The sequence below is a fragment of the Acipenser ruthenus genome, chromosome 25, assembly GCF_902713425.1.
Source record: "Acipenser ruthenus chromosome 25, fAciRut3.2 maternal haplotype, whole genome shotgun sequence".
In the NCBI taxonomy this organism is placed as follows: domain Eukaryota; kingdom Metazoa; phylum Chordata; class Actinopteri; order Acipenseriformes; family Acipenseridae; genus Acipenser; species Acipenser ruthenus.
Genome location: NC_081213.1, coordinates 3912745 through 3973692, shown reverse-complemented (window position 1 = coordinate 3973692; position 60948 = coordinate 3912745). Strand labels below are relative to the sequence as shown.

The following is a 60948-nucleotide window of genomic DNA, read 5'->3' as shown; positions in this document are numbered from 1 at the left end:
TCCCAGCTAAGTGACAATTAGCTGGCCCTGCTACTGTCAATCCCCATGCGTACATGTATTCTGTGGTCTGTACAGTGCTTGGGTTATTACTTATTACACACATCAGAGGTCCTCTGCAGCCACAGTCTTCCAGTATCAGCCACCTGTCGCTTCTGACTGAGGTGAATGATCTGTGGTTTAAGCTGCAGTGTGGGACTGTTCAGAAAAGATATTGATAAATAGGTTGTCTAATATTTATTAGTGATTTGTAAATGCTTAGTCAGGCACTCACTGTCATTCTACAATTATGATCAGTCTTTGCTGCTACCCATTTTACTGCAAACTAACTGCTCCAAGCCTTATATATGGTGCTGTCAAAGTCACACGTGACTTCAGAATAATTCTAAGGACAGGACTACAATGTGTTGCTTACTTCATTGAATTGCATATTTGACAGTGTTACAGAACACAACTGTAACACTGTCAAATATGCAATTATTGCAAATATATAAACAAATGTATATATATATATATATATATATATATATATATATATATATATAATAGTAACATGCATTTTTATAATGTTTGTAACCACTCTGCATGGGGTCCAGGTGCGTCTTCAATTCTTTAGAAAAGCAAGATCCAGCGCCATCTAGTGGACTACCACTTTTGATTTTTAAGGCAATAGCTTGGCTAAGTTAGTAACTGCAATAGGAATTACCTAGACTGACAGCAAACATCATAAAAAGATTAAGGTACAGTAAAAAAAAAAAAAAAACAGAGAGAAAAAAACTGAAGACAATGTAATGTGTAGCTACTGTACTGTACTTACTGTTTAGGAAACACAGTATTAGCTGAAATATAGGCACTTAACATTTACTATTGTTTTACCTGCGCAGCGCAACAGCCCTTCCATTTATATAACAACACACTTGTTAACTGAACTACAATTGCAGCCAATGGAACCAACCTTTAATTGAGCAAGCACATGACTTACAGCAAGAAGCAAAGACAGCATGCATAAGGGAAACATCTCTTGAAATTATAGATGGTAATTAACACTCAGGGGATTCAATATTCACAGCTCATTGCAAGTAGTAAACATGTTTTTTTCCCCCTAGTTTTCATTATCAAACTCATGTATTCACACTAAGGTAGAATGGAACCCTGCCCACACACATGCAAGAATGGGATTAGTTTACCATTCATGGAACAATTTGATTTCACTTTTGTTTTTTTTTAAACAAACTGGATTTGCAAAAGGCTGTGAACATCTCATCAGACACTTAAATAAGTCACCACATACCAATATTAAATAAAAGTTTTATTATTTAATAATTATACTCTCTTTAAAATAGTTCACTTCATTTTATTTCACAATTGCATTACAAGACAACAGTATTTGAAAAAGGCAATTGTCAATTAAATATGATAATGTAACAAATAATAATGCATAAGGCGGTACCATAAGAATGTATTTTTTGCTAAGTCATTAAACACGTATAAGTAAAAACATTTGAAGCATTTTCTGGATGCCATTGTACATAGACGTCTATAGCTTGTATCACAGTAAGATGCAGGCAGAGAAAGTATCATTTATATTTACATATGTAATTAATATATTACATTTAAAAGCAATAGAAACTACTTTAGAAACTCCAGAAAAAATGCCCTATACATCTTTTTCTTAGTCACATTATTGCTTGCAAAATAAATAAATAGGACATGGACTGGTGTGCATCTAAAACAGCGTTAGTGGAGCTGGAGACTGCTGGAAATGAAAACGAGAAAAGCAACGGTTAGCAGGTTCATCAGTGGTACCGTGCTGAGCGTATCCGCGGCACCTTTGATGTTCACAGTGCCATCGAGTTTGAGACAGACTGTAGCAGAGGCATCGCAGCACTCTTGGAGGCAATCCGTGGCGGTGGAGGTGCAGCCGCTGGCTGTGGCTTGACAGGTGCTGCTGCAGCCTGCAGTCCAGGTTGTGGTGACGCCAGAGACCTTCTTTTTCAGCTGTAGAGTGGAAAGAAAAAACACGGCGGAGTAATATCTCAAGGCAATCGAAACCTTGTACTCCACTGAAGTATCGTCAATGTCAGTTCATGGACTTCCAAAGCTAGTTATTACCTCACAGTAGTTCATCCCAGTCTGACAGAATTTCGCATCGTTTTTTCCTTTGTAGCACGAGTCTCCGTCACATGTGAAGGACTGACAGCTCTTTCCCTGTTAGGTAAAAAGAGTGTTTGACAAGGTATTTCACATCGTTGTCTACAGGGACTCATTTTGACCATGTTTAATGATTTAAAACAGGAGTTTATAGCAATTCTCCAACCAGAATACAAGAAAACGTCTCTCTGGAAGATTGGCAACTGTACTATCCAAAATGGAACATATTTCCATACAGTTAAACAGCAATTGTGCATTCGTACATTTGTAAGCGCAAATGTACGAAGGCCTGCAGCCTTATTTGATCAACTTACTGTTTACCTTTTTGTGGACTTCCTATAATAAGTGGTTGATGCAATCTAAATGGATTCCCCAGAACTACAGTATGAAACATGTGTCCCTTAAGTTAGCTCAGTTTGAGCTGGATGCAGCAGACAGTATTATTACAAAACAGCAGCATGTATTGGCAACATGTTTTTTGTTCGTCTAATTGTATAATATGGTGTTATGGTCACAAAAAACTTTTAGCGTAAGAAGCCACACGTTCTGTTTACTTACATTGTTTGCGACAGCAACAGTTGTAGTTGTCATGTTAGGTGGTGGAGATGTAGTCCCTGGAAGGTAAATAATTTAATTGCTAAATATAAATGCATTGAAAAATAAACAGAAAGTAATATGAAAGAGAAATACCTGCAGTGGAGGGGATCCCCTGAATTGTTCCATTCAGTCTAAGACAGAGGGAGGTGGCACAGCATTCCATTATACACTGGGATGAGGAGGCATTGCTACACATGTTGGCTGTTCCAGTACAGGTCTGACTGCAGCCAGCATTGTAGCTGCTGTCTGTGCGGTTGAGCTGCAAGAAAAACACTTCTCTTTTAAACTCACGACAAAAAAATACTGAGAAAAAAAACCCTTCTCCAAAAACCCTTAAAGGACATTAATAACACTATCATGTTTGTAAAGTAAAAAATACTATGAATACTATAAATACTATGACAGTCTTGTGAAACAAGTTCAAATTAGAAAAGAATGTGATCATTGCTCAATATTTAAGCATTCATACCCAACACAGTGTGTCACAGTAATATGTTTAGCATTAGTTGTGAAACATTGGCCCTTATTAAAAAAAGAAATATATAAAGAAATAAAAAGCCCCTATTCTTAGAACATACATATCCATCACGATAACAGCAGAACTTTTGAAGTGGGTATGATGATGTGTGTTCTGCACATCGGGACATTTTTTGTAATTCAGAATTCCGTTGTATCTGTGCAGAAAACTTACATCACGCCACAACAATATGCAACAGTGAGTAATCGGAAATAAATCAAACAGTAAAGATTAAGTTAGATCTCAAAAGGAAAGGAAATGTAATGCATTTACCATGCAGTAGGAGTAATTTGTAGCGCACATGGTTGCATTTTGATTTGTGTAATTCATGTAACAGTTATACCCTGTACAGGCAAAGGTCTTGCAGTACATCTGTAAAAAAAATGAGAATAATCACAGTTATCATATATATATATATGTGAAACAACCTACTTGTGTGCAGATGAAACAGCGGGCGATATTACTCTCTTAATTTCAAATGGTCATTAGCATTTCTTCAGAAAGGAACAATGCACCCAATAATAAAATAAATAAACAACTCATTTTAATTAGAGGCTTGTAATTGGTCTTCATGTGTTTCTTGTTTCATTTAGAATGTGGTGCTAATAACATTTCTGAATTCATCACCTGTGCTTTTGCTTCTCTTACACTTCCTATTAGTACTGTAATAGTAGGCAAGCTGTCTTGTGGACTTGATCAGCTACACAAAGAAGACTTGCATCATCACAGCGCTGAAGGGCTTAATGAGAAATTATACTGCAACTCCAATAAATGTAAGTTCACATTATCATTATATTCATCACTCACCAGACCTGCTGGATTGGTAGCTGAGGTCACTGCTGTCCCAGCTGCTGGTTAAAAAGTAAGCAAGCTGTGATGAAGCATTGAACTATACATCATTGTTATTTACAGATATTAAAGAGTAAGTAGTGTGGTTCTAAAAAATATAGCGTTCCACGTCCCCACGTGTTGCTACAACTGTTTAAGTAATGTACCTGTAATTTTTCTTGTCATTGTTAACATCCTGACAACTTTCACTTATAACTTTAATGTCTGTTTCAAAGCTCTTTTCAAAATGGCTGCTCTAGTGCACTGGGGCCTGTCCTCTAAATCACTGCAGGAAAAAAAAACAAAAAAAAAAACATAACAGGTGCTCTGGCTTTTCAGTTCCGTACCACATCATGAATCGTTATTGCTACCTGTCTGACAATGTGGGCAATAATCCTTACGCTATTTTGAAAAGAGCTTTGAAACAGACTTTAAAGTCATAAGTGTAAAAGGTTGTCGGGGTGTTAACAATGAAAAGAAAAATGACAGGTTCACTATTTAAACGGTTGTAGCAACACGTGGGGATGTGTAACGCTATATTTTTCGAAACCCCGCTACTTACTCTTCAACATACTACTCTAAGTCACTTTCATCCATATCCAACAGACATCCATATACCAAATATACTGCTTTACCGTGAATGGTAGTGACTTTTCAATTTTGAAATGGCTGACATTTTCTATAGAACACATACACAATTGTGTGAAGTTATCAAATATTATTAAATCAAATATTTCATACTTGAGTTTGTAGTTGCAGCTGTTGCCCCCACAGCTGTGGTTGTGGCTGCAGCTGTTGCCCCCACAGCAGTTGTGACTGCAGCTGTTGCCCCCACAGCAGTGGTTGTGACTGCAGCTGTTGCCCCCACAGCAGTGGTTGTGGCTGCAGCTGTTGCCCCCACAGCAGTGGTTGTGGCTGCAGCTGTTGCCCCCACAGCAGTGGTTGTGGCTGCAGCTGTTGTCCCCACAGCAGTGGTTGTGGCTGCAGCTGTTGCCCCAGCAGTGGTTGTGAGTGCAACTGTTGCTCCAGCAGCAGTGGTTGTGGCTGCAGTTGTTGCACCAGTAGTGGGTGGGTCTACAGTTGTTTGACCAGTAGTTGTAGCAGACAGAGCGATGCAAACCAGGAAAAAGGCTGTTACAAAATAAAACAATCATTTTACTTTTGGCAGCACGTATCTGTTCCTTAGAATCTCTCTTTTCTAACAACATGTAATTTATTTTAACAACTGAATTAAATACCCTAGAAGACCCATAACATCTATATTTTTGTAAAAAAGAACAAAAAAGAAATAATGAGAGGTAACAGCATTAGAATTTTTTTTAAGGTGATAAGATATAAGATTTTAAATGATAAGATATAACTATTTTTCAGAAAAGTTTATGCTTTGATGGCACCTGGAGAAACTCTTAACAAAAATATACATAAAAATGCATTAAAATTGTACCCCCTTCAATTATATATGTGATGTGGTTTACTGTATAATTGCTGTTTTTTACTGTAGTGTCTGCCATTTACAGTAAACTTTTTTCATTCATATGCTATATTAAGCGTGTAACATAAATGTAAAGTTATCCAGTCTTACATTTAGGCAAAAATGGAAATAAAGTTACCTTTAAAAAAATGCATATTTTGATACGTCATCTTTTTCCAGACCAATCTATAAAGTAAATATGGAAAATATAAAAAGTAATATAATGAAAATCAATTGTCAGAAACTTGACACAGAAGGCATACATACTTGGGATTCAGATATACATGTATTTATCATGAACCAGCTTTGTGTTGACTTGAAGGTTTCATATAGTAAACTAAAACCATTTCGCTTTTACGTAAACTTTATATAAATCAATAAGTACGAGATGAAGAGTGTGACATAATTCCCTCCAATATCTTCTAGGTTAAATAATGAACCAAGCCTAAATCTAGCCAGGTTTAATCAATAAAATAATTTACAATTGACAGTAAATGTTAGGTGTAATGTACCATTTACAGTAAAAAAAAATCTGCTAATTTACACAACCTCTGAGTTATTTGTTATGTGTAAGCAAGATAGTAACAAGGGAGTATGATAGTAAACAAGGGAGTACGGCATTGTTTCTTAATATCGATTATTAAAATAGTACTCGTAACACACTATGAATACAGCATTTTCCAGGACCCTGGAGAGTTACTCATTGCATAAGGTCATACAAAGAGTACATAGTGTGAAACTATAATATATCACATTTTTAGGGTGTTATTGTTTATCTTTGATTCAGATAGCATTTATTTTTTGATTGCTTTAAGCACGTGCCTTTTGTATGCACAAGTACAGGAGATGATATAAAGCTTGTCTAATCATTTGGGGGCAAACTTTGCATTGACCCCTTTTAACACAACAATTTCACAGTCATTTTCTAGTTGTCCCATACCTTTGCATGGCTACTAAGCATGTAACATATTTTACTATGGTTTGCCATGCTTTTTAATTTGCTTCACTATACCTCTCAGGGATTTACATGGTTTACCAATGCTTTCACTTTGCTTTAATACACTTTGCTATGCTTTTACTGTAGTACATTTTTGTAAGGGAAATAAAAACCTTACTAAAACAGGTTAAAACATGTTGAATACCCTACCAATTATTTCCTAATGGTATATTTTGTATAAGGGTTATGACACTTCTTCACAAATTACGTTTGTAGTTTATTCTAATGTTTCAAAATAATGTTATGGGTATTCAACACTAAAAGAAGACACTAAGACCTGTCTTTTGTTTATAGCAGAATGAAAAGGCAATAATGAGTAGAATAGATTGCAAAGTTTGTTTTGGGCCCACCGTGCACTGGATTCCAAGAAATGGAAGTAGGCAAGTTGTTTACTTTGTGCAAAACAAAACCCCTTAAAAACCTTGTTTTTCCCCCATTCTCCTGAGATTTTGATTCCATTGAGAGGTTTCCGTGACGACAATAAACCTGCAAACACACAGGTACGGGGCTATTCAGCTATGATAATTGAGGACCAGATTGGGAGAGCAGTTGTCATGGTGACAGTTACTGTGGTGCTGTCCTCTCACTGGTACATTTTAAAATGCATTACCCCATGCTCCCTATTATATATATATATATATATATATATATATATATATATATATATATATATATATATATATATATATATATATATATAATTTAAAACAATTCACATATTTCGCTGAGTGTACCGTATTGTCCATAACTTCTAATAGAAATATATAGATCTTGTCACAACAAAAGCAAGTGAAATACTACCACACATGTTAGTTTGGTTTTCAAATTATTGTTTTTTAAATTGACTTACAGCTAACTACGGCTGCATATTATATATGCAACAGTTATTTAAGTAGCTTAAACAATAATGCAGTTTTTTTTTTTATTTATTGATATCCAATAGTTATATAAACAAAAGGCCTTGGTTTTATTTGTGTATTTAATATATATATATATATATATATATATATATATATATATATATATATATATATATATATATATATATATATATATATATATATGTTGTGTACTCTAATTGTCATTCTTTTGAATACAGATTTGATAGACAGCGGGAAAAAAACATTACATTTAAACAAACATTTTGTGTACCTAAGAACTGTTCAGACTTTTTTGGGGGGGGCGGCAGTAAACCTCTGTTTCAGTTTAAATTAATTCCTTAATTCCTTAAAAAATGTAGATATTTCCACATAGACAATTGGAAGTCTAAAACACAATACTTAAATTCAAATAATTAAATTCTATGATGTTCATTGTGCTATCAAAGCAGTGCACAACGTATACGTTATGCCTTTGCAGTACATTGTATGTTTAAAAACAGTATACAAATCAGCATATTAAGCTTTTGACCACACTTTATTCAATTAATACACAGAAAGAGGAAAGGCTTTTATATTAAAATAAGAATAAGATTAGCTGACGCCTTTGGCCTGATTAGCCTATTACTGTTTGCAGAACATCCAGCAAACATTGAGATATAAAGTTTGGAGGATATTTACAAAATAGAATCTATATATACATGCAATGTACAAAACACAATGCTGAAGTGAAATCTGTAAGAAAGCATTTCTTACCTGAGGTCTAAATCCTAAAGAAGCCTCCGCAGAGATGTTGATCTGTGCAGCACAGTGCAAATAGATGTATATATATATATATATATATATATATATATACCCAATGTGGCGTTCACTGTACTGTATGTCGTGTGTGTGAGTCTCTGCTCTTTGTGACAACTGGAAAAAACTAATTGCAGAGAGGTATGTCTCACCTGTGGCCTCTACCAATTACCAGCTGCATCATGCACAGTGGAGGCGGAGACATTCTGCCAATATGAATTATGTATCTGATTACATTTCAGGTACAGGTATTATGTATGAAATACATCCCTTCCAACCCTCCAACAATATTGAAACAAACACAGAAGAAAAGCTAGCCATTTTCTAGAAATACATGCCGAATGAAGGTTTTCCATTGGAAGATTTTTGCTGAAGAAATATCTTGGTAATCCTGAATACATAATCTTCAAATACGTGTACAAGTCCCAAAAGCGTACTCCAAATATTATCCATCTACTACCCAAAGGGGTTCTTCAATTGAGGCCAACAAATGTGTGCTCTGCCATGGTAACTGCCAAGAACATGCCACCAGTCCTAGCAATGCCCATTGCTACTGATCTCATCTACCTAGCAGTACCCCTGCACTGAGTGTCAAGCACATGCAACACTTGTGAGACCAGCAGTGTAAGTATCTGTGGTATTGAGTATTCACAGTGGAAACAGGTAAACTGAATCATCCTCCTGCCCCAGACTGATCGCTGTGTCAAGGTGTGGAAGAGGCTGCACTGAGAGTACGACCTCCCCCTGCTTTAGGACACACATTTTAGATGAGAACAGAGACCCTATTGTTTGAAATCCCCTGGCTCTCAATCCATGTGAGAATTGCTGGGATAAGATAACATGGGCACGATATTCATGAAGCCACTAGCCCCAAGCTTAATAAAAGATCATGCAAGCTAATCAGGTTCTGGGTAGTCATTATCCTACGGCATGATATGATGTCCCCTAAACTAAATTGAAAATAGTTAACAGTTTCAACAGCCTAATGCCATCCTCTGCAACCAATTAAACCAATTATAGCAAATTAAATAAATAAATAAATAAATAAAACATTGTAATAGAATGAATACATTCTGCACGGGGTATAATATGCAGCCCAGTACAATTGAATATGTTTAAAAATTAAATTGCCTAAGATCCATGTACCAAAGTTCTTGCGTAGAGTTCTTTCGCTTCCTTAGTAGCTTTATACTGCTTTGTAATTTCTAAACAAATTTCAACTGGCAAGCATTTACCAAAGCACTCCTAATAAAGAAACACTGCTGGTCATCAACACTATTATAACCCTGTCTGTCTTGCACGGTGTTGAGAAAGTAAGTCTACAGTATTATCAAGCTTATCAAGTGTTTATCAGCTTTAGACAAGTACTATTTAAAAACAGCAGTGTGCAGTAGTGGTTTAGAAAGACTCCTTTACTCACAGGTATAATGCTTCAGATCCTTCCATATTCCAGTCTGGACCGCATGTGAGTGAAGAGGCTGTGGGCTTTGAAAACAGGTTCTGAGCCACTTCATGATTTCTCTTGTCTAACAAAATGAAAAACCTTTTTATTTGACATAAAAGCCGCTGTGCAACAATTGCCTCTTTATGTCTTTTCAGTAGTCTGGTATGCAAGATACCTAGGCCAGAGGCACTGATTGACATAGTTACTTAGCAACAAATCAGAGCCATTCAATCATGGGAAGAATGTATAGACCCATACCAACAGTCTTCTGTGCAGTCAGAAGCATGTAAATGTTTAGATAAATTACACACAGACACCTTCATAGGCAGATTCAATTGCTCTACAAATAGAGATACACTGTAAATGTTTAGTGGGCACGGTACATTGACATCCTCAATTTATTTTAACATGTAATAAATGTTGATTTTGATAAAATGTTCTAAGTGGGGTTGTGATAAAATCGCAGGTTTCAATTTCACACAAGGTGTGGTAGAGCACAACACAACAGCCAGCCTTAGGGATTAGGAGGGACACACTGCATTGAGAATTCCTGCCTAATTAGAAAAAATACGAGGGATAACCCTGACCTTGGGCCTTCCAGTCAATTTTACATAACTCCAAATGTGTATTTTAAAATAAACATTTGCATTTTTCTTCTATTCCATCTCCTGCACTTGTCACGTCCGCTTCCATTTCTTTTACATAATAAACGCATCGATTCAAACGGACACCTAATCCTTATGCAAAAGCTGCCTGTTTTGAATGAGATGGGAAGCATTTTTTTCTTATAAACAAATAAAGAAAAGCAGAGACTGCTGTTGATCAAGGCACATACATACTTACATACATACTCAGGAGACAGATCGATGCTGCCTTTGAATTCTTTGATTCATTGGCTTTTTTTGTCTGCTCTGTGCTGCCCAGTGCTGGTTTCATAAAAGGGTTCCCCTGGCAACCATTAATCACTATCATAGGCTCTTTTGCTATTGGGTTACCTGCTGTCAACAGTGGAGCCTTTGAAGACACAGGTTAACCTGCCTGCAAGCCGAAAGCCCATGATGGAAATAATTAGCTGGGATGTTTTTTCCGAAGCATTAAACACAGAAGCAATAACCCACAAATACCTTCCAACTGCTTTTCCTGCTAAATTTACCTTTAGTGAATATAGACAAAGAAAGGTTTATTCCGTATGCAAAAACTGTTTTCCACTTAACATTAATACTGTAATAATTGGACGACACAACTACAGCTTGTTTATGTTTGTAAGTTGGGTATATATATATATATATATATATATATATATATATATATATATATATCTATATATATATATATATATATATATATATATATATATATATATATATATATCTATCTATCTATATATATATATATATATATATATATCTATATATATATATATATATATATATTTTTTTTTTTTTTTTCCACTGCGAGCCCAGAGCACAATGAGTATAAACATGTGACAACACTGTCAGCGGACACCGTCACCTGTTTGCACTTTCCTTGCTTGTTGCTTCTGAACGAAAACGTTCTCGAACTGTATAATATGTAGAACCAAATGTACAAGACATTAATTAACCAGTCACGGGTGAATACAGCTTAAATGAACATGAGAAAGGCAAGTCATCAATTTGGAAAACATTCTGATTACTTGCCGATGAAAACGGACACACTGTGGCTGGATACGTACGCCTGTAACTCGTGCAAGAAAGTCTGTGCTTTCAGTAGCCATAAAACGGGTACGTCAAACTCACTAAAAACAGAAAAGTGAAACGGAATCCGGATCGCGAATCAGGGCTGACGGTAGACAGACTATAGGCGGCTGTCTTTTGTTGTTGTAGCTCAGCTTTGTGGCTGCCCAGATATTTCCTGTGTGTTTGTAACTCACGCTTGAATTTGACAGACAAAATCGTTCCAAAGTTATAATTAAAAAGCCGAACCATGTAAAATGTCAAGTGGTTTGCTTCATCTGTTTGCGGTGGTGCGCTGTGTGTGCACTGTGCTTTAAATCCTAGGTACATAACCTCAGCCATGCTTATGCACAATTTAAACATTGCTAGTGTGTACATACTATAACATACGTTGATTTGAAATAACCAAAAAAAAAAAACGAAAAAAAAACGATAAGTTTTCCATGAACAAAATTCTAACCAAATCAAATCTGCACATTTTGCTGATGAAGCAGACTGCACAGAAGCAACACTCATAAGGAATTATTCTTTGATACTTGGATATTCAGTTCTATGCCTACTGTTTGTGTTAGTTGCTTTTCCGTAGTTCTAGATGACATTTATTTGCGCACATGGCTTTTGGGGAAAAAACACTTGCCCTGGGGACAAATTAAATGTTCTGAGACAGTATGAGGGAACATGTGGGTGGAAAGGACGGGTCGCAGCAGCAACAATTACACTCATAGCCAGTGCAGCGAGCGCTTTACCTGTTCCCCTGTGCAAACAGAGGTTTGTGATATCCCTGCACTCAGGTCCTACAATTACCGTCATACTTAATAATGTAAATTATTCCTCACCTCTGCGTTTAGTCAGAGGCCAGGATTTCAGACAGTCAGTGCAAATAAGTAGACTCACTCAGGTGAGCCTTCAATGCAAGAATCCTGCTTGATGCTTTTTCTCCAGGAACTGACAGAGTGCAATTTAAAAAACCAGCCATGACCTCAACTGTTTAAAAATCAGTACAATAGTCACAGGCCAATCAGAAGTGGAAAAACACACAACAAAAAATAAATACAAAAAAAAAAATTGCACAAATGTATCGCATATACAGACGCTTACTGTCTCATACAAAGCATTAACCTCTAGAATGACTTACAGCTATAAAATACGCTTCTGGATTTAGGTTAGTGATGCTGTATCACGAATCACAAATGGAGTTCTCTAGATATATGTAAAAATGTAAATGCAAATATGAATAGTATGTAAAGAGACACTTCCTTATTCTTCGCTTGTTACACAACAAGCGTGGAGGTATCTAGCATCAAATAACTTCTTCATAATCCTGAGTGTGTATCTGTTGTATCGATCGTTCTCACTTAATTGAAAATCACTTTCTTGGAAAATAATGAGATTACAATACAATGTTGTTTTTTCCAATCCCCATTATAGTAACTGTTTTAGGAGTTTTACAATATTTTAACCAGAAGACTGAATGTGCAATATTACTGCATAAAATACCAACAAGTACCAGAAAAAAAAAAAATCCAAATAAATTTTATTGAGGACAACTGTACACATCTGGGTTTTAATAATGGTCCTAAAAAAAAATAAGGGGTAGGGCAGGTAACAGTAATGATTTAATTATGATCCAAAACAAAACAAAAAAAAATATTTCCAATTTAAAACAGGCTTGTACAATTTTAATGTCACCTCAAACACATTTTCTTTAGACGTTCTTCACAAATGCTAAGGAAATTCTAATTTCCATTTCCAATAGCCCTGTTCAAAGCAGCCCCTGTCGTTTCAAGTCCTCGTATGTCTTTTTGTTGACTACATTTCCGCTGGAGTCCTCGTATTCCTCCTGTAAATAAAATGCACAGTTAGCTTCCTCTTGTGATCAGTGTTTACAGTGGTTCTCCAATACAACAGGAGGGCTTCCGTTACTTTTTATAGAAATATACTACAGGTTGTGGTATCTGATTCATAGGTTCTGAAAAGACCTTGTAAAACAGAAGAAAAAACTTCAGTAACAGTTACACACAATTTTGATAGTGGTTTTGGTGCTTTTTTGCTCACCTCTTGAGTATTTGCACATTTTAAGACGACTATTCTTTTCAATATTAATATTCTTGAACACAAACTCACCTCTGTGTCTGGCTGCCATCGTTCAGATGCTTTCTGCGACTTCAACTTTGCCCATACTATAAAAAACACAATCCAATAAAATGAAATAATGTTGTCTTATTTTTAAACAACCTTTATTTGCCATCCTTTTGCTATTTTCAATACATCTTTGTGCAGAAACTATGTAAAATTAGTTATTTTTTATTTAAGAGTATGATTTAAAAAATGGGGTAAAACTTTGAGTGTTTCCTGAATTGTCTTCAAGAAAAAATAAACCAAAACAAAGCAGCTATTTTAAAGGTATAAACGATGATAAGCATATGCAGTCATTCGGAAAAAAATATATTAAGTGAAAACTTAAAGCGATGCCAAACACAAATCAACATTGTACTTTAAGAATATTAACCGATTTAATATATCAACAAAACTTTAACCCTAGTTTCCAATTGCAGGACGTAGCCATTTGATATGTAGAAGCTTTTGTAGTTAACAAGTAATGAAGGCACGAGCCACGAGTGTTTGAAGTTCAGAAAATCTGCTTACATGAAACTGCATCCTCAATCTGAGTTACGTTGGCAAAGTGCGCAGTGTTGGGAATACCAAGACATCTCATGCCGTGAGCATGACGCCATTCCTAAAAACAAGAAGATCAATACAAATGATTACAGGTGCTGAGTAGAGGTGTAATGATACACTAATGTCACGATACTTCTCACAATATGCAGGACATGACATGCATCATGATACAGGTGATGGTCCTCTTGTGTGATACCTAATAAGATCAAATCATTTAATGATAGACTACAAGACAAAAATCAACTATAAAACACGCTTGGTGAACTACAATGATACACCCCTCTATTATGATACGACATGTAAAGAAAGCAGACAGATACACAATTCATTGTCACACTCCTATTGCCACTACCTTAATGCACATTAACCGACTAGTTTTTAAAAACTTGGTTTGTAAATTAAGTAATTAAAAAGAGGAATAAATAAAATATCAATGTCAGGACTTGGGTACACAGCACACCATCAGATAATTTGCAAACCTATCAATTAAAGCTTTACAGACAGTTTATTTGCATGTCTAAAGAACATAAGGAGAACTTCCTATTCCTAAATCGAACACCTGGAACATATTTTTATACCATGCTTTTTATACACAGACTTTGCATAAAAAAAATAAAAAAAATAAATGCTTTGGTTTGCTGCGAGCCTTATGCAGGATTAATCTTGATCATACATTTATATTGCTTGAGATTGATTAATGAGCAAAAAATACATAAATTTGAGCAATAGCATGCATCAACTGGGAAATACATAAGATTAGAGTTTAAAAACCCTTACCGCAAAATGACGCTGAAATGCTTTAGGTCCTCTGTAGGTGTAGTTACCACAGATCTCACAGTTGTAGTTGATATTCAAACCATGAAGCTTGTACAGCCAGTAAGGGATAGGCTAAAATAAGAAGGGGGAAGTGTGATTTCAAAGTATATAGTAAAAGGTATTGTCTTCATTACCAAATCTAATAATCATCACAGACACCTTGGTCAAAAAAGAACACAACTTTACCAACTATGCAAATATTGACTGGGGTTTAGCCTTGCAGTGGAAAACTGTTGCCCCAAAGGTTGAGATAGTGGGCTTTATTGAACACTGGAGGCTGCTTTTTCTACCCAAGCGGAATAGTTTTCCTCTACAAAAGGCAAAAAAACTACAGTCAATATCCGTTTTAAACCTGCAATGTCAGAAGATATTAGTGTTTTGACTATTGTCTGCTAAATGACAGAAGGCAATAGTTTTTTGACTATTGAGAACTAAAGCGACAGCTGTTTTTTATATTTTTGATAATTGTATTAGCAAATAGGGTTCCAAGTTTCAACCTAAGGGTTTACTATATATATTTAATGCCCAAATTTCTTTCACCTCCTGGTATAACATATATATACTGTTCTGCGTTTCTGGTTTATTCCGAATTCTACTGAAAAATTACAAGATTTGTTTAACTGGACGTCGGTTTTTACTGATTTATACCCAATTTTTGTCTATTATTCAATAATCTCCCGGTACTATTTACTAGGAAATACACAATATTTTGAAATAAAATGCTGTTTTATTTTGACTCTGACATTGTAATAAGCAGCTCTACACTGTATTTCCTAGGATACAGCAGACGTTTAGACATATAATCAAATAATATTCAAAACTTAGTTCTCAGTCACTTCACAAACACACTATCACCTGATTATGTTGGCCAATCAAAGTCTGATTATTGTGGCAATTGCTGGGCGTAGTAACTAGCTTGATAAACTAAATTGAAATACTTAGACAAATATAATATTTTTAGTGGATGAGGAATGGAGAGAAAATGTAAATTAGTTTATGAATATTCAAAAGAAAACAAATGTTTCAAAGTATGCAAAAAGCAAAAATAGCAGAAGTGGATCAGATGAGGCAGAGGATGCATAGCGCTGACAACAAAAGAACATACTGAAATAAGCGACACATTAAAACAAGAAAGTGAACTGAGAGACAAGCAATCCATTTATCCTGCTTTTACATGTGCTTTAATAAAAAGAAAGTGCAGAATGACTGTGTTAATGAGTTTGTCAAAGCGCTGTGCTTTGCTGGACAGCCACTGTTTATTGCAGAGAGGTATGTATTGGTGACTACGTGCAACAGTACTGTCTGTAGTAAAACACTGCCTAACGGAGACAATCTTAAATCGTAAATATTTGGTGATGCTTTAGTTGTCAATTTTCTTTTTTTTATGATTTCGGCAGAACACCATTTTGGCAGAACACTGTAAACGTTTGGTACTACAGAGCTCATACATGCTGACCTGTTGCATGTGTTGTTATTATGTTTTATGCTACATGCAATGATGGCATGGTAAATGGCTTCACATGTTCTTTGTACCTTGCCGTCCCAGCCCAACGGCAGGTTCTTGGGGTTGTAAATGATCTCGTTGTCCTCGTCCTCGCTCTCACTCTCGCTCAGCTGCTCTTCATCCTCTTCCTCTCGCTCCTCACCAGTACGAGCCTGCTTCCGCTGCACATTCTCATGGGTCAGCTGTCTTTGTTCCTTTAGAGGAAGGAGACCAAATCATTACTCATAGAAAGTGAATTGGATACCCCCCTGTAAACTTGAAATAATATAGTAATGGAAGGACACGCGCAACTTACCCCAAGAATTTCCACATATTCATAGATCTGAGCTTCTAGGAAAGCCATTTCTTTGTTACGCTCGGTGTCCCTGCAAGTAAATTAACAGAAGCAAAAACAGCATTTTAGTCGCACACAACTACTGCTGCAACAGTGTTGATTCCCATTTTCTGTTTTTACCTTAAAGTTTATTATTTTTAGATGCGTGTACAGCCATGAAACCGATAAGGCATGCTACAATACATTTGAACAGCATGTGCTTTGCACTGGGGATGATATGGATTGCTTACTTTTTGGGTCCTTTGGATTTGGGATTCTTTGCAAAGAGTGACGGATCTAGCGACTCCAAGGACTGCCCTTTGGTGCTGAAGAGTCTCTGTGCCCGCTCTTCTAGCGTCCTTTAAGAGAAGATACATTTAATTAGGAGATGATTAAGGGAAGCAATTGCCCAGAGAAGAATCACCTCTCTTGCATATTTGGCACATATTAATGCAACTGATGTCATTATGCCAAAAATAAACTTATTTTCAAACGTTCAAAACATACCTTGGAGAAACCTGAGAAATAATCAGATCTACCGATATAATAAAGTTAATGGTTACATAGTTATGGGCCATCCTTTATATTGGAAAATCTGTACTTACCCTCCACATTTCAGACCCAAAGCCATCAGAGCAGATTTCAATCTGTCCAACCCCAAGGAAGCCAGTTCCTATTGGAGAGATCATGACATTTTTAGAGTAAACAGAAAGAGAAATGAATTAAGGATTTGGGATTCAAAGGGTCCCCACTTATCAGTGGACATATCTGAATGCACAATCCCTGCAATATACATTCCTAAATTGCAAGTACAGTACAATTAGGTGATTCTTACCTCCCAAGATGAAAATGCAGAGAGATCCAAATGTGCTCCAGCATGTGTCAATGCACTGCTGGTCTCTTTCTGTTAGGAAAGAAAGTTAAGCATTACAAGCACTTCACATGAAGATAAACACACTATAAAATGTTAATATAAATTTGTTTCCAAAAGATTTGATGAAAAAAAACCAAAAAGAAAACAATTATGCATTTTAAATTTTGCAAACATACCGGCCAGCCAGGAAAGGTGCCATTTTCCCACTTCTTTTCAAACTCAATGAGAATTTTTCCATAGAGTTCATTTTGGTCTTGTAAAGGTTTTACTCTGTCTGTGTAGTCCATGAGGTATTCCAAAAGCATTTCAAGATACCTAAAGGGAGAAGTACAAATAAATACAGTTTACTCCAAATCACACTCATTAACAAATGTAGTTTATTACTGGAGTCCATTACCACTGCCCTACATTTTTATTAAATAAATACATTAATAACACCTTCATGTTGTATATTTGGTCTTGAACAGTATTTAAAACACTCAAATTAAGTTAAGAAACAGGCCTTTTCATTTCAGTTTGCACTGGTAGTGTTGCAATCGTGGTTATAAAGGTCTATAAGAAATTTAATTATTCCTGCGCAACAATGGAGTCACCCTCTGGCCACAAGAATAAACAGAAAACAGGTGTGCCAGTTAAATTTATAGGACATACTAAGATTTGTGCTGAAAAAGTCTTACTGCTTCAAAAACAATCTTGCAACATTTCTTACATTTGACTTACTTTTTGTATTCAGCATTCTTCCTCTCTTTAGAAATATCGAACAGCTGATCAAACGTAGATAAATAGGTAATGTATTCAAGTTTCTGAAACAAAAATGAAAACCTTTTTAGATTATATTCAGGATAAGATCAAATCTAAATTGTTTCCATAAACCAATTTCAACAAAAAAAAATTGTATAGTTACAACTGAATTCCAAAAGATGTTATCAATAAACAGCCTTATTTGGATAAACTCAATACATTTTCATAGCAAAATGTATTTGTCAAAAATATCAATGAACTTGAAATAAGTTGTGTATGGTAGAGTAATAAAGTTGTCATGTGCCATGTGAAGGCAAAGCATGAAAACACAAACTAAAAACATTTCCTGGTAGGTTTTCCAATGAAGTATCTTAACAACCAGTCAAAGATTAAATGCTCCAGTTTCTTACCTCCGACCCCTTTAGATTGGTGAACTTCAGGTAACAATCATGCAGATCCAAGTATCGGCCATATCCTTCCTCATCCGTGAACTCAACCAAGTCTAGAAACAATTAAAATAACTTACACAACACTGACTGCTATGTGTGCATTGTCAACACAAACACAAATAAATGAATGCAGCGACATACTAAATAATCACACTTACTTTGTGCTTCCTCACTGGGGTTGTCTCTAGCTTTAATTAACTCCTCAAACTCAACAGACATTGGCACACAGATCTGCAAACCAAAAAAATAATGTTGCAATGTACTTGTATCCAGTAGGTTAAATATCACTGCTTTAATGGCATTAAGACATGGCTTAACAGAACACAACTAACCTGTCTGGCATACAAATTTACTCACCTCATTAGGGTGTTTCCTATGAAACTCTTTGATCTGTTTCAATCTGTTATAGAACTCTGCAAACTCATTTGGTCCTGAAATGGCATTCAGCTCTTCCTTTCTCATTCTGGAACATTGAAATATACACAACTTTGTTTACAGTCAAAACACAGAAATTTATAATTTTGTATAAAGTAAATAAAGCATTTTTCTTACGTAAAACAAGAAAAATAATTTAAGAAATTCCTCAATTGCAAAATAAACAGCCATAGATATAAAACAATTTATGAAACATATTTCATGCTCCTGGATTTGCCCAAAGAACTTAAGATTTTTGCACAAATAGCATAAATTACCAGGTTACTAATTGGTCTTACCGATGATGTTTAATGCTTTTTTTTCTTCATTGGAAATATGCTGGACTGCAAAACGAGCAGTTATACTAAAATGTATTTACTGTGAACAATGAAATATGAGCCACTTACCCATCTTTATCTTCATAAGAATCCCGTAAATTTGCACTCACTTCCATGTACCTCTGAATAACAATGCAATCTTTTAGAATCATGTTTAAATGGTAGTATGCACTACATGATATTGAATGGATTTATAAAACAAACAAAACCACATACATCTGACTTTTTTTCCTTCTTTAAAAAGGTAATTATAAATAGACAGTTATCTATACGGTTAACACACACATATATATATATATATATATATATATATATATATATATATATATATATATATATATATAACAAACAATAAAAGTTAGATAATACTTACATCCAGCATTGCTCTTGTGCGATGATCGGAATTGATCTGGTCTCGTAGCTTAAAAAAAAACAAAAACATAAAACGTAACAAGTGCGATGCTCTGCATAATTAATACAGTACAAGGTACCATATTCTTCAGAATAAAGTCTTACCTAACTCAAAATATACTGTTGAAACTACTGGCAGCGGCTCTAGAGCCTGAAGTTGCTTTAGTTTTAATCTAATTAACTGTGAACTTGACAGACATCTAACGCAGTTGCAATGTTAAGGAGGAAAATGGCATAATGCCACCAACCAAACACAACAGAGGCAACGTCATTAACTAACCGAATACATCAACCGACTCCCTAAATAAAAGTATACGCACGATAGTCGAACTCGAGCAGTAGGATGTATTATCTAGGTCCCCGAACCAAATATACTGGTGTGCGCGATTTAGAAAGTAATGGTGAATATTTCAGTAAACAGTAAAACAGCTCTAGTCGTATTTGGCAGAAAGTAAACTTTACAGATGACAAACAGACATTTCCGATGCTATTAAATCAATCTCGAGTCCTGATGCAGCAGGGGCCTAATGTAGTGCACAGACAGAGATGTGCGGATAAAACTTACCGTCGTTTTCTTGAGCAGCATTTCTTTTGTTTTGGAATCCATAAGCCTTTCCTTCTCCTCATGATAGCGCCTCTGCTGCTCCAAAATCGTCTCCATAGCTCAAAATGTAGGAGCTACTTGTATCTAAAGATTCAAAATAATGAATAAAACAAACAACAACAAAACTACAGCGCTGTGAACGAAACAAACACGCCACAGTGCTACAGGAAGTATTATCCCGGCAATGTCACGAAGCGCCAACCGGTCCGAGAAACAAAACCCTTAGATAAAAGGTTCCGGCCATGTGGGGAGTCCAAAGCTTTCGGAAGTAAATATATTTTGAGAATAAACACGTAGTGCATTGTGTAAGTTCATTCAAAAGTTGCAGACAGTGTTTTCCCCTTATTTTCAAATAACCAGAGCTAAGTGCGTCGTGTGACACAAATTACTATTATTTTTTGCTCTTATGTATGCCACAACAGCAAAATAAAAATAAAAATAAAATAAATAGCACTTTGAAAGCAAATCCTCATAAATTACGTGCTGAGTTGTGGGGCACATGTTGTTTGTTCTATTTAGCATTTATTGCATAAACAGGTTATCGTTAACTCTTTAAAATATGTATGTATTTATTTATTTTTGCAATCACTTTTGCAATATTACATCCAGTTATTCTACATATAAATAGTGAACGTCTTGGTGAACTACATTTAGGGGCATCTCGATTTAAACATTTTGCCTACTTTTGGCCAACTATCTACTGAGGGATAATAAAAAATAAAAGTTCCCGAGGTTAATTAAAAAAAAAAAAAAAGTCTCCCCTCCACCTTTATTTTGGGTAACCACTGCACTTGGTTATTTAAAACGCTTGCTTAAGAATACATTTGAAGAGCTGATGATGATCTGAGTGGAGTAAAACAGGCCAATACTGTTGCACCCCCTGCACCACAAACCAGCATAGACTTTTATTTTTTGGGGGGGCGGGGGTCCTATATAAGGAGGGAAAAGTGAGAGATAAAATCAAGACATTTCCTTATCTTAGGATGTGTTCCATTGGATCATGAGTTAGCACTAGACCAGAGGATTAGCAGGATTTATTTATTGCCAGAGCCAAGCACACACTGCTTAACAGTGTGACATAGCAACTGCTGCTAGTTTGTACACACAGTGTCACCCTTCAGCAGGAAGCCTGGGTCTCTCTGACTCAATACATTTATTTTCTTATTCATAAAATCTTTGTACTTATTTTACATTATGTTCAAGTGCTGGAGCGTAAGGATTTAGGATTATCTTCAAAGCAAACTGTTACATAAGGTATAGTAATGGTGTATATTGTTATTATATACTTGTGTGATTCTGTGCATATATTATACTGTATTATATCATTATACATTTTCTGATACTGTGTAAGTTGTAAAACAAAATTTAAATATGCTTTAATAAGGTAGGATTACAGATAATAAACAGTAACAAATGATTGATTGAAATAAAATTAATTTGAGCTCATAAGAAACATTTTAAAAATATATTTACATTGTGTGTGTTGTTTGTTTATTTAGCAGACGCCTTTATCCAAAGCGACTTACAGACATGTGCGTGGCAGGATTTTTGAAATGGAACAGATGGCTAGTCTGTTTCTGACACCTATCCTGAAAAGGATAGGTGTGTTATGTATTTTTGTTGATGGATGTGTTTGGATTGTTTTTTTATAATTTTTTTTTATTAAATAGTCTAGGATATTGTTCTTTTTTTGTTTTGTTTTCTTGAATATGGAATATAGTCAATGAAATGAACTGTAAACAGAAAAACGAGATAAATAATAATATCATCAGAACCTAATTTTAAATGCTGCAAAAGCTGTCTGTGCGTGGCAGGTGTTTTGAAATGGAACAGATGGCTAGTCTGTTTCTGACACCTATCCTGAAAAGGATTTCTTTTTTTTTTTCTTTTTGATATTTCTCTAGGAGCAGAAATGAACCACAGGTGTATTTGTTTTGTCTGACTCAATCGAACCCCTGCATAGGAAACATGGTCTTCTTTTTACTATTCTGGTCAATAATAGAAAGGACGTTCAGGGGGATAATCGGCCTCTGGAGATTTGTTTGGGTAGGTACAGTACTCTTAGACTCAAACTGAAAGAACCACAAAAATTAGCTATGTCTGTGATTCATCTATACAGACATTACAAAAAAGGTTAGTCTTGTATTATATAGTGTATGTATTATGTTGAACAAGAATCTGACAGCAACAAATCTTGAGCAAGTCCTGAATACAGTTTGCTGTACTAATTCACATTGACGTGTATAGAACAGTGGTAGTACAAGGGCAGTGCCAAGGTTCTGTACGAAAAAAAAAAAACAATAATGACAATGGAGCAAGTACACAAGGATACAGTTTATAAAATATCTACTGTGGAGTTGTGTTGGCCCGCCCTCTTGCAATGACGACCAATCTATTAGTTATGCAAGTGATCTGCCCTTAAATTGTGGCTCCCAAGAAATAAACAAACCAGTCTCCTGCCTTCGCATGGTATACTCCTGTTATTCCTGCAGCAAGAGGAGGTTATTCAGAATATATTAAAGGTAAAGCTAGTGAGAAATGAGAAGCTGGTTTAAAAGTTTAGTTTTTTTTAATTGCAGCCTGGTTTTGAAATGTGGGAAACATTTTTTTAAAAGCATAAAATAATATTGTAGGGTTTTTATTATATTAAATGATTTTTTTTTTCTGTTCAAGATTACCGACAGTCTTAATTGAAAATGTTTTAAGCAGGCCTTTTTGTTACCATCAGTTGCCTGCATTAAGAGGCATAGAAGAGCTTTGTTAAAATATTTTAAGCAGATTAGGTATCTAACGGCAGATGCTTCCTGAACCCAATTTTTGCAGTAATCTGTTTTGTAATCTCACCAACAAGTGTGTGTGTGTAGTAAACAGGTCCTATGTTGTAAAGAAGCACAGTGATTAGAATGATAGGTATAATTTTAATCACGCATGCATTGTGCTTTCGAAAATGAAAAGTGTCTTGGTTTGTATGTCTTATAGAAATGTGCATCTTGGTATATCAACACTGTGATGGACATTTTACAATACTTATATAAGGTAAAGAATAAAACTAGACTCTGTTGTGTATCGTTGTTTGTAGCTGAAACATGTATATAAAATGAAACCTGTGTTACACTGTTTTTGTTAAGTCTTCATCAATGCTGTGTTAGTGTATAGCTTGGCCCTGGGCAAATTTGCTGTTGTTGTGGTGATCGTCCTGGAAACCATAGACAAGAACTGCTATTGCTTAATCTTGAGCTAACACTGCTATCGTTCTGCCTTTTTTTCCAGCTGAACCCAGTACCTGCATTAACAGCTCTTGCTTTAAGTAAATCAGAAGACCAGAGCAGTGCAATAGAGACAGTTACTGATTCACAGCCTCTGCTTGGAAAGTCAGCTTTTAAAGGTATACTGTATAAAGTTGGCAGCTATACTGTCGTTATAAGTCACATTTACTTCATAATGTGGATAACCAATCTCTGTCAGGCATATGTAGCACACACTTTTGTGAAAATGCACCCCACCCCTGTCCACAATAATCACAATAACTGACCGATTATTTCTTTAGTAAAAGGTATCATAATCTTGTTTCCTGACTGGCGGCCCATGGTGGCCTGCCAAACCAAGAGTATATAGTTGCAGAACGAAGGCTCCCACAGCGTAGCTCTTGCAGGGTAGTGCTTCGTGCGCAACTCGTAATTTACATCGTGTTTCATTCACCCTCAACACCGCTCCCACGTGAAATAGGGTGTGGGAGGGGGAGAACATTGAACATAGCGATTACCCTTTGAGAATTAATTAGTAATCCACGGCCAATACCCCATGAACCTAAGGTTTAGGTTATTGTGTGTATTTAAAGTTATGAAATAAACTCAGTTTTAGTGCCTAAATTCATCACCCTTCTCATGTGGGCTGTAGCATATAATGATGACGTCTATAACGAGTTACGCACCCAGCACTACCCTGTGTGAGCTACCCTGGGAGCCTTTGTTCTGCAGCAATACCCCTCTCCTCCAAACCACTTGTTATGTAAGTGTTGAAAAAACTTTTGCTTTGTTCTACCCTTTTATGCCCAACAGGGGGAGCCAATAGCTCTTATATTATCAGTGATCATGTTCTATTTATTTTCAGAGCTCTCAAAAAAAGTTGACTAATTTTAAAGATTGTACATTCATTAATTAACAAATACATGCGCACACAAATGAAACAGCTTAATGAAAAATACAGCAAAAAAAAAGTAAAAGATCCTTTATTCAAAACTTTGACATGCTTTCAGGAAGATTGCCAAAATATGTTTTTATTATTTTCATGTTCCAAAATATTTACCAGCACACTATGTTTTTCACTGGACATTAGACCTACATTTAGAAAATATTGCAACTCAAGTAAACATGAAATATACAATCATGTGGAAGAAAAATTTTGATAATTTAACAGAAAACACAATACAGTTAATCCATGAGACTGGTATAGTAAACGCAGATAGGTTTGCATTAGCAGAAAACTGGATTTTATGGACAGTGTATTGCTCCACCTGTTGTTTGTTCTTTAATTAAAGCTGTGCATTTGCAGAGACAGAGAGTCTGAAGGAAGAGGAACCAAACTCGCACGACTGCGGTAATCTAGTCCGCAAGAGACTATTCAAAGCAGAGAGTGAAATTCAGCTTCTGAAATCTCAAATCACCAAAGAAAAGGTGTTATGGGAAGGCAGGTTTCAGGAGCTGCGGAGAAAACAGCGAGAGCTGAAAGAACAGGTATGACAGAGAATTTGTGAATCGCCCCCAGTTAAACTGTGGAAACACATCACATTGGTGAAGAACCAAAATAGCAATTGCTTCACATTGGCTCTTTTTAGTGTATGAATTTGTATATTCCAATAATGTTAAAATCATTGTGTATGTCTGTATCTCAGCATTTCATACAAAAAAAGAATGCATGAAGGGGTTAATTGTGGAACAATGTAGAACTATCGAAACTGCAGGTATGGTGGGCAGTGGATGGTTTGACTTCAAGGAGGGTGTAGCATTAAGCTTAAGATTATGGTTAAATATAGTGTACAGTATTATACTGGCTACTGTATATGTGCTGACATTACCTGTCTGACACACAGACTCTAGACGAACAGACACAGTCTCAAAATGTAAAAATTGTACTGGTAACAGCAATGTAAGGTTATCAAATCCAAACTAATGGTATGATTGAATATTAGTATAAGAATGACGTGCTATACCAGAGTACACAACACTGACATTCTGTCAGACATGCACTGCAGCGCATGAAACCCTTTCAAAACGCTTTGTAACACTTCATTCCAACTTAATAATTGATCATTTCGTTTTCCAGGTAAATAAGGAGGTGGGAGGATTGGGGGTTGGACTGAAAAGCAGCTAACCTGCCTCTATTCACTGAGAATGCTTATAGTCAAGTCTGAGTGACAGTGTAAAGCTAATGTTAGTACTGTATTAGTAGTACGGAAGTTACACAGAAATTTTCATGTTGCAATAACATTTACATCAAAGTATCTACCGACTCTAAAGCCATAGATTTTTTTGGTAAAATTCACATGCTTGTGTGGGATAAATTTTGAATTAAACTAACCGGGTGGTATTAAACAACCTAAATTAACTGTAAAACCTGGAAAATGGTGCTTAGGACTAAGAGATGTAAAATGTACACAAACTTTTTGTTTTGGATTGGTAACTATTTTAGACTTGTTAAAAACGGTTTGTCTTCGTGCAAAGAAAGAGCCAAGGTATGTTCCCTTGAATGTAACGCCTACTTAGACAATTGAGCATGTTATGCCTTGCAGCCTGCAACCAGCATCAACAGAGAGAGCCTTTATCTCATTAATCATTTGCGTAAATCGTCTGTTGTCGTTCTTTCAGCTCAGATCAGAAGTGCAGATGAGAACGGGCAATCTTTCTAAGGAGGAAATCAATGACATTGGCTTTGACAGGTTTGCTGTGAATACTGCAGATAAAGATGAAGTGGATATGGCAACAGACGAAGGTAGTTCTTCAAGTAAGCACAACACATTGCAAATACTGCTTCCCTTTAAAGCTGTATTAACCCTGCTGCAAAAAGACATTGGCAGGATTTAGAGCTACCCTGGTTAAAAAAAACCCCAAAAAAACCCCGCTTTGGTGCACCAAATGTGCTTTGAGATGTTAGACATGTTGTAGAGCTGTTTTGAGGTCGCAGGGTGCTTTAAAATGTTTAAAGTCACCAAAACGTGATGACTGAAACATACATGGATATACCAAGTAAATCCATACAAGAAGAATACATACGGTATTATAACTAACATTTCATACTTGTACCAAGTTGCTCTTTAAGTTAATGAAAGTAGACCTCTACATCTAATAATTCACAAATTCTTAGCAAAATAACCAGGTAGCAAAAGTAGGTAGGTTGGTTAGAAAAAAAGTTTTCAAACCATCTTAAAGGATAAATAAGCCCCTCTATATTTCTGACTCTTTTTAGATGGGATGACAGTTCCATGTAAAAATGTAGACCTGGAAGTGATGTCATTGAAAAGTAAGCTTTGCAGGAATCGGAACATTTCCATTGGCTCCCAGTCACAGAGAGACCTGCCTGAGAGCCAGCACTCGTTATCCCTGCCTCTGAAGAGTGCCAGCTCCAGACCCTCTTCCTCTATGTCAATGACATCCAGGTTCGTTTTCTACATTGTAAAATATACACTGCCCTCAAGCATTGGAGAGTATGGAGACATAAAGTACCCAATAACAAGTATTCAGTCACTCTTAAAGAAGTGCTAACCAAGGATTTAAAATCCCATCCTTACTGGCTTTTCTTCTGTTGAAACTCCTTTGTTTTTTTTTACTTGCATTTTATAATTTACAATTTAATTTTAAAGTGGCTTTGGTTTCCTGGTTTAAAATCTGAAGGTAATGGTTTACAATAACAATAAGGGCAGCAGTGTGGAGTAGTGGTTAGGGCTCTGGACTCTTGACCGGAGGGTTGTGGGTTCAATCCCCAGTGGGGGACACTGCTGTTGTACCCTTGAGCAAGGTACTTTACCTAGATTGCTCCAGTAAAAACCCAACTGTATAAATGGGTAATTGTATGTAAAAATAATGTGATATCTGTATAATGTGAAATAATGTATAATGTGATATCTTGTAACAATTGTAAGTCGCCCTGGATAAGGGCGTCTGCTAAGAAATAAATAATAATAATAATAATAATAATAAGGCCTGAATAAAATAAATTAAAAAAAGCATGAAAAGATCTTCAACAGAGTAAAAGTAGGAAAGAAAATAGTAGATCATTAAAACCTTGGGTAACAGCTCTTTAATTACTTGGAACCAGCTCAGCTAAAAACTACTCTCTGTCCATGGATATTCAGTTATAAAACCAGGAGGGGTCAAACAATGTAGGTGTATTGAAGAGAGCTGTCTAACTATTAATGTAAAATGTTATAAAGTTTACCATGGTATTTTTGTACAGTAATTTTGCAGCTTTCCCATGCTTTTCCCATGGTTATACTTTGCATTTACCATCATTTGCCATGGTTTACCATGCATCTCTGTGTACTTTACAGCGTTTGTGTATGAAACCCTTTGGCCTTAAAACATCAGTTAAAACACAGAAAACAAAACATTGACATTGAAATGCTTCAAATAAATCATCCAGCAGGTGTAACGTTAGCCGTTTGTATTTCCTGTTACGAAAAATTGTGTAAACTTAGCATAGGGGTAAATCGCTTGCAAACGAACTGGTCGGCTGTCTAAGCAATTACCTAAAAAGGTACCAATAACAATATATTAGGCTTTTAGAGGCTATTAGTACTGCAAAAATAGACCTACAGTAATTGCACTGAGACAGTATCCTATAATGTGTCTGAATCTAAACAGCATGCTCGGGAAAGCTCAGGGAAAATACCCTGCTGATTAAGTTCCTTATCATCCGGCCAAAACAAATACAGAGGGAGAGGCCAAGAGGAACAGGGAAGAGGATTTTTTTTTAATAATACATGTATTTACAAGTATTATTTAATTGCAAACTGATAGTTTGAAGCCCTGAGGATTCCTGCACTGTAAAAACATTTTGTTTTAGTTCACATGTAATGATGTTTGAAAATGTCTTTGCAATGTAAAAGTATTAATGCAATGGGCTGTAGAAACAAATAAGACAGCCAGGCTTTACATTACATTGATAATTTAAAAAAAAACTGCAACTGTTACATATTATTGTGAGCGCAGGGCAGTGGCAAATCTGTGCTGTGTGCAGCGCTAGTTACCCTGCTACCCTTAAGAAATCTGCACGGGCTGGGAGAAACCCTGTACCAAACAGCCCACTCCCCCAAGTGAAATAAAATGAACCCAGGTGATGAAATGCTTTACAGGCAGGTGAAAAACTACCCTGCTAATATCATAATGTGGAACTCTTGCCCTGATCCAAATCTATCACTGTATTTATCCTTTTCAATTTAGTTTATGACCATGACCTTTCTTTGCCATAAGAAGGCACTAGGAACCCACGGAATACTGTGTCCGCACTGTCCTGGTGTTCAAACGTATGCAGCAGTACGATTCAGTACTGCACCAGGTGTCGCAGGATAATCTGCAGTACTTTACCCATGCAGAAAAGGCATAAAAAGTGCTCATGATAATATCTGTTTGATTTCCTGCAACGGCATACAATTTGCATAGGATAGGCTTTCTGTTATGACAGGAAAGATGGAACATTAAGATAACAACATTGGTAACTGACACATAAAAAAGAGTGTGTTCCTTTCTTCCCATATGGTACTGTTTAAGTATTGAGCTCTGAGTTAAATACATGTATAAGTTATTTATTACAAGTGTGTGTTTTGAAACTGAGACAAATGCCGTTACCTAGTTCAGTCTTTTTGTTCTTTTTTTTATTCTTATTCAGGTCAGATATGTTTTTGTCAAACCTGCTTAATACCATCTGTATAATTAAAGGCACACTATCCAAGGCAACACTAGCTTTATTATCAATCCCCTTCAAAGACAATGCCATAGATGATTATAAAAACAAGTGCCTGAGCATCAGAAGAGGTACCAGTGTCGATTAGCACTCCGTTTAAAAATGTTTTCTCTCTTGCAGTTTAGGGTCGCCCAGAAGCAGCAGCAAACCTAACAGGGTGTTTGTTCCACACTCCCACTTGGACCTGCGGATCGGGCACAGAGTGAGGGTCCTGCTGCCTTCGGGCAGGATCAACACCGGGATAGTGCGCTTCCTGGGATACCTCAATGGCATGCAGGACTTCTGCCTGGGGGTAGAGCTGGAGACTCCAGAGTATGGACAACACGATGGTGTGTATGAGGGGCAATGCTACTTTCACTGGTGGGTACCTAAATAAAAAAAAAAGCATTATGTGTGGGTAGTGACTTAGTCCTCCACTCACGTATCAAAAATGACTTTATTGGTTAAAAAAACATTTAAGAAAAACTACGCCTTTCGGCTTAGCATTATCTCCAGGCAAGTATTTTTTGATATGTGAGTTGCAGGGTTTCCTTTACTTTATTTTGATATTGTTATTAAGCCTATGCAGCACAGTTGACTTTTGTGATGCAGCATCAGTTCTTATCTGTAGTGAAATAGTCTGACCAAAATATTATTATAAAATGTATAAGAATACATGTTCAACCAATTTTAGGCACCTCTTTTAAGCATTAGCACCATTATCACTGCATCCATTTTCTTGTGTTGAAAATCTTCCGACTCTTTGCTGTTTGCCTTTATCCAAGGCGACTTACAGAGACTAGGGTGTGTGATTATAAAGTGTCATTACTTGCTTTAAGAAGCTAAAAATAAGCATACAGGGTCACATACCATTATTAACTGCCAACATGTTGAAAGATGCAGTCCTTAAAGTGTGCTGATTCTGCCAAGAAATTTATGCAAATCTACTTTTATGAAGATTTATGGCCCCGCTATCCACACTAATTCCCATAATCAAAATATGTATTGACTTATTAGCTTAAGAAATAGACAGAATAGTAGTATACACTGTATGGACAATACCGTTCCTAAATTTCCAGTTCCAATTCTAAAGCGAGTCACTGTGTTTCAAAGCCATACCTGACAGTGAATGGCTAATGGATTAGTGTTGCAGTGCTTTACTAATGCCAAGTTTCAGGACCTGAGTGCTCTTAAGAGTGGCTGAGTGGATTGCCAAATTAGGTTGCTGTGTTAGTGCTGTTCCACATGGGCAGAATTTTGACATGAAAGGTTGCTTGTAAGCGGTTTCAGTGTGTTGTATTATATTGAGTTTACAGCGTATGCACGCTTACAGCCAACTTGCGGTCATTTTCAAACCTTCTTAGTATGATTAAGATGCATTTCAAAATGTTGGGGAAGCATATTAACGTTACACAGGCTTCAGTGCTCAAGCCTTCAGCTATGGGCTTTAGTGCATCATTCACAACACACATGATACGTTAGAAAGAAACAGGTTAGAAAAACCCTAAATATTAGGAACTGTGGCAGAGCAGGGCTCTGCCCTTAGAAATACTGGCAGGGAAGGAGTTAAATTCTCCTCCCTGCCCAGATTGATTGTGTCAGGTGGGAGCAATCAGTTAATTAATCATCCAATTAAGGACCCAGCCACCTGGCATAAAAGGAGGCCTCAGCCTCTCATTTGGGAGGGAGAGTTCTGGAAGGAGAAGAAGCGGTTTTCTGTGTGTGCTGTTTTGTTAAGTTTTGAATCCGGTGAAGGCAACGCCCAGCCTGGAAACCTTTATTTTTGTAAGTTTTGTTTTGTGTTTATTTTATGTTTGAAACCTTTTTGTTTGGCCCTTGTGCCTGTTTATTTTGTATTTTTGTTTCTTAAAAACTTTATTTTGAACTTTCAAACTGTCTCTGAGTCTCAACCTCTGTCATCCTGTCACATTTGGTGCTCAGAAGTTGGACAACGCTACCTGGAGGCTCAGGGCAGTATATATATTTTTTGTTTTTTTGTTTTTTTGAATTGTATGGTGTGTGTGGTGGTTTTTTTTTTTTTTTTTTGGGGGGGAAAAAAAAGAAAATGGGCAGAAGAAGCAGGCAGCGGCAGCAGCGACAGCAAGCTGCTGCCACCCCAGCTGGAGGACCCAGCCAGCCTTTTTCCCTGGTGCTCTTGGTGCGGGAAGGTGGATCATCGGTGGAGGTCCTGTCCAGATGGGCCACCAGCTGACTGGTGTGAGGCAGATGGCCACAGCTGGGCAGGATGCCCCCACAATCTGGTTAATTTACTGTGATTCACTGTGTAATACAATGAGGGTGTTTATTGACTCTGGTAATAAAACATACAATTTAGAACCTTTTTATTAATGCCTTCTTGTTTTATTTCTTAACAGCAAGCCTGGCCATGGAGTCTTTGTCAGCTTCAACAAACTTTTAATGGCTTGGGAGTAAAGCTATGTAAGCCTATCCAATATACTGTCAGACTGGATGCCTTAAGTGAAAATCAGAAATGATTTAGAAGTACAGACTGAAGTACGATGCTTCATTACGATCAGATTACTACCCGGATCATACTGTTTTGTTGGAATTATGACAGGAGATGCATTCATCCTATTGGGGTTCGTAGAATGAAAACAAGACAAACACACTTCAAGCAGGATTTCTTCAGATACAAAGTACATTGGTAAACAATTAATCTGAAATGAAAATGGAAGCGTTGGAAGAACATTTAGACATGCACTAATATGGGACAACTACAGTGTCCCCACATGAAACTCAGATCACTGGTTATGGAGGTCAGCTTCAAAGACATGGACAGCCCAAGACTGGCCCAGACAGAAGACGTCACCTAACGGAATGTAATTAGGGGCGGTACTTCCTGTATCCAAGACTGTACAATGACTGGCATTTACGAGGACCAGTGTAAAAAATGATGACACTTCATGGGCCATCCTGGAGAACACCGTTCTCTGCAGAATTCTGCTCTGAACTTCTCTGGTTTTTTGAAGTGATACTGAAGGAATGGTCATGTATCCCTTCAGTACAATGTACACCTTGCACGCCTGCAGACACACTGTCTTTCTCTCTCCGTAGCTGCCCTTTGGCAGGGTTAGGGTGTTTTTTAATTTCTAACAGGGGAACTGCATCAGAAACAAACTTGCAAAAAAACGCAGACGAGGAATGTCAATGAAAACAATATCTAAAATAAATAAATAAAAATAAAACAAATACTAAAATACAGCAATGGACACAAGTTACTGTCAGGTGTTTGGCTAGCAGATACTTCCGTATACAAGAAAATAAAAATGAAAGAAGTCCTTCATAAAGACAGAACTCCACTCACAAAAGGAGACAGCTTTGGCATTGTTAAGTGGTGAGTTTCTGGAATGGGTTAACGCAGAATGATTCGCTCAATACAACATTGAGTCAGTTTAATACTAATGCTTTATTAAAGTTATAGAGAACAGCCAGCAATGCAAGGAATAGAATACAATTCTTATTGTATTCTATTCAGGGAGCAGTCTTTCTTCAACAGTCCCTCTGAATCTAACAAGAGGTCTAACACTACTCTTATTTAGAGCATTTGTTTTTCAAACTCAATTCCAGCTGCTACTTCCTTTCCATAACTTTCCTTTTGACCGCCTAAACCAGTTCTGCTGACTTACATGTACTAAGGACATATATTTACACTAGTACAATAGACTATACAAATACATATACCAATACAGCAACAGCAAGGTCTATAAGGTATTTCTTTACACAGTACATTTTCACTCTTGCTTACACAGCGTTAGAACAACATAGATTTTGTCTCTCAACAGCATAATCAGTCTGAGGCATCTGGCACTAGTCTATGGATAGGTAACCATACTTGCCAACATTTGAATAGCTAACTAAATGTTCACACGTTCCATTGGCTCCCACATTATACTCTGAATCATACAATCAAATTGCAGCACCAGGGAGGAAACAATATGCTTTTCCAATATGACTGGATATGAAATGTGTCAATAAACTGAGATCGGGTCATGTTATTATTATTATTTGTTTATTTGGCAGACGCCTTTATCCAAGGCAACTTACAGAGACTAGGGTGTGTGAACTATGCATCAGCTGAAGAGTCACTTACAATTACATCTCACCCGAAAGACGGAGCACAAGGAGGTTAAGTGACTTGCTCAGGGTCACACAGTGAGTCAGTGGCTGAGGTGGGATTTGAACCGGGGACCTCCTGGTTACAAGCCCTTTTCTTTAACCACTGGACCACACAGCCTCCACATGTGCACACAATCTCACACACAATCCCTGCAAGGAAGTGCATTGACAAGGGTCAGCAGCCACTAAAGAAAGAGAAAGAAGAAACACTACGGGCACGAGAGCGAACACCCTAGAGCTGTGAAGAATTTCCAAAGGACTAAATATCGGGATTTTCTTCCTAAGCATCGGGACGCGGGACATTTTGCTTGAAAATCGGGACTGCCCTGACCATATAGGGACTATTGGCATGTATGTAAACCTATTACAGAAACTACTACAGCCCAGCTGGGATTAGATGACAAGGCTTTTCTGATTGCATGAAGATCCTAAATCCACGATGCGTGTGTCAGAGTCTTGGTTATGAAACAGGTACACAAAATAGGCTTTAACAAAACTATCCTTAAAATAGTCCTTAAAGTGTTACAGAGCCCCCCACATGGCACACATTTTTTTCAATTGTTTTGATATTTTTATTCATACATCAAAGGTAAATCATCTAGGGAATTCCTTTTGTTTGTTTGTTTTTGTTTTACTTTATTCTAAACTGGCGAGTTCTCTCGAGTAAATGTTGAAAAATATATTGCTCAGGTGATTTATGACCCCATGATGTGTGAGTAAAAATGTCAACAGGGTTGACAATAGGGTTAAAAATATAATGCTGTGATATGGACCATGTGAAACAGCAAAGGTAACGTAATGCGTATCTTGTAAACTTGCTTTTCTGTAACACTTTCAAGTTGGGTTATAATTCACATGGATAGGATGATCATTCACAAGGTATCTTTTGATTCCCTACTTCCAAGGAATCTTTGAAACTCGCCACCTACAACAGGGATCGATTCCTGAGCAAGCATAGAGACAATCCTTTTAATAAGTGTTTTCCAACATTACCTCATCCTAACCCCAGACCTAAGGCATTTCAAGGAGAAGTGTTAAAGAGCAGCAGAACGGTGTACTTTTTTATTGCACAAAATCACTGCACACAGACATGAACAAGTCCAAACATAAAATCCTCTTTTCATCCTGAGCCTCATTTGAATATACACAGGTGTCGAGAACGTGCTCAGACAAGACCAGGGCTCCCAGACAAACATAGAAAGGTAGTGTTGTTGTAAATGGCAGTTTTTGTAAGCTCTTGAGTTAACATATAGAAGACTATCTTTCATGCTGAAACGTGTGTTGGTTGTGTTCAAGTTGAAGTATCACGTGGGGATAATATTGAAAGCAGTAGTCTGCATTGTATTATTATTATTTTTCATAAATTTTTTTTTTAGAAAATGTACATAGGCAGCAACTACTCATTCAAAGAAGATGTCTGTTTAAGTGTTGAGAGATCAAGCATATTACTCAAATCTACTGAGAGAATCTCATTGTGGCATCTCCCTTGCATTTATTCAAATCCAGTGATAGAATTGATATAATTTAAGTCCACAGATTTTTTAACCTTGAGGCATCCTCATTTGACCTAAAAACACACAATCAGATGTTTAATTATGTTATCAATTTTACCCCGTTTTTTTTCTGCCCAATTTGCAATACCCAATTCGTATGTCACCTCAACGCTGCTACCAATTACCAATCACCAATCAGGAGAGACCTTCATTCACGTGTTCCAGCCAATCAGCTCTTTTTACGTGCCAGGCCTAATCAAAGCAACTGAACCCAGGCGACCCAGCCCTGAACTTGTTGTGCATCTGACCAGTAGGGGTCACAGCAGAGCATTGAGGTGAAGCACAAAGGCCAGTACAAGATTAGGAACTCTGCACGACTAGGATTCAAATCAGCAAGATCTAATCGTATGACCCACCCTGCCCTCCAGGGCAATAGTGCCTTTACTGGATGAGTAACAATCGAATTGTGCTCTTATGATTAAAATGTAAGTAGAGTAATGTAAACAGGCAAATTGAAGAATGAACTATAGAAGGCTGTATAAACACCAAGGAATTATATGTTAGTGTACAACTGACCGTGTTTATGGGCTTTTCACAACCAGAGGGCTTTCATAAAGAAACATTTGAAAAGCCATTCGAAAATAAAACACCCCCTGAACCAGAGCCTATGATGGGAAGAGAGTTCCAGAGTCAAGGATTGTAATGAACTTGCATCGTAATATTGTCACCCTTTAATTTATAAACCACACGTTTCACTGTTTAGATCATTGAGTGCAATGCTTACATCTTTGTCTTTGATGTTACTAAAAAAAAAAATCCTGAAAAATGATTAGGAACAACTTTCTATGCAAATCAAAAACTGCATCTAAAGTATTAAACTGCTGAACTGTATATCGGTGTAGGAATTGTTTCCCTTATTTGCATATGACTACATTACAGAAACAAGGAAGTGATCAGAATAAAAACATACATCCTTCAAGATAGAGGGTAGCTGACTGTAATTATCAATGCCGGCTTTTTGCCAGCACTGCATAGTGTTTCATTCACCAGTATCTTTCTTCCTGGTACTAGTCCCTTGTATTCAAATTAGTGTGCCTATCTCTCATATTGCAACCAGCTTACCAGTATTAAATGCAACAATTTTGAATATTTTGTACTTTTCCGCAGGTTCTGTAACAATGTATGAGAAAGATTTGTATAGCCAACTAGTCCTCAAGTCTTCAAACAAGAATACAAAAAAAACATATTCAGTATTTTATATTGTGTACTAAATATATATGTATATTGTTTAATATTGCAACTTTCGAAAATAACTAATAAATAATTTGTTTTATATTTTCTAAGACTTGAAACCAGCTGAGTACAGTTTATTCTGTAGGTTTCACAGGTATAATTTCCTTGTCAGGTGCCACTTGTTTTTAATATGATGAATACACTTTTCTATTAGGCACTGCTTATTAAGAGAGAAATAGGGATGCAAACTCACTTTGTATGACTACTTAACTTAATATTTTCCTTAATATAGAAAAAATAAAATAAATGCATTTTTTTTTCTGTTATGTCACCAACCCCTTTAAAGACTGGAAAGTGAATATTTCTATAAGAAAACTATATTTAAAAAAATAGTATTCCAGATCTATTACCTCTTGTTAGGTTTGGTTATGTTTATATAACCATAATGTTTGGAATATAATTAACGCTCTGTATATCACATGCACCCCTTAATTCTGGGAGCTATATTGAGCTATGTCCTGGTTGTATTTTCAATGATTTTGACAGGAAATATTTACAATTTTTTAAACTTTCATCTAAGTGATGGATCAATGAAGTAATTTATTTCACAATATACATGAGCGCCTACTAGCATTGTAACGGTGTGTGTTATAAAAGGGTCCCCTTCTTTAATAGTTAACCTATTCAGGAAGTTGCCCAGGGGACAACACGTTAAAATGAAGGGGGCCTTTTTAACTACTGCACCCCAACAAAACCGTGAAACTTCATTGATCAGTCACCAATCCGATGAAAATGAACGTTTAAAACTACTGTTGCATGAAACAACATTAATATATAGTACCACATGCAGGGTGTGCGTGCATGGAGTATTCTGTTTATATAACATGTACAATCTATCAATCCATTTTAGGTAATTATTTTCTTATTACTTTTATGTACTAGGATTACATGCTTTAAATGTGCCCATTTTGAGACTGCATATTCCTAATAAAATACAAGGCTGTCAAGGGGCTTGCAACCATAGTACAGTAATTGTGCTCCAAGAAAAAAAAAAAAAAAAAATTCCAGTAATCAAATATTTGAAAGTCATTTATGACAGCTCATGGACCATATTTTAAATAACCAAACAGAAAATAAGATTTGTACATGATACACTGAGTGCACACCGATCTCGTTAAGTACATAGGTTAGTTGCCTTACAATGGAAACAAAATAATTTTCTTTGGTTTAATGACTTTATTGCTGCAATTATATTATTATTAAGGTCTTAGCAAAATGTGTCATTTGGATATTGACCATGCACGTTTTACCTTATTCTAATACACACGCTCCACACACACACACACAGGTAGAGGAGTGACCTTGACTTGTCTTATCAGTGCGTTTTGGATCTATGAAAAAGCTTTTCCAACACTAAAAATTAATACATATGCAATATTATAATTATTATGAAAAATTATTATGAATGTTATTTTATTTGATCCACAGTGGAGCATGGTACATTACTCCTGTCTTATTTTTAGTAGTATAATAGTTAAAAAAAAAAAGCATGTTTATATTGTGTAATAGCCACTTGTAAAAACCACTCCACCTATATTCGATATACATAAGTACAGTGTATGAAAAAGAACATATCTGTCAACCTAAAGAAGCTGAATTCGGGCAGTTGTTTTCCTTATATTAGGCTTAGCATCTGCTTAGCAACATGATACAATTAGGAAAAGTGCAGTTCACCCAGTCTGTGGGTTGAATGAATTTAAAGATTCCAAAATTAGATCCGGTAAGAAAAATGTTTGGAAAGTTTGTTTGAAATGCAAACAAGGCACTGTTTCCAGTATCCAGTATATAGAATCCCAACGTCAGATTATTAAAAACATGCTGCTGCATCACTGGGTGGAGTTGTGGAGTTGGTAGTTTAATAAAGGGTGCAGTGTTCACACAGAACAAAGGCAAGATAAAGATCATTATACTACATAGACTGTGTTGTTAAGAATCACTGCCTAGATAATTAAAATAAGGTCCAATAATAGTCGCTTTGACAAGTGTGGGGTTTTCTAAATATAGGTCAAATAAATCGTGAAAAATTTGAGGGTGGTGAATTAGTGAACAGTTCTTCTACATTGAAGTGTAATCTCAATATAACTGTGAATCAAGCAAATGTGTGAATTAATATCTATGAAATTCTGTACTGAGAGCTAGGGGGTTACTGCTTTAGTTCACTTTTTCTTTCTGCAGCGTCTAAATGTCCTTTTCTACCTCTCTGTACTTGTTTTATAGTCTGAGGAGGTTGCCTTATGCCTGACATTGATATGGGTGAATGGTTGATGCTGTTTCCCTGTCCAGTAAAAGCACTGCTGGCATCTATTGATTCCCGCAATCAGTTGATGTAAGGTTGTTTTCCCGTTAGCTTTCTGTCAATAAGTAGGATGAACATAGATTGATGCGTAAATTAAAGCTATTAGCGCAATGTTAATTTAATGTGCCTCTTTGAAGGCTCTGTCAATTACAAGGAACCTTATCATGCCGTGCTAAAAATAAAGGTTGTCGCTTTTTGTAATTAAGAAAACAAAATATTTTTAAACATTTTTTAAAATTGAGTTACCAGCACTTCTAAAGCGTTAATACTTACTTAATAGCTAAATATCTCCATGACATTCTCATATGAAAATGGCCTTAATGTTGACCTGGGATACTGAGAATTATTACAAAGTTTTACACATCAATTGAAAGTACTCTCTGATGGCTTTTTCAGAGTTTTGGATTATAGGTGTCTACATCAATAATGGTAAAAGGTGATGAAGCCTTTATCAGAATGTTACTTCGACAAATATCTTGTGTTTATGTTTATAGACGTGACTTGCTCAGTAATATACTGTATTTCCATTTCTTGGTTTAGAGCACTGTTTCCCAACCCCTGTCCTGGGGACCCACTGTGTCTGCTGGTTTGCATTCCAACTGGGCTCTCAATTACTTAACTAGACCCTTAATTGAACTGATACATAGCTTAATTAGACCTTTTTAATTGTTTTCAGCTCTTAAACAGTTGCAGAGTTGAAGTTACTTATGAAATGTTATAGCTAACTTGAAATATACAACTGTTAAGAGCTGAAAACAATTAAAAAGTTCTCATTCAGCAAATTATCAATGCAATTAAGGCTCTAGTTAAGTAATTGAGAGCTCAGTTGGAATGAAAACCAGCAGACACAGTGAGTCCTCAGACTGGTTTGGGAACCACTGGTTTAGAGGCTTAAAATTAATTCAAATGAAAAACAGAGAGACAGAAGGAATGCCCGAGTACTGAAAATATGTAACCTGAAAAATGACAGTGTCAGTTGCAAGCTGGACAAAGTAATAAAACATGATTTACAAGAACATACATGCAGTTGGTTGCTCTCTGCTGTTAAAAGTTTTGGAATATGATCAATTTTTTTTTTTTTTTTTTTTTTTTTTTTTTTAAAGAAAGCAGCGTCATCATACAAATACCAAAGCAAAAAACATCTAGAAACCAAGAGACACAGGGAAGTTGGAGACGTCTTTGTTTTTAACTTTTGTGCAATCAGTAATCATAAAAGATCAGACTTGCTCTTGCAATGAGTAATTTCAATTTGAACCCCATCCCCTCCTCCAGCAAAAAAAAAAATTGCAACATAAAAAAATGACTATCAGATTGCAAAATGAATGTTCAGTCTTGCAATGGGAGAATTGACACATTCTCTATACCACAGATGCAATCCAATGTGTGAATGCTCCTGGAACATTTAGTACCAGTCTAATAGAAAACCTGCTTTACCCTCGTCTAGTGTGTTTTTAGCTTCAGTCTACAGTGACAATGTTATCTCTCAGTACTGTTTATACCAGCAGCCTTTCAAGGTGATTTCAATGAGATGATCTGCAGACATGTTCCGTGTGCCTTTAAAAAAAAAAAAAAAGTCCCTGAAATAGTTTTAAATTACGCATTGTCTTGTTTATTGCCTCAGAAATGTCAACAAAACCCAGGGTTCATTGTAGACGTCAGCAGAGAACAGATGTTTCTCAAGATGTTTACAGAACCAGTTTATGCACGTGCTTCTGTCCTTCCTCTCATGTGCAGTCAGGCTGCTGTGTACATAACGTACATGTTGAACAGAACAATAACCTTGTGTTTATGAACTGTTTTCTTTCTACGATTAACTGATTTTGGACAGGCTTGTAAGGTAAATCTGGTGATCAAAGTACAAATGTGTATCCTGTTTCGATTTCTTGACTGTTGCTGTATACATAGTGCTATATGTTATAGAGACTGACAGGGAGAGCCCTGTCGCTGAATCTTGCGAAAATGCAGCTGGGACATGCAACAGGAGATGTGTTGCTAGGCAACCAATTGAGCAGTTAGGGTTGCCCGGCGCTGAGCTGATTGGGAGGTGTTGATTGGCTGGGTGGCGTGCCCTGGGAGGCTGTGCGGAGCTCAAAAAGCGTCTGCGCCACAGCTCGAGGCGACTGCACCGACATGCTACACAGAGGGGTGCTTTGTTGACACCAAGGAGGGGAGTGTCTGCTCCACAGGATAACTGCTGGGGAACCCTTCAACTGCAAGACGTTGCCTGTGAAGGCTCTGCTCAGCCAGGACCGCCACAACGACCCCGAGTCGCTGGGAGGCCGGGACTTCGGGAGCAACAGCAGTAGGTTAGTTTAGGGGATGTTGATCCCAAACAGTAGAGAGAGGGTTTGCATAGTGTAGTAGGTTCCTTTTAATGAGGCTAGTGCTCGCCTTGTGAAGCAAACTTATTTGTTTTCTTTATTAAAAGTGACACTAGGGCTACCATTGCTGGTACCCTAGTGTCACCATTTGTGTTATTAAATCTGCACGCCTGTGCGCCGTGTCAACACCCACTGCTCTGTGTCTGCCTCATTATTATTCAGCGACGACCCACGCATGTAACACTTTAAACTTTTTAAAGCATGTTTTTGTATTGCTGCCTTTATTAAATCAATGTTTTCTATAAGCACCTGTGAATATTATTATCAATAATAAATACCTTTGGGAAACATGGCATATAGAGATTGAAAAATTACACAATGTTTTCTTTGGTTTGCATGTTCCAGTGTTGATATCTGTATAAATATTGATCCTTTGGTTTAAGTGGTGCTCATTTTCCATTGATTTACATAAACCATGGCAAAACCGTGATGGTTCAGCACGAATGAATAGGGGGAGATAATTACCTTACCAGACCGGTAAAAACACTTTAAACGCCTGTGGGGTATGACTAAGTAACACTCACACCTATATTACAAGAACGGTTGATTCTCGTAAATGAAGTGTTTTGCACAACAAAAAAATTGAAAGACAGTATGTTGCTATTTCAAGAAGAATTTATTTATAAATGTGTAACATCTGCTTTACAAAACACCTAATCGCAACAGCAAACTTAAACACAGAACATGCAAAGTGCATACATTATACAGACCACTTCTTAATCTCTCTATTTTTTTTTTTTTTTTTAATACATGGCAAAGATTTAAAATGGCATTGAGTATTAATCCAGAAATACATTTTTTCTGGAAAAGGCGTTTACTTCTGTTTAACTGTTAAGGTAACACGTACATCTGTAAACTGTAAAAAAAACAAAGAAACAAACAGTTTCTTTATAATTGCTATGCTTTAAAAGAACCTGAGAACTAGTGATCTCATAACAACCTTTAAGATAGTCTATACACTTACATATATTCTCCAAAAGATAATAATTACAATAGCATTTTTTGTATTCATATTTCGTTTTAAAAAGCAGTTTGCTTACTTGAATGAAACCATTACCGTTATGTAATGCTTCACAACTGAACAAATTGTATTTATGTTCATTAGGTAACTTATTTGTGGCCAACACCAAGACACACAGTGCCAATATAGCCAGTTTCAACACACATCCATGATAAACATTTTTTATGCAAACACATATTAGCGTCAAAGAAATTCATTTTTTGGCACATTAATGTTTATGAAACACAGATGTATTTTATTATTATATAAACTGCCTTAGCTTTAAATACCACTGACTTTAATAAAATGGGTAAAAATGCCCTCAATTAAGTAGGTACACTTTCTAGGGTGCCAGTATTAATATCCATTAATGAAGACCCCACCATATTATAGTTGCTTCTGCTAATTACTTCTTTCCTACTAGCCACTTATCTGTATGCCAAAAAGCTTATTAATATATGCAAATACAGCAAATCTAATGGATAGCAGAAACTATAGCTTTTTTCTGAAATACACCAAAAATCAGAAATGTTTACCTCAAGTTTATGCTGTCGTGGCATGGTTTGCAAAGATACATGATATAAAATCAGAAGAGATACAATATGTACCAACAGACAACCACCTCTGGCCTCATAAGTTTCCTTACTTTAGGCCTAGAAGAAATTTTTCATCTGAAGTGCTCAAATGTACAGTAGAGTGGCAAGATACATGCGATTGCTACCTGGAACATCATATGAAATGGCTTACAATCCTTGCATTGAACCTTTGTATTGAAAAGGACCATTTTCAAAGCAAGTTATATATTTTAGGATCACACATCCAAGTTTTGGGATAGTGCATTCATTTACTAAAACCAGTTCAGAACACCCCCTAATTGGCACAGCTGGAGGGAAGTGCTTTGTTTTACATCAGCTCGCCCCTTGACTTGAGCGTGAGGATTTCAGCAGCAAGGCTCTGGGGGTCGAACAGGTTTGGGAACATGCTCATGGCCTTGTCCACCTGATGGGGGTTAAAGATGGCCAGCAACTTTTTACGGACATCCTCCCGTTCTTTGGTATAGGGATCTTGCTGGGGCCACTGGTGCGATTGCTGATCATTGTACACTGCGCTTGGTAAATGCTGCTGGAACCTTTGGTGATCCTGTAGGCTGCTTGATCTGCCATGAGCAGCCACTTGAAACGGATCTGACCAGTATTCCCGCTGGGGGTGCACAGAGCCTGGGTTGTAGTCATCTGGAAGGCTGTAAGGACCCACCACACCCTGGTACACTGGCCTCCCGTACCCTGGATAGCAATGTCCCCCGTGACCCATCACGTTAGAAGACCTGGAGTTTGGTAGCTCTGGGTTATATTGATGGAAGCTAGCTCCGGCAGTCATTGGTTTTTGAGAACAGTTGTACTGCTGATAGCTGTCATGCTGATCCAGGCTCTGAGAGTGCTGGTAAACGGGCCGACTATTGGAACAGTTGCTGTACCTGCCAGATCCCCTTTGCTCTGGATGGTAATGCTCACAGTGTCCCTGTGGTCCCCTGGGCATCATTTCAGAATACTGGCTCTCGTAGGATCCCAGGCCTGAATCCAAAGGTTCTTGTGAAGGGCAGGGGAAAGAGTCCATTTTTGTTGGGGATTGGTGGCTGCACTGGTTAAAAGCCACCTTTTTGGAAGGCCTCTTAGATAAAGTGGCCCCTTTTACCAGGAGTGAATTCTCAGTGATGTGCCCTTTCTGCAGAGCGTTTCTTCGCTCCAGCATCAGCTTCTGTTCCATTTCCTGCTCCAGGGATGCCATCGAGAGCATATCAGGTTGGGAGGATTTCCTTGACAAGATTGGCTTCTTCTCATCCTTCAGAGGGCTAGAGTGACTCATAGCCCTGGTTGTAGAAAGCTTAGCGTTAGCCCGGAGCTCATCAGCCACAGATCTCTGTGACTGGTTAATCCGCTCTGGGTGGTAGAATTTACACTTGATTCCATAAGTGCATTTTTTGCCTGATGGAACCAATGATATAAAATATAGGATTATTGTATACAAACTGCAGAAATCATAAAGCTTGCACTAGTTTTTGCACCACGTCAACATTTCCCTGCTTATTCTGATATAAAACAGGTAGGAAACAGACTAAATGCTACTAGGAGTGTGTTTAGTTTTGATTTTTCAGCTCATTCACAGACAGTGAATTAGGCTTAAATGGACACCTGAACTAAGCAGGTCACCTGTTCTCACCAGCCAGTAAACCCCAAAAGGATTTTATTCTCAATACAAAAAAATCAGAGACACCATGAATAAGCAGCCACCAATATTCAATCCTTTTGACAACTGGGTTATTTGGTATATAGACATGACTTAAAGCATGCACATCTAAATTACCAAGGTTCTTACCGTAGGGGCAGTGTTGTCGTTTTTGTTCTTGTACAAGTGGTTTCTTCCTCAGAAAATTATCCAGGCTAGGACCATGCCGTCCAAGTGGATCATCGGGAGGCATAAACCTGCAAAGAACAAATTACAGGCAACTTAGCTATGCCGTAGTTTCAGATCTCTATGTTTGAGAAATGGGCAATAGCATTTTTGGGTACTAACTCTGTACCCACATTTATTGTAATTAAGAGTTCAGTCAAAAGCAGATCAAAGATTAAACCTCTAACGAAACCCTGTTTACTGGTTCAGGTTTACAAAGTCATTCAAGATATTCATGGTTTGAAAAGACTGCAAGGAAAATGTATGGTTTTCAATACAAGGTATGGCAAAAATGCAATAAAATGTTTTTTTTTTATTATTATTATTATTATTATTATTATTATTATTAAATATTTACCAAGCACAAAATAGTGCAGCGTCTAAGGTGGTGCCATCAAGCTTTTGTTTTATTAAAAAAAAAAAAAACACACACGCACATCTTGGCTTGTAGAGGTCACGCCCCTATTAGCCAAAATGTTTGGACAGCTTAGCAATGAGTCAGTTTCCACAGTTCCAGTCTATACGGTTTGATTGCAGTAATGCAAGTCATATTACACATCTCTTACTTGTCATTGACAAATGAATACATCAGCAGGCGCTCCTCAATGAATCGCTTCCATTCTTGGCGTTCGCTCTGCAAGTCTCTATAGGTGTCGTTTGACACGATGATGCCATCAGATTCGCAGGCCAGCTTGACAATGAATCGATCGTCATAACAGACGACCCGCTTCCCACCGACCCGTCGCGATGGCGTGAACACCATGATTTTCTTCTTCTCAAGTTCTCTGAGAATATGCTGGTCTAAAAGAAAAACAAAATAAATAAGATGCAAATAAATGAAAATGGAATTGAAGAACTAAAATGACTGCAGCGGGGTTCAGAATCTGATATTTGTGACTTGTTTCAAACCTAAATTGGCTTTAAAAAGGATGGCGTGAATCTGATGTTCGCTAACAATACCGAGCATGGTGTGGAAAATAGTTCTTGTCAATCAGTTGTAAATATATTGCTTGCTAACTCTATGAATGTTACAGTTTTAGTTTTGAAAGATAATTGTATGTGTCATTTACACGAAACCAGAAGAGCAGAATTGCATCACACAGACACATTTTTGTTAATAAGATTACATTGTTCTTCTGCTGGCAAAAAAAGCAATAAGGAAATGGTGGGGAAAAAAAAAAATATATATCCCTATTGAATAGATTAAGATACACAGATCAAGAAACTCCCTGTTCAAATACTTTATCAAAAGCTGTTTCCGTCTGGGGTTTCCCCACACTAGATAATGTTTTCCTTGTTTATTGCTATACCTAAGAAGCCTCTTATGGCAATATATTTACTGACTGCTTCTACTTGTTATTTCTTTTGTGTGTAATGTGTCCCTTTAGCTCACTCTTATTATTGCTCACCAGTGATGGGGACATCTGGCCTAGGTTGTTCCTTTCTCCATGATGGTACAAAGACTGTGATATCAGTGTGTCCCTGGTCTATAAAATAGTTTACAGCTAGCAGGATCCCACGGCAGGAAAAGACCTCTTTATTCCCATGGCTGAAAAAAAAAAAAAAATTAAATAACAAAAATAAATCAAATTTCCAACAGGTTGACAAGGACAACAATCACTTTTTATGGGATAGTGGTAAAATATGGCCCTTCCACTCTAGACCTTTATTTCAACCATGTCCTTAATTGTTAAATGGAACCAAATAAAACATAGGCTCAAAGGTCCAAGTGCTTACAGTAATGCAGTAATTGTATTAAGTCTGCAATGAAGATGTGTTAATTGAATCCAAACATATATTGCTCCATGTTCCCTTTGTGATGCTTACAACACTGTAGAGCACCCCTCTTCTGCAGGTGGTGAACAGAGAGTCCATTAGCTCCACGTTTTAATTAAACCATGCTGGCACAGCATTGGAAATGCTGAATTAATTGTGTAAATTGGAAACTGACTCTCTTTCCAGCACATAAAGCACTCAAAGTTGGTTCGTACTTCAAATTGCACGACAGTTGCTCAGGGAGATTTCTAGTCTCTCCAGTATTGCAACTTTCTGGTGAACCAAGGGAGATAAATTCAGCTTGGCTGATCATTCTCAGCTGTTGCAGATCCCGGTCGCACGACTTTTTGGCTGGCTTTTTTTTTTTTGCATTCTATTCTTTCCTGGGTGGTGTTTCTGTATCTTTTGGCTTTGCTGTGCAAAATGATGGGTGTAACCAGGGTAAGATTTTCAAGCAAACACCTCACGTCAAGATTTTTTCAAAGTAAAAAAAAAAACTGTAAAAAAGCCCCTTTTTAACTGCCACTAAATTACAGTATCCATATTTAAATGCACAACGTAATGTCTATTTTGAAGTTGCTGTAAAGGCAGAGAAACAAAATAATAAAAAAAAACAGCAACTGTATAAATCAAAAAACAGTTCCCTACAAATATAAATATGTATTATAGAATTACTGTCCCTGGTAGTTTATTGCTAAACTCTATATATGTGTGCCCGCATAAGAGGAATAAAAACAGTATCATGGACTTAAGTATTTATCTTCTTTCACTTGCTGGTCAGAAATAAATTAATGGTTTACTAAACACAAACATGAAACCGAACTATGAAATCCTAAAGTGGACAAAGGGAACAGAGTGCCCACATGAATGACTTTGGAGCTTGAAACATTAACATTGACACAGGCCACATGTTATGCAACAGGAAGCTGAAACCTCCTGTTACCAGGTAAATGTCCTCCTTTTTTCACACCATAATTGCTAGTACATCCAGCTAGTACAGGTCACAGTATGACGTTTGTTTGTGATAAACCTTTATGGCCTCCTTTATAACTGCCACTCATTTGGCTCAGATATTTACATACTTATCAGCCCCCTGGTTAAACATTTACCTTATACAGGCATTGCCAAGTTTCCTAAACCTTTCATGTCACATGTTATTCAAGTTAGAAGACCAGCAGACCTCATTTTACTGACTGATCATGTACTTCAAAGCAAGATACAAAAGTACAATGGTATTTATGGAACACAGGTCAGGGAATTGAAAGGGACACTTTTCGGGATTTACTGTATATGCAGAGAGATAAGTTTAATGGTCCTTTTGCCAGCAAAGGTGTGCTTCAATCTATGTAGCGAGACAAACTAAGTAGGGGTGGTGAAACAATTTATTGTGTAGCAATGAATGATGATTACGTGATATATTGGTGAAGCGTGACAAATCTGAATATGCTTTCTTGTCAGTTGGGACAGTGGCACTATAATTAGATACAAGTTCAAGGCCAGGTAAAAGACAGATCTAGAGAAAATTGATACTAAATCAATATTGGAGTGACAGAATCCAGCACTGCACAGAATAAAATTACCATTAAGAAAAAGCAATTATTACGACATTTGAACCCATTTACTCTTTAAAAATAAAACAAAACTGATAAAAACAAAATACTGGGGCCATGTACATTCTCCAAGTGATTCTTTGTGCTGAAAAAGGCAGAAACCATGAAACTGTAACCTTTCAGATAATAGAAGGTGTTTCCGTTTCACACCCAGCAAGCCAAGTATTGCGTCTCCAGTACTATTGAAGCTGCAGTTCATCTGACACAAAACACTGTGAAAAATTCCCAGACAAGGAAATGCTATGCTGATTTGCATGGCGATTTGCATACTAGAAATATGGGTTGAGCAGTGAGGCATTCAGAGCCTTGACTGGGTTAACCATCAAGGAACAATGAGCAGAACTACGGGAGAAGAAAATGAGAAAGAGAGATTATATATATATATTTTTTGTGTTGTTTAGTATCCTCCAACTGCAAATTGTTCCTGGCTCTTCCACCCTAATCCTTTTCAATCTCGTGCCACTTTACAGTCTTTAAGGGTGGCCCTACTGAAGGCTAGTCAAAAATATATTGTTAAAAATAAAGTGTTTAACCTACAATGAAAATGCACTGTGGTCTCTTTAAAAAGTCTTGGTTTGATCTCAATGGGGAGTTGCAATGTCACGCTACAAGTAATAACACATATAGAAAAAACATTAAAATAATGTATTTTAAACACTCTGACAAATGTTATTTGATTTATGTCTACAGTAAAACGGGACATTGCAAAAGCAAGCTTCCAATGTTGTTACAAATGACTATTACGTCTGGAGTTTACAAAAAACATATTTCTTCACCTACCAAAAATGTTTTGAAAACTGTCAAATGACAAAAACTACTTTGAGAATAAGTGGGCCATCCTGCTGCAGTCGCTTACCTCTTGTACGGACCACACAACGTTGTATTACTGTAGCTTTTATTAAGCAACGTTATAATAAAATACAGCTGTCTGATGTTTAAATATAAAGAAAGCGATGTGTTAGAGATGATAATACAGCCTGAATACAAATGATGCTGCTAACCCTGTGCATCTCTACCTAACTGTTATTCTGCTCTTTGCAGTGATATTTCTTGCACTTGTACTCATTTCATACAAAAATAAATGCAGATATTTCAGGGAATTTATAGAATTTCCAACAGAAATACATCTGGTAATATTCACATACTGTACCTCATAGCCACGTTGCTCCCATCAATAACCACCGGTCTTAAAAGACTTCCCTCGTCCCTTTCATCCTCTTGTGGTGGGGGCGGTGTACCTGGCATGGTTGGAGAATTCTCCCCTCGGGACACCACTGCAGGTCCTGGAGGGTTTGTTGGGACCATCTCCCTTTCCGAGGCTGTGGCCCCAGACCGGACCAGCTCCCCCAACACAGTGTTCGTGTCTGCATTCAAGCCCAGTTTCTGGAGTACAGCTCTGATCTCATCTGGGGAGTAGCCGAGTTTACAGAAAAAACCCACCTGCATCTGAAGCTCGTTAGGATCTAGCAGCGCTGCATCCACACACCCCTGCCCCTCTCTGGGAGACTGGCAGTGGTCTCTGTTCACCCTATCATTCATGTGTGCTCCTTTCTGAGATCTGGCTGGGACAGCAAGGCTGTTCATGCTTGGCTCATCACTTAAAGAGGGTTCTTTGAAGTCTGTGTTCCATAAGGAAGGGCAAGTCTCAGCAGAGTTCAATGTTCGGGCTAGAGGCTTTCCAGACCAACTGGGGAAATCCTCTGCAGGGTTTGGCTTGTATTGAATGCTGTCTAGATTCATAGCTTCCTCCACACAGGTTATTGCCTTGCGTCACACTCTGGTTCTGCAACAGACAAAGACTACAAGTCAATATTCATCATTCACATATGTATGTGTCACCAGAGCTTTCCCACCTCAATCCTGACCTGAACACCCCACTGCCATTCAGTCCAGGGTTTCTCTCTAGCAGAGACTAGAAATTGTGTAAAAGTTTTGTGATGTGAATTGATGTCAATTGGGAGCTCTGTTAATACTACCAAACTAAATTTCATGCAATATACTTGGGAATTCAAGAAAAGGTGACAGAAGATTTTCTACATGCATATTATACAGTTATGGCCAAATGTTTTGCACCATCTCATAGAAGGAACACATTTTGCTTCATAAACTTGAATAAAACCTGCTGAACAATGTCAATTTAACATATTGAATTACATACCGCTTTGTAGTTTTCCATATACTTAAACTGACAAATTGAAAAATGTGCAATTTTAAAATCTAAACTACTGTACTGCTATTATGGCTTCCAGTAGACTTCTACGATATCATTTTGTGAAACATTCACGCAGGCGTGGCTGTTTGTTATTGGGTCGTTGGAACAGGGATAATCCAGGGTATGACCCCAGGTACGTGGTTTCACACTATGCAGGATTGTGACCCTGGACCGCACCCAGGTGTGAAAGGAGCTTAAGACGTGAAATTGCAGTGGTTTCGAAAGCAAGCACGTCCAGGCACAGCTGTAGCAATTACTTCAGATACTTTGAACATAGTCTCTGAACTTTGCAACTGTTCACAGACTGGTACATATGCATATTATGTTTTTTGAGATGTTTTATAGTGTACCCTTGTTTTGGTTTTAACTGTCTTCTGCCTCAACTCACCTGCACGCACGTGCAAGGGTTTAAATTCATGCAAAAGTTCACCCTTGGATATAGGCACACAAGGTTATATATAATATATATATTCAATCATGATAATACATTTCTGTTCTCTTAACCTAAAGGCATTTATTGATGACAATTTCCCAGTTCGGTGCTATAGTACTGTACTGTTTTCTGTATTAATAGTATCCAATTGTTAATGCTTATAGCTACAGTACACAAACTTCCATACACAGTGTTAGCAAAACTAATGAGCATATAAGGAGCAGAGGGTCAAATGTATCATGTACCGTTGGGCACCAACAACATAGTGTTTTTTTTAAATATATTATCCTGCTTATAAAAAGTGTTAACTGTCTTTATTTTTTATCTCCAGTTTAAGTTTACAAAAAAAAAAGTAAAATTAATGCTTTGCAAAAAACAAACAAACAAAAAACTGTATAATTAATGGTAAATGTAACTCTGTTTGACAATAGGAAAACACATCACATCGCAATTGATGACACCTGTACCAAAAATCTCACAGCGTACCACTTTCAATGTGACAGCATATCATTTTCTAACATTACACGGATCAAGGTTTGGTACGCGTACCACATTGTGACGATGTATCGCTTTATAACACTACAAAGCTAAGTAATTAAACATTTACACTAGTACAGCCCGAGTGAAAATCTACAAGGGCGTTATCACGGGTAAGTAAAAATGCACTTAAAAAAAACTTGTAGTCTGTCACAGCTAAACATAACAAGCTTTTTGTAGTTGAATTGTCATAACATTAACACTGCTTTTAAAAAAAAAAACAAAAAAAAAACGCAAACATCAACACCTTAACTCAACATACCAAAGAAGTTCCCAACAATTTCACGAATGTGACGCTTTTAAGATTTTAGTGAAGGCAGTTTGAGTAAAAGCTAGTTGTAAAACCAAGCGCAGGTTATAGCAACTCAAGTAACATGAAGATTTCTTTACCGATAGTAACAGTATAAATTAAACACACAAAACTTACCACCCGTTGTTTACGGAGCAAGTCTCCGTGTACGTACGGGCATGCTTCTCCTCTGTGCATTCCACTCTGTAACAAAGTATTTTTCAATCTGCCTCGCCCTGCTGCATTTTATACCTGGGCAGTGACTCATTTACGCTCACTGTCTCTGCACTGTTGCCAGGAAACCACACGCCAGAAAACAACATTTCTGGACGACCTTTACTTCCTGGTTTATAGGGTACATAAAGTCTGTCCAAAGTCAAAACGAAGGAGTTTTATTGTATGCTGAGCCTCTTTCTGGAAATCAGAACTGTGCACTATGAGGTGGTGGTGGTGTATGTTCTGCATTACTTAGTTTTCCTATTTTATTTAGATTGCATGTATTGTGTGTGGAATTTAAACAATGTAATTAATGTAATTATACACACAAATGGTAAAACAACATTTTGTAATCCTATATTTTGTGATCGAGATTACTTATATATATATATATATATATATATATATATATATATATATATATATATATATATATATATATATATAGTCATCGTAATTATTTGTAATGTGAATACATGTAATCCAGCAGTGACATTCTCTGAAAAAAACAGAATCAAAAACGAGCAGGCGGTTTTATCCAGAGCGATTTACAGAGACTTGGGGACGAACTATGCATCAACAACTGCAGAGTTATTTGCAATAGGACCTCAGTTTTATGTCTCACATCGATGCCCTTATAGGCAAATTAAGGGTGTACAAGTGTTTACATTATAATACTGGTTAAGCCAGGAACTCATTTGGAGATTTCTGCAGTTAGAAAAACTTATTACAGAGAATGTGCCGACACACATAACATGTTATATGCTTATATATTAAATGTGTAGGGCTGAATTCTCAAAACTATTTACTCCAACTCGTCATGTGTGCACTTCTTTTTTCACATTTTCCTTTTGCCTTTAAATTACATTCATTGTCATTGTGGATGTGGGTGTATAACTTAAAAGAAGGGCATTTCAGGGGATATGGGGAATTCAGCCCAGGGTACCTGCACTGCTGCTGTTTGCTAATTCTTCTCCTCCTGATTTCCTGTAAATCTTTAAGGAGTGCAACATTCATGAATGCATTTCCTTATTACTCATCTATATTACAGCCAAGTGCGCCTTTAACACACCACATAATATCACCACTTAATATCACTTTGGGCAATAGAAGCATATGATTAAAAGGTTTACAGGTAAGTAAGTTGCTGTACAGTATTACAATGTTTTGACATACAGACTATGGTATGTATTAGTTGGACAGTAGACTGCATTTTGTTTTTTAATGAACACTATTGAATTGCAGTACTTGGTACTATATTTTAAGGTCTGAACACGAATGTTGGACAGCTTTAAACAAAAAACTGTTTTGGGCTGTTCATTTAATTCCTTGCAGGTTTGAAGTAGACAATTACTGCTGGGGTAAAACTGAGACGAATGATACCGAATATATTGTTTATGAATTCTTGCTTTTCCATATGACGAAATACATCCAATTATCAGGGCTTGGAACACAGGTTTCAGAAACTTCCCTTGTTTAGGTATATTATGTAAATGTCCAGGTGCCACGAGTTTGAACAATCAGGCCCTTGGTAAATCTGATCGGAACTGATCGCATGAGAAAATCAGTCTATAGGTTTACGAATAGGAGTTGTTCATGCAGCTATAAGTGAGGAACAAACTGACTCCTGTTAATTTATTTTAAGGTTTTTCTGAAAGCCAAGACTGTGTGCATGTTTCTGTGAGTTTTTCTTATTGTTTTTTTTCTAGTTTAAATTATAGGAGGAGTGGAAATACATGCAAAGCTTTACATGTCATTTTTCATAACATGCTCACACTGGTGTGCTATCCCATGCCTGCCCCGCCCTTGGAATGTAAGTTAGAGGTAAATCAGGAAATCTTAATAAGACATGCCTCAGCAAGACAGCTTTATGTCCCAAGGTTATATTAACTACCTCCATAGCTGATGTCAGATTCATGGACTATTGCTAGGTATGAATGATAAATTAAGAACAAAAAACAAAATCCACTTTAGTTACAGTGATGATTTGTTTGTATCAAATGAGTAAGCCCAATGTGTAAATTATTTTTAGGTTCTTTCTTACAGGTAAATGAAGTGTGTTCTTCCACTGCGCCTACACCCCCGTATTGATTTTATGGTTTTGCAGCCACATTTTTATCATTATTATGTCTACTCTAGACATGAGGGCGCTCTATTGTCAAATATTTCAAAGGTGTAATTTGCTGTAAGTCATTGTTGTTGATTTTCAGCTACACTTAGGTATTAAAAACAGCCCTCAAGCATGTATTGATGTGTGATTTTAGAGCAGCAATTTGACTTACGATAACTGTTACACCTGTTTTGTATGTATTTTGTGACACTGTGATGTCATTGCATTGTTAAATTCAAGGCCTGGACCTACTAGGCCAAGGCCAAGATCTAATGCCTGCAAGGTGAATGGGGCTGAGGCTGAAGGCCCCTGTCAAGGCCAGGATCTTACAGGCTAAGATCAGTGTCTAAAAATCATATAAAGTCAAAGTCAAACATGCAGGTTTAAATACGGTATAAATATGGCCAGTTTTCATCAAATTAATTAATTACTTTATGTAGTGCTCAAGATATTGAGAGTTTTCAAATGACAAATGTGGAGAAACTGTACCCTAACATACCACACTGATAAATTAAATCTAATTAACATGCTCATTATAGTTTTACAAGGATTTTATTTGGGCATCCTTGAATAACCAAAGAAAGGTCAACTGAAGCAATTTCCTAAGCCTTTGTCATACTGCACATTTTGAAACAGTAACGCATCCTTTATTTTTTAATTTTTTAGACAAGACAGTTAATTTCATGTACTGTACGTATGTCCTTTCACATTTCCTCACTTTCTTAGTGGTAGAATACAAGCCACCTTGTGGCACCATCAGAATATTACATCACATAGAAAATGAACCTTGCTCTATGTCAATGAGTTCATCAGAATGTATTATGCTTTTGGCGCCCTCTGCCGGTGTTGCTTTCTGCTTCCTGTTTTGAAAATGAACAATGCAACCTGACTTGATAAACTATAGGGTGCATTGAGTTTACCAGGAGACCTCTGAATGGATACAATCCGAGACAAAGTTGAGGTTTTAAACTAGTGACAGTTGTCTACACTTTGGTGAGTCCCAGATGGGTCCTTTTCTTTTTCCAAGGCCATTTTTCCACATTCTGACACCTATCATTTCCAATAAAAGGGTCTGCCTGGCAAAACAAAAAAAGCAATCAAGGCCACATTGTTTAAAATGTCAATACTGTTGTTGTGCTGCTGTTACTGTGGCAACACTCCATGTCTACTGCTGGGCACTGATATGACAACAACAATAACAAAGATGTGGTTTCTGGTAAAGTCCAACAACATTACAGTTCAGTGAAAATATCACTGCATCCCATTTGGCTGATACGATATTGAAGTCAATTGCGCATTTTGAATGAGAGAATCAGAGAGAGACCCATTGAAAATACCACATTGTAACGGGGGGAATTCTGCAGGACTCATACAGCAATGTGTATTATTAAAGAATGTCCACCAGATGTCACTGTGACCTTGTTATAGTACACTCTTCATTCCCCAATAAGGGTGCTGTGTGATTTGCACATGTACAGCTCATTAGAATGGCAATTTAAATCATTTGTGCTTTCTTGAATAGCAGGATCTAATAATCCATTCTGGTATGAAAATGTTGGCTAACTACACAGATTAATTTAGAATGAGATAATTGTGTAAATCTGTTTTTATTTAGCAAGTTGGTACAGAATGTGCTTCAGCGAGAAATTTGTATTGTGCATGCAACACTTTTAAAGCCTTTTTAAAGGAGCTGCTACAGTAGCTGAAAAAGCAAACCCGAAGAGATATGCTAACTCATTTCCGTGTGTAGAACTAGTTTCACAAGGCTCTATGAACTGGAATTCCTGACCCTTAGAATTCTATTTTCTTCCCTTGAGATCGCCTGTATTTTCCTGTTTAGTCTTGATAGGTTACCATAGGAACTATTGATGGCCAGGTAACTGGAAAAAAAGATTGATTTCTGCATATTTCTTACAGTTCTATTAATGCTGGGGTTGAATCTGTTAAATTGAACATTAAGTAAAAGGCTACTGGTTGCACAGCTTTACAAAACCCAGCTAATGTGGGCAAAGTACATTGGTGAGACCAAGCTGTTATTAAGCTCTACAAAAATAAGCATTTGACATCGACTGTGCTATCAACTACAAAATCTACTCAGTGTAGAGCCAATGGAAAGTAGTGCAAGGTTCTGGAACTCAGACACTGAACTAAAACACTTGCAAAAGACAAAATATGAACTCGAAAGCAAACTTTACTATATGTTTTTTTCTTTTGTATGACTGCTAGGGGTTCTGTGAAAGATGTTGTTTATGGTCTGAGATCAGGCATTTCCGTCAGGAAAAACTCCCATATGCATCCAAATGTTTGTACTATTTAACCCCGCGTGGTCTTAACTTATATACACAATGATCAGCTGCAGTAGCTGGCCTTACTTACTGTTTATCAGTTATTTTTACTGGTGGAGCAGAGAGTAAATGTGATTCTAGAGTGGACTGTAATTTCATCACCCATTTACGTTGCATTATTCCCGTAATTGTCCTGGATTTTGGTGTGTTTAACTTATGAAATCCATTTTTTACTCTGTCCTCTAAATGGCTAAACATTGGCTCCCAGACTCAGTGTACTGTATATATATATATATATATATATATATATATATATATATATATATATATATATATATATATATTCAATAAACATGTGGCTGATGCCTTCTGAATAATCAGCTGTGGCAGCCACAGATTTCCAGTTGATCTGACTCATTCAGGTTTTGTTGTGTACCTTGTCAATAATTATTTTAAAAAACTGCAATAGATTCTGATTCTTTGAACACAAGCCCAGTGGGGTTCTAGAAAATCTATGACATCATTTGGGGTCACATAGCTTTTCTTTCTGTCGGGTGCCAATACACCGAAGTGCACACGTGCAGAAAAGATTGAGCGTGAAGGTCCTGTCAGAAGACATTAGGCATGGAAATGCAGGCTTCCACAGTGGGCATGATGCAAATGATATAGTGGAGACAGCGTGCGCTTATGCCTTTTTAAACCCAACATATGTACACGCTTGGGCATAATCCTTACCAGCTACTCTCCATAGCGCTGTTTCACACATTTATTCCATCTTGATATTTTTCCTACTGTAGGTGACAAAGTTAATCTTTTTTCCCCTCCAGTCCAGGTGTCGTATTTAACTACTGTTAAATACAGCAGCCTAAGCTCAGAACCACTAGAGTTTGGGCTTTTATTAAGCAGGACTGTTAGCTGTGATAAGTTGATATACTGTTTCAAGCTTAGCGAATGGATGCATAATCCTCGCAGGGATCTTTCATATTGGATATCCAAACTGGCGACCTCAAAGACCTCCCCCAACCCTGTTTGGTGACCTACAGCTCCAAGTCCTGACAACATCTAAAAAAAGGTTTATTTATTTGGTCCAGTTCCTATGTCTGCGGTCCAGCCCACCTGACTCCGGAAACACAGTCCACACCATAATATACTGTATTACAAATCTGTCACCGCTTTCAAAAAGCTTGTGGTACAGTGTGGTTAATACAGATTAGAAAAATAGGCGTGTAGTGAAGTTGCTAAAGTTGTTTCAAGTTCCAAAAAGTTTTTTTTTTCTATTTAATTTTCTTTAGCTATATGAGGTTTTAATTGCTAGTATCTCGTACATTCACCATGTGATTTACTAAAATTTGAATTTGACCACCCTAAGGTAAACAATACAACCTTAAAGTGATGACAGGAATTCTCCCATACATGGCCACAAAAGCTACAATGAACAATGCCCATGTTCTTTTACATGTATTTCTGAATACTCTGGAGCCTGACAGACAGTTCAGAGAAATTGCTTGCAATTTTCTTTTTTGTTGTTGCAAGGGACCAGATAAAGAAAATGTGTGTAATGATAATTACTAGCTAAATCCTTCTATCTGTAGCTGTATTGTTAATAAGCTTCCCACAAAAGCTAAAATGACGAGCTGCAAGACAGTGAAAGGGGCTGTAGACAGGACTGAATGGTAAACAGACTCTTAAAGAGACAAGTTATTCTTCCATATGTGAAAGAAATGTATAGTATTATATAGAATATTTGACAAAACAGCATTGTGATGTACTGTATAAGAATGTCAGGCATTTTTTTTTAACTTGGGTAATGAAACAGGCATCTTAAAAGTACCTTATAGGTGTGCTAACCAGTCATTTTAAATCAACCTGTTATTGCCTTTTATTATCATGATTACTAGCACCGCTTTTACCAGAATATTTTTTTGGTTGTTAATTTATTGTTACATAAATACATAATAAGAAAATACATATATTTTCCAAAATTAAATAAAAATACAAATAAACAACCAGAAGGTCACAAACTGAAGAAAAGGGGGGGACCAGAGATAATATTGCCAGTGCTGATAAAAGGTAAGGGACTGTAAAACATAGCTCTTCTGGAATGGTTATTCACACAGCTCTTATATAGTCACCTGATTCCAACAGTTTTTGAACTTTACATTTCGGTTCTGGCAGTTTTTAACTGGATTTTAGACCTTTCTACAATCCTGACTGAGGATAAAGTGTCCGTTCTGTTCCATACTGTGAAACTGAAAAAGACAGAGGATTTATTCAATAGTAATAAGTTAACGCCTTCCTACCTGGCCTATGGAAACAACCAGCAGCAACTGATAGGCAAGAGGATGGATGCTGGCATATGTAATCATACGCAGACTGGCTTTGAAACAGGGCACACTGTGGGAAGATCAACAGGCCTGGGAGCTTGGCAGCAGCTGACGTGTATAAATTCTCCAAAATGTGACTAAAACTCAAATAGCCACCGGCCTGATATGAGATGCCACTTCAAATATTACACAAACAATGTATTCAAAATTACGTCTTATTGAAAATCTCTTCATCTTAAACTACGTTTCCAGATGCCACTGGTATTAAGCGATCCGAAATCAGACCTCTTCGGGGGAGCAGTTCAGTCTTCATGCCCATCTGATCCGATATTGACTGCCTTGTAAAAAGTTTTTGGAAAAATGAGGTTATTAGAATCAGGATTAAGAAGAGGTCTCTGAATATCTCTTCTGCAAAAGTTGCAGTGCTGAGGAATGCCTCCAGTATATTACAGATAAAATGGAAGCCATAGAATACAAATTCTGCCATGGTAGTTTCTTGGCATAATCATGTAGTGACAGAAAGTACAAAGGCTTGAGTAAAACCAATTAACATTTGGCAGATTAAACAGTAGGACCTTCTGAAATTAGATGTTTGTTCAAAGGAAAGAAAACAAGTCATGAACTGGACTACTCAAGCTGGCACCTATATTGTGATCAACAACGCAGTGATCCATTACACTTTGATTTCTGCCTCGGAACCTCTGATTGGCTGTTCATACTTCACTGTTAAAAGTGATAGGTGACTGTTATTTCTATACAGGGTTTCTGGATTTATAATGCTTAATTCACATGTCTCTGTATATCCCTTGATTGTTTGGTGCAGCGTACTCAAGATTTGCTTGGTCGAAAAATACATTTTTAGATGCTGTTCTAGAAAACAGAAAAGGGACGTTTCTTTCATATTGCCTGGTTGGGGCAAAAACCTGGTCTGATAACTGGAGTGGAAACAATAATGTAACAGTTTGATGGAGGACATGAGGCGTATCATGAAGCAGTCAATTGTCGATGCCGCCGCACGACCTGCTAGCAGTTGACCTCTATATTGATTGTTCGTGGTTTTCTCTATACGCCACAGGCATTTCTGCTGGATGCGAGCCATTACATTGGGAGCACATTAACTGAATGAGCATCATGATACCTAAAGCATTACCCAGAAGGGTATTGATATGGTTTTCAAATTCTTGTGGTCATTGTTGAGACGGCTCACGCTGGCCTTCACTAGCCAAACACTGACAGTGACACTGAAACACTGACAATGACACCAGGAGGAAAGAACGGCACACAATTCTCTTCCTTCAAGAAAGACAAACGTTTCAACAAAATATCCCTTTTCGTGTATTATTGTCATTTACAGGAGGGATCGGAATTACTGTTAGTTGGGCAACATGCTATTTTTTTTATATAGAAAAGACTTTCTCAATACAAACTAGTTTTTACAGTAGAGCCCTACCAAATGTACTTAGGAAGTAGCTTGATGTATTATTCTATTGTAGGATTAATGAAGGTTAAACAAATATTATGAGCACACTGGAGAACACTATGGCCTAGCACATCTGTAAGCTAAGCAGTTGTGGGGGGATGTTTTCAGCCCAGGATACAGATGAACAAGGAACTGGTAAGGTGGGGTAAAGCTGACCTTATGCAGAAGATGGTCTGTGCATGAAAGAATATTGCTGAGAAACTGATAGTGTTGAGATATTGTTCAGAAAACAGACAGCATGCCAAATTCAGCTTCAAACACACAACTAGGCAAGACATAGAAGACAGGCAGTCATTAGTGCTAGTGAGAACAAGCTACCTCAATCCTCTATTGACGACAGACCGACATCTCCGTACCTGAGCTTTCTCCCAGAACATCAGGTAACTGATCCTTATCTGTTTATAACTAGATGATACATTTTTGTGTCTAAATGATAAGCGATAAGTGTGTAACATTTGAATATTGGAATCAATAAAGGAAACTTCTTAACACATCAATTGGCATTGTGCACTGATTCACAAGCATCATGCGTTTGTTTATTTGTTTCCTTACACTATTGACACCCGTTAAAGATTAAGCAACTTCAGACATCATTTGAATTGCTTTTTTACAGCTCCCTTACTATTTAATGGCATTTGGTTTTATGGCGTATTTGGTGAGTCTGGATCCCATTGCATTAATATTACTGTCAAGTTACTAATATTTTGACAGAAGAAAACACCCAAGCATTTTGGAAAGTAACCGAAAACACTAATTTCAAACAGCATATAAAAAGCTAAAGCCCTGAAAAAAAATAAAAATAAATTACTTAAAACTCGAAAATAGCAAAAAATAAGCAATGAAAAATGAAATGAATAAAAAAAAAAAAACAGAAGACCTAGTTATATTGTATTTAATCTTAAACAGTGGGCAACTTGTGTTAACTTTTATGAGAACAACACAACTTTATTTTGTACACAACACAACTGTAATACACAGAACAGTGGATACTGAAATGTACAATGACTGTCTGGTCACTGTGCAAAAGAGCCTGTTGAATTTCCTCCAAACCAGTTTATTCTAGCTGTGTTGAAATGTGTTTTCCCTCACTCTCTCTCACACTGTTGGAGAGATAAAGTAATTGTTGATACAGGTGTGAAATATCATGTCTGAAACACT

At 36.9% G+C, this 60948-nt stretch overlaps 4 protein-coding genes across 10 annotated transcripts; 1 reads left to right on the top strand and 3 right to left on the bottom strand.

The window, feature by feature from the left end:
- Positions 1-1038: 1038 nt before the first annotated feature.
- Positions 1039-9757, bottom strand: LOC117412985 (uncharacterized). 3 transcript variants are annotated; one of them, XM_059000426.1, is made up of 9 exons: positions 9655-9757; positions 5701-5747; positions 4832-5221; positions 4070-4113; positions 3536-3634; positions 2839-3004; positions 2707-2762; positions 2110-2205; positions 1039-1995 (listed from the first exon to the last, which is right to left on the bottom strand). In XM_059000426.1, exons 1-9 carry the CDS (start codon positions 9678-9680, stop codon positions 1735-1737), a joined length of 1185 nt encoding a protein of 394 aa, XP_058856409.1. In that variant the 5' UTR covers positions 9681-9757; the 3' UTR covers positions 1039-1734. The 3 variants fall into 3 exon arrangements, with proteins under 3 accessions (XP_058856409.1, XP_033877553.3, XP_058856410.1); XM_034021662.3 differs by having other exon boundaries at positions 1040-1995; positions 4070-4110; positions 9655-9755; XM_059000427.1 differs by lacking the exon at positions 9655-9757 and adding an exon at positions 8193-8895 and having other exon boundaries at positions 1040-1995.
- Positions 9758-12910: 3153 nt separating this feature from the next.
- Positions 12911-20750, bottom strand: LOC117964023 (splicing factor 3A subunit 3). The gene is made up of 17 exons (XM_034906202.2): positions 20498-20750; positions 19895-19942; positions 19591-19643; positions 19127-19232; positions 18928-19000; positions 18731-18822; positions 18300-18382; positions 17756-17894; positions 17541-17609; positions 17311-17378; positions 16957-17064; positions 16688-16757; positions 16422-16586; positions 14850-14960; positions 14040-14130; positions 13518-13573; positions 12911-13233 (listed from the first exon to the last, which is right to left on the bottom strand). The coding sequence occupies exons 1-17, from the start codon at positions 20591-20593 to the stop codon at positions 13156-13158; spliced, it is 1506 nt and encodes a 501-aa protein (XP_034762093.1). The 5' UTR covers positions 20594-20750; the 3' UTR covers positions 12911-13155.
- A 780-nt stretch (positions 20751-21530) lies between these two features.
- LOC131701481 (centrosome-associated protein 350-like) lies at positions 21531-36502 on the top strand. 5 transcript variants are annotated; one of them, XM_058999411.1, is made up of 9 exons: positions 21531-21790; positions 22441-22582; positions 23516-23572; positions 23807-23921; positions 25088-25269; positions 26401-26536; positions 26999-27188; positions 29612-29820; positions 31846-36502. In XM_058999411.1, exons 2-9 carry the CDS (start codon positions 22505-22507, stop codon positions 31887-31889), a joined length of 1011 nt encoding a protein of 336 aa, XP_058855394.1. In that variant the 5' UTR covers positions 21531-21790; positions 22441-22504; the 3' UTR covers positions 31890-36502. The 5 variants fall into 5 exon arrangements, with proteins under 5 accessions (XP_058855394.1, XP_058855392.1, XP_058855393.1 ...); XM_058999409.1 differs by having other exon boundaries at positions 21601-21790; positions 22447-22582; positions 29612-29851; XM_058999410.1 differs by having other exon boundaries at positions 21601-21790; positions 26401-26524; positions 29612-29851.
- Positions 36503-41667: 5165 nt separating this feature from the next.
- On the bottom strand, positions 41668-51676 carry LOC117414159 (ribonuclease ZC3H12A-like). Its single transcript, XM_034023922.3, has 6 exons — positions 51514-51676; positions 49055-49687; positions 45928-46067; positions 45085-45319; positions 44444-44550; positions 41668-44052 (listed from the first exon to the last, which is right to left on the bottom strand). The coding sequence occupies exons 2-6, from the start codon at positions 49642-49644 to the stop codon at positions 42974-42976; spliced, it is 2151 nt and encodes a 716-aa protein (XP_033879813.3). The 5' UTR covers positions 49645-49687; positions 51514-51676; the 3' UTR covers positions 41668-42973.
- Positions 51677-60948: the final 9272 nt, after the last annotated feature.

What these genes read in the sequence shown, in the direction of transcription:
- LOC117412985 (XM_059000426.1), bottom strand. Translation starts at nt 9,680, where the DNA reads ATGGAAGGATCTGAAGCATTATACCT. An exon ending in CAAATTACTCCTACTGCATG is followed by an intron (nt 3,005 to 3,535) that starts GTAAATGCATTA and finishes TTTTTCTTGCAG; the next exon opens with CTCAACCGCACAGACAGCAG. An exon ending in GGGGATCCCCTCCACTGCAG is followed by an intron (nt 2,763 to 2,838) that starts GTATTTCTCTTT and finishes TTTACCTTCCAG; the next exon opens with GGACTACATCTCCACCACCT.
- LOC117964023 (XM_034906202.2), bottom strand. Translation starts at nt 20,593, where the DNA reads ATGGAGACGATTTTGGAGCAGCAGAGGCGCTATCATGAGGAGAAGGAA. An exon ending in GCACAAGAGCAATGCTGGAT is followed by an intron (nt 19,644 to 19,894) that starts GTAAGTATTATC and finishes ATTGTTATTCAG; the next exon opens with AGGTACATGGAAGTGAGTGC. An exon ending in ATAGGAAACACCCTAATGAG is followed by an intron (nt 19,001 to 19,126) that starts GTGAGTAAATTT and finishes TTTGGTTTGCAG; the next exon opens with ATCTGTGTGCCAATGTCTGT.
- LOC131701481 (XM_058999409.1), top strand. Translation starts at nt 22,505, where the DNA reads ATGGTCTTCTTTTTACTATTCTGGTCAATAATAGAAAGGACGTTCAGG. An exon ending in TTTTACAATACTTATATAAG is followed by an intron (nt 23,573 to 23,806) that starts GTAAAGAATAAA and finishes CTTTTTTTCCAG; the next exon opens with CTGAACCCAGTACCTGCATT. An exon ending in TGGAAAGTCAGCTTTTAAAG is followed by an intron (nt 23,922 to 25,087) that starts GTATACTGTATA and finishes GTGCATTTGCAG; the next exon opens with AGACAGAGAGTCTGAAGGAA.
- LOC117414159 (XM_034023922.3), bottom strand. Translation starts at nt 49,644, where the DNA reads ATGAATCTAGACAGCATTCAATACAAGCCAAACCCTGCAGAGGATTTC. An exon ending in GCCAGATGTCCCCATCACTG is followed by an intron (nt 45,320 to 45,927) that starts GTGAGCAATAAT and finishes TTTTTCTTTTAG; the next exon opens with ACCAGCATATTCTCAGAGAA. An exon ending in ACGACAACACTGCCCCTACG is followed by an intron (nt 44,053 to 44,443) that starts GTAAGAACCTTG and finishes TGGTTCCATCAG; the next exon opens with GCAAAAAATGCACTTATGGA.